The following is a 72,089-nucleotide window of genomic DNA, read 5'->3' on the forward strand; positions in this document are numbered from 1 at the left end:
TTCAGGTCATAATTTTAATTAATGGGAAGGATGTATCTGATGGAGTGTCAGCAAACGATCAATGTTTGGCTTTATTTTTTGTGAGCAATAACCGCAAATCCCCCCGCTCTGTGATGTTTAATTTGCTCTTTTTTTTGTTAAGAGGTTTGTAACGGCACTAAAACTCCTTTCGACAAGGTATGACGAGGGAAAAGCTATTAAAAATTTCCTTGCGATTTCCCACAGTCCAGGATATTTTTCGGGTATTTCTGCTTGCAGCCAAAATGTTGGGTAGCCTTTTCTAAATTTCACCTTCAGCTCCTCATTAGTGCTTAGCTCGAGCAGCTCCTCTTGTAATACAACATTGGCCACTTCCGTTTCATCAAATGGATTTATGATCCATGGTGGTATATCCATCGTCAGTATATCTTCAAACCTGGTTTTGAAGTCATCATGCAGAGCACTTAAATGTTGACTGTAGGTATGGATATCCTCATCAATACATTCTACCTGCGACAAGTTTGGAAATTGAGAGAATTCGCGCCGACTAATGTTTTGCTTCATAAATTTCAATTTCCCAAGAAAAGCCGAAATTATCCCCTTTGTTTTTATTAAATTCAGGCTGTCCCCTTGTAACTGCAAGTTAATATCATTAAATTTTTTAAACAAATCTGTCAAATACGCAATGTCTGCTTTGAATTTGATCAAGTTTTCTTTTAAATCTGGATCTCTACTTTCTAAGAACTCTAATATGGAATCGAAAACAGAGTAAAATCTCGTTAAGCATGCACCTTTCGACAACCAGCGTACTTCAGTATGTAAGAGCAGTCGTTGGAAGTCTTCATCATTTTCGTCGCACAATTGAGCAAATAAACGCGTATTCAATGCATTGCTTCTGATTTTGTTGACAGCTTTTATTACAAAATGAAGAGATTGGTTCAACCTGTCACTTAAATGTTTTGCCACAAGATGTTGTCGGTGGATTACGCAATGAATAGCTGTAAGTCCTGGTATAATTCTTTTGAGATGACTTATAAACCCACGATATCGCCCGACCATTGCAGGAGCTCCGTCTGTTGCCACTGAAATAATGTTTGTAAATGGGATCGATTTTTCCGTAAAAAAATTACTCAGGACATTAAATATTGATTCGCCTTTAGTGTCAGTCTCCAAAGTTCTGGCAAATAGCAATTCTTCGTGAATTTCTTCCTCAACAATAAATCGGACATATGCCAATAGTAATGCTTCATTACTGGGTAACGTTGACTCGTCCAGTTGTATAGAAAAATGAGTTTTTTGCAGATGATTGCACAAAAAGCTTTCGATATCAGAGCTCATTTCATCAATGCGTCTTTGTACAGTATTGTTACTTAATGGAATTCTTTTTAGTACGTCAAATGGAGATTTGTGCAAAACAGTTTTTAAAACCTCTTCAACAGCGGGTAAAATTAATTGTTCTCCGATAGTGTGCGGTTTTCCAGATTTTGCTATAAGTAATGAGATATTGTAAGATGCCCGCAAGCCATCATCGTTACTTTGAGATGTTGAAGCGAACATACTGTGCATGGTGGGTCTCTTTCCATATTTTTCTTTCAATGTTTGAAAATATTTTAAATCTTTACCTATTTTATCAGTATGACACCTTTTTAGATGATCTTCGAGCTTTGATGGTTTCATAGAGTCATTGCTCAAAACTTTGTTGCATAATAGGCACATGGGCAATTGTTTGTCTGCCTCTGATGGAACAAAACCATATTTCAAATAATCGATACTATATTGTCGACATTTTTTCTTTGCTGTAGCCATGTTTCGTGTCAGTTACCTTACCTGTAAAAAAAAAATGTTTTAGTAACCAAGTTTTTTTGAATATAGGTATCACACCGCAGCCTTTGTCAGCACGCGGAAATAGAATTACGGCTTGTAAAGGGACCAACTAATAAACCGCTGAGACAAATACAGACGTTTTCACAAAACGGTATCAATTTTAAAGTACATAATTTACCACTAATTTTTTAATAGTATAAATAAAAATTGGTGTACTCAGTATCGAATACTGATCATATTTGTGTAGGAAAAAATAAAAGTCGAAATCCCAAAATTGTCCATAAAAACGATAACTAACATTTTATTAAATCAATGAGTTCACGCGCTCCGTGTATTTGCGTATTTTTTGTCTGCGGCTTCATTGTTAAAACGTGACAAACTGGCATCGAAGTCCAAGCCCCGCCCTTTTCCCGTCGCCCGCGCACCGCTCGCTCTTTCCCAAAAGGAATAGTTTTGATAAAATAGTTACTTCAAAACCAATTTAAAATGATTATGAAATTACTGTTTTATAAAATTAGTAGTTATTTGCAAGAAAAATTACAAAATTAATTGCTCTGCAATATTGCTTATTCGGCCTTTTTAGAGAGGCAGTGTTTCTCTCGTGAAAAACATTTGAATAAAACGTGCTGTGTTTGTCTTCAAATCGAAAGAGGACAATTAAAATATCTGTAAGTTACTAAGTTACCTATCTATACAGGCCGTTGTGATCAACCGACTAGTACACGTAAACAAAATACTTAAGTACTATAACAAAAAAGGTAGGTTACTTACTTTTCTCCGGCACTAGCAAACACAGATATAAATTTTCTCACAACTTTTTTTCCAAATTCCGCCTTTTTTTTCGAAATTCCGGAAACAAATGAATGCGTTTGCCTTTGGCATCAAGTATTTATAGTGGTGATCAAGTTCATATCTGAACAAGCATTAAGCATTGTCGGGCGGATAGCGCTTTGCAAGTCTGTACACGAAATTGTACGTAATATCGAATACGCAAGTTTGGACAAGTAACAGTCGCTTGCCTTATTAAAATATTATCTGCTTAGATAGGTACTTAAAACAATGTAGGTAGGCCCTTATAAAAACTATGCTTACATTTTTGCTCTTTACTATCAAAAGCAGATAAATTTTCGTGGACCCCCATTAACATCTTATGGACCCCCATTTTTTGTTCACGCCTACGTAGACCCCCAGCAAGTCTCCCGTGGACCCCTGGGGGTCCACCTGGACCACTTTGGGAATCACTGCTATAGACCCATCAAATTATTACTAGTCAATTAATCTAATTTTAGAATAGAAAATTACACAAAAAATAATGTAATAAATTAAATGATGAAGAATAATTTTAATAGCCTTAATAGTATGTTTAACTTGATATTTATGCAATTTAATATGCTTTTTCCTAAATGCTATATCCTAAGTTAAAATTACAAATGAAATGCTAATTAGTAGGTACCGTATGATCGAAAAAAAAACGGCGTCCAATTGGCTGGGAAATGACGATCGATGACATTTTCCATATAAATTTAAATATAAGATGACAGCGATCTTCATTTCGTAGCCATCGCTGACGCCGTTTTTTTTTATCATACAATATTAGTTTAATATATTATTTAATTGAAATATTCTTGATTTCAGAAATGTTGGCATAATATTATTGAAAAGAGCTGTAAATATCAAAGAATATAATATTGTCAGTAAATTGTTTTTATTCACAAAGTTCAGTAATACACACACAACGTGTAGATAAATAAAACTTAAAATAAAATTTTTCACTTATAACAACTTAAAAAACTGTTTATAAAATATTTGACTTTAACTAATTTAATATTAAAGCTTAAAATGTGTCCTATAATCTCGACCACTTGGTATACTGTCTGTTTTTCTCATTCTTCTTACTGCCTCTCTTAAATGTTTTGGCTGCAAAGGACCAGTATCTCCCAACTCTTCCATTACATCAAGACCTGAAATTAATGCACGGAATAATGAATAAGTCAATAAAAATATGAATTATTTCAAGTAACTGTTGAAAATATATAAGGGTTAATTTTTTTTTTATATTTTAAGCATATTCTTATATATTTTTAACTTTAATCTATACCTTCTTCAACAACTTCTCCGACAAACACTTTTGCAATACCAGCCATAGCAATGACGACATTTTGAGAGATAGAACAGCCTGTTATGGTTTGCATTAGTCTCTTAATGGCTGCTTTTGGAAAGGCTGACCTTCGATACATTTCATAACGATCCAATTGATCTTCTGTGAAATTTGACACTAAAACTCTAACAAACACGAAATTGTGTCTAAACTGGATATAAGTGGTAAATAATTAAAACTCACTGCATCTTTTCGCGTTCCTCTTCTTCCAGTTCCCTTTTACTTTTTACATCTTTTTTAGGTTTTGTAATTAGATTAAATGAATTGCTTAAGCTAGAATTTGATGCCTCTGGCATAATTATATCTGTACTTAAGTCTAAGCTTTTTTCCTTCATTTCTGATTTTATTATTACATCTGAACCATTCATATCGACATCATTTTCGGATTTGATTGAGATTTCTTCAGTGACGATGTCGAAATCTTCTTCGTCTTCTGAGTGGGTACTGGAATAGTCGTATTTTAAATTGTCCAGTGCCCTAATATTATTGTGGTCAATTTCTTTGTCAAGAATATCATCCATGATAAATAATAATTATTATAATTAATTTAAAGACGATTAAAATAAAAATTAAAATAAACACACAAAAAATATTGGTTAACTCAGAAAATTCTTCGTTTTTATTGTTTTTAGCCTTAAATCATATTAACGAATTTTTCTTGATAAATTTTATATATGACTCAATATGCGTTTTTTAGTAACAAAATATTTAATAGAAAACCTATTATAAAAATATTATATAATATATATATTTATGTTAGCGAATGACACAATAATTATTTAATTATCTTTTAAAAAATATTAAATAAATAAAATTTCAAGAGTTTTTATTTTTTGACTTTTATTACGCGGTTGAATTGCAACAGCCAATCTTATACAAAAGAAGAATATCTATAGTGACATCTATCGATGAAAAAATACATCTTTAGTTCAAACATCTGTCGATAGAGGCGCAAAAGTCAAAAATTCAGTCAATATTTGATACTTTTTGACAATAACAAATTTTTTGTTTACTGTGAGAAAACTGAATTAAAATTTCCGGATATTATGATGAAATTAATTTATATTGTGATGGACTTATGAAAATTTACGGTTAATATCAGCGGGAAAGTGTAAGTTCGGTCAGAATATCACAACCAGTGTTTTTTGCCCCATGCCAAAGTTCCGTTAATTTATAATTGAAACCTTTGTTTATACCGATATAAAATCGCGAAATATTCGTCGTTTGAAATGTGTTTAGGCCAGAGAAGAATTTAAAAGGGTTCGTCCAACGTGGTGAGTAGAACAGAATCTAAATTGAGTAAAAAATGCCAGAACAACCACACAGGTTGTAGTGTGGTCTTTTTGACGTTTGGCAAATGGCCATAAGATTATTTTGGTATTAAGGTAATTAATAGGTCTCAGAAATATGTACACTGCGTGATTTATCAAAAGAACAATTCCCTTGATTTCAGATCCTGCAAAGGGATTCTCTCTAGAAGAAAATTATTGGATGGGGCTTGCTTTGCCCCCAGTTTCTTGCACTGGCTCCCACTTCAACCACCACCATTACCCCGTTAAACTCAGAAGGTAAGTTTTAGCAAATTTATTAATCTGTCTTCAAGTACCTACTTGGGCTTACGAAGCTCACGTCCTGCCTCAAAAATCTCTCTTTTCAAAAATAAATCATATTGTGTTAATATCAACATATTCTTAAGTTCTTCAAGTATTTTCGCTTTTTAAGGACCCTATGATCGAAAGAAATAAAGTCCCTGAGTTTGCTTTGAAATGGCGATTGATGACGTTCCCCATATAGGGTGAATAAGTATACTAGTGGTCGGACAGTTTAGAAAAAGCTGAGTTTAAATTGTTGATTAAATTTTGGCATGGAAATGAAATTTTATGAAATAGATAGTATTGGGCGTCATGTTAAATATTACAGTTTTTTATTATGATTTTAATTATTTTTTAAGTGATAAAAGTGCTGTTTTGTCAGTAGTCAGACAGTGCTTGCCAGTATCCGGCCTGGTAGTTACCATATAGGAAGAAATCGTCTTTAAGCGATACCAACGCGGTTCATATACTGATGCTTCCATTAGTAAATAGCGTTTTCAATTTTTCTTCTTTTAGATACAATTTTTTCAACTGTATTAAATCACACTTGTTTTTTTTATTGGAAATCCGCAAACGGCTAAGTTTTCAATCCAGGTAACAATTTTTTTTTTAATTTCTCTGGTAAAACAAGTTCTCGTTCCATTCGTTTGCAAACGTCGCTTATTTGTCTTTAATATGGTTCTGTACTGTTGACTTGGAATCCTGTATACTGTTTGGACTGTTTTTTCTAATGCAAATGCTGTTGCTGTTGCTACTTCATGCTTGAAAATAACCAAAATGTCATAAAAAATCAGTCTGAACTCTGCAATATGACGTCGAAAAGGGGCTACTGTCTGACCTCTCAAATATATTACATTTAGCGTTGACCAGTGGTCGGACGACTTTTATTTCCTTTGATCTGCGTTTGTGTTTTGTGTTGAGTTTTTGCTGTCCGACCACTAAACATTACCAGAAACTCATGTTTTATTATATTTCAAACGAAAAAGACAGTAGATATCGTCAGTGAAACGTGATAACCTGCTAACTCCATTTTTTACGTTAATAAGTTTTTTTATACCATTAGAAAGGGAAAAAAATACTCTATAAATAGGGAAAGCAAATACATTTTTCCCATTAAAGAAAATTTGCAATTTTAACTCAATAATATCTGCTAACTCCCAGTGATCTGAAATAGCCACCGAAATGCTGCTAAGTCCATAATTTCCGTTACGATCACGCTAAAGCAAATACACGGATTCTTACTCGTATGTTTCTTTAGGACAGTACTTCGATCCAGGATCGCACTAGGCCAAAGGGGCCCGGGTGGCAATGTAAGAAGGGGCCCGTGTGGATTTTTTTTGCCTTTTTTTTCGCTTTACGTTTTGGTCAATTTTTCCCTATTAAGTATATACAGGGTGAGTCTTAAATAAATGCAAATATTTTTAGAGGTAGAAAGAAAGAAATATTTCGCCCAAGAAACACGATTATGAGGTTTTTTAGGCGAAATTTTTTTTCTTGAAATTTGAATTTTTTTTAATTTTTAGTTTAAAAACATACTTTGTAATATGGCAACATAGGTAGTAGATCAAATTTACAAGAAAGGAAATCCAATGATTCTCAAGATTGTAGCAAAAAATTTTAAATTTTAAAAGTGAAATAACTCAGTTGTTTTGGATTTATTTGAAAAAACGGTAAAGAGGAAATATTATGTGTCTTTTATCGAGATTTACCAGCCCTGAAAATATTTGCACTTATTTAAGACTCACCCTGTATAGAAATCAGGGAACTACCCTACTGCAAGGTAAACCAATGCAATGCAAATGCAAATGCCATATGCAATGCAAAAGCAAATATTGTTAAGAATAATAAAGAACTATAAAGGGAGCCCGCAAAGGCTTGGGTCCCCTAATAGTTATATATACATATATAATATGGCCAGTTCGACCCTGCGTCGATCCGTTCTGTAAATACGGGGTATCCGTAAAGGGTAAGGGGAAAAACGAAATTCTCTATATACGAGCAATTCATCGGCGTGCTATAAATAGTTTAAATAACCATTACTTACTTGTACAAGAATTTCCATAATACCTAATCAGTTTTATTTTTTTCAACGTTTTTCCACGTAAATGATACATAATTTTTATAAAAATTAAAAAAATAAGGAGAAAAGTAATAGAAATTTAATAAAATCACGCACTGTTTTCCAAGCTCGGTCTACTACCGTTGTATAAAAATTAGGATAAGCATGGATTTTCATATTCATTAAGTCCAAAATGCTGCTACTTCAGATCTTTAAATATGCATTAAAAATTTATTCGTTTTTGGACGAGTACTGTATGTTTCGCTTCTAGACCGACGATATTCTAAATACATATATGGTTATGAATATCATATTTTTTAAATTTAATTCATTATTTCTAAATCTGTTTGGGTAATATTCAATTCCATTTTCAAAATTTCAAGCAATAAAGGTTGCTATCTCCAGAAGTATATTTGTATTTCTTATTTCTGCAAGACGAATATCTGCTATCTCCCTATTGTGTCTGAAAAAAATGAGGTGACACGAAATATTGAGTTATATTGTTTCCCAGCAAATAAAATTCTTATCTCTTTATCATATTAACGCATGAAAATACTTCCTACTAGGGAATGCAATCCCGCACCAAAATCTCAATCCCGCAGACCCGCGGGATTAAAGCAATCAATCCCGCGGGATCCGCAAAATTGCGGGATTGTAAACAATAAATGCTCCTCTTTGTACTTAACCTATTAAACTTGCTAATATAATGGTTTTATGCAATTAATCGAAATTTTAACTATGTACGACTAATTTGTATTGAAATTGAAAAAAAAACAATTTGGTGGGTTTTTTAAAATTTTTTGTTTTAAGGAAAATAGGAGGTTTAAATGGTACAAAAGGCATTGAACATTTTGCATAGGGCCACAATATATTGATATAGCGTGTATCTTAAACTAGCTGTACAGAAATTTGGACTGATACAAGGTGTTCAAATAATATATTTAATATTAAATAAACTTATTTATTATAATTTATCTACTTATTTCATAAATAAAAATATTATTCTGACGTTGAAGTTTTTTTTAACTTGTGTTAGTTATCTGCTTTTAGATACACTCTATATCAATAATTTTTTGGCATATGCAGAATGTACAAAGCTTTTTGTACCATTTAGGACCATACGTATGACTAAAAATGCATATTTTTCGAAAAAACGTCGTATTTTCCTTAAAACAAAAAAAAATTAAAAAACCGATCAAATTGTTTTTTCTAATTTCAATACAGATTAGTCGTACTGTCGTACTTGGTAAAAATTTCGATTTTTTAAGAATTGTAAATTTGCGGTAAAAAAGATTCTTGACCAAATTTTCACACTCTTGTAAAACACCCTGTATACGATAATTCGCTAAATATATTTTCGAAAACCACATATAGCATCTTAGTCACAATAGATGCATTTAAAACCTGGTCCCAACCAAAGACGTCCCAACCACATCCCAAAATCTTTTTAGTTCAAGAGAAATTCAACTTTACATTTACTTTAAAATTTTGCTTGTCCCGATAATTATGTCCGGCAGTTTATTTGACGAAATTGTCCACAAGTACTAGTTAAACACTTTTCTTCACTTACGCTGCTTACGCACATACGCCAGAAAGAAATCTAACAACTAACGTGTTTGTTTTACTTATTTTTAATGACCAAGGCGTAAGGGGATTGAAGTATTCGCTTACCCAGTAGCACAGAATATCTAGCTACGCAACAGAAAAATACTCGAAATGAAAGAGCTAAAATTGCACAAATAAAATACTAGATGGCGCGACAATATCATAATCAGAATATAATTGGAAATTTTCAACTTTCAGTTTTGGATCGACGTAGATCGACGGCACGTCGACGGCCTTGAAGCTCGGCTAAAAATGCACAGTTGCCAGATTCAAACAGACTTTAACTGGCATCCCATTCTTTTTCTGGTGTATAATAATTCCTTTCTATTCTTCGTTTCTTGTCAGATACACTTATATTAATTATTCGTTTGGCTTTTAAAATAGTTTTAATTTTAAGTATATTATTAGAAAACATATGCTCTCAAAATACATTTTTAATATATCTACACTACTTTATTATGTTAACTAAGAAAATAACTTTAACTACCTTTAAAATTAATAATATACAGGGCGATTGATAGTGATATTTATTAATGCTGAAACGTTAGTAATGAAATATACGTTTAATAATAATGGAAACGATTTATTAAAATGCAGTACAAAAAATGTTAATTGACTAAAAAATACTATAATAACAATTTTTTTCTGTTTGCCACGTTATTTATATAGACCTAGGTAGATTTTAAAAAGTGACACAGGTACAATTAATAATATATTACTTAAGCATAAAAGTTGCTGTCACCGACATCGTACAATAAATTAAAATTCATAAAATAAATTAAAATTATTAATTAAACAAATCTTTATAAAGAAACGCAAGTATATCAAATTTGGGCCCAATCGAACGCCAGGAAATGGTATCGTAATATGGTACTACATTATGGTACCCCTTGATATGCTTCATGCTTCCATAATATTGCAATGTCATCAAAAATACGCAAGTATAATCAAATATGAGCCAAATCGAACGTCACGAAGTGATATCGTAGTGGAACGTCAGGAAGTGGTATCGTAGTATATTAAGGTACCACTTTATATATGCATCATAGTAGATGCATCATAGTACCATTATATTACAATGTCACCGAAGATACTTACTATACCAAGTTAAGCCCAATCGAACGCCAGGAAATGGTATCGTATATGGTACTATTATGGTACCTCTTGATATGCTTCATGGTACCATAATATTGCAATGTCATCAAAAATATGTAAGTATATATCAAATATGAGCCCAAATGAACGTCAGGAAGTGGTATCATAATATGGTACTAGAGAAGGTACCAATTTATATGCTCCATGGTGCCATCATATTACGATGTTACCGAAAATACGTAGTATACAAAGTTTAAGCTCAATCGAACGTCAGGAAATGGTATCGTAATATGGTACTACATTATGGTACCCCTTGATATGCTTCATGGTACCATAATATTGTAATGTCATCAAAAAATACGCAAGTATAATCAAATATGAGCCCAATCGAACGTCAGGAAGTGGTATCGTAATATGGTACTATATTAAGGTACCACTTTATATGCATCATACTACCATCATATTACAATGTCACCGAAGATACTTACTATACCAAGTATAAGTCGAATCGCACGCCAGGAAATGGTATCGTATATGGTACCTCTATCGTATATGGTACCTCTATCGTATATGGTACTTCTATGTACGATTATGGTACCTCTTGATATGCTTCATGGTACCATAATATTACAATGTCACTGAAGATACGTAATATACCAAGTTTAAGCCCAATCGAACGCCATGTATCGTAATATGGTACTATATTACGGTATCACTTGATATGCTTCATGGTAGCATAATATGCAATGTCTTGAAAAAATACGCAAGTATATATCAAATACCGTATGATACCGAAAAAAACGGCGTCCAGTTGGCTGGGAAAAGACGATCGATGACATTTCCCATATAAATTTACACATAAAATGACAGCGATTTTCATTTCATAGCCATCGCTAACGCCGTTTTTTCCCGATCATACGGTATGAACACAATCGAACGTCAGGAAGTGGTGTCATAATAAAAGAACAATACTTATTATATTGTCGCCGAATTACAATCAAAATTCACGATTCAGTTAGAATCAAACGTCAGGAAGTGATTTTAATTCAGCTCGTAAGATTTAACTCCAACTAACATGGCAAGTTAAATACTTAAACGTTTGAAAAAAGAGCTCTTAATATGTTTAAATGATGTAGCAAATTTGAAGCTAGGCTTTATCAGGAAATATTACAATATAAATTACACAATGGCAACACTGCATAAAATTCTTTTAAATTTCGTTTGTAGAAAACTGTTTTCTTTTAAATTTATCGCCCTCTGTTATGTAGTAGTGAAACTACCACATCAAAATATCTGATTTGGAGACAGGCTTTTAAAGCCTGTCTCCTTTTGCTACCTACGATTTTATACATGTAACGAGGCTTCTGTTGCGTAGCTAGATATTCTGTGCCAGTAGTAATGTGTCGATCCCGCACTGTAAATCCCGCAACTTTGATCCCGCGGAATCTCAGCGGGATCCCGCGTTTGCGGAATCCAGCATTTGCGGGATTGCATTCCCTACTTCCGACATGTGTACATACTTTTTTGTACCGTTTTTTTGCTCTCCTGTAAAATTAGGAATAATGGAGTTAGCAGTTTATCACATTTCACCGACGATATTACATATCAATTATCAAGAAAAAGATTAAAACAAAAGTTTTTTTTCAGTAGTCGGACGAGTCTTAAAGCAAAATTATATACGAGTTTATCGGTAACATTAAAATATTAAAAAGTACTCTTTTTTGTTATTTGAAATAAAAGTTTAGACTATTCTACATACACGTAAAGTTATAAGTACTTCATAAATTAGATACTGAATATCCAGTAATAAATGCAATTTTTGTCCATACATGCCCTATTTCTCACAAATATCCATTGATTGGTTACGAATACTGCTTGTATGTAGTCTGTAGACGGTATTTTTGTGATCTTCAAATGGGGCAGCACTATTGAATCTAACTTAGAATGGAAAGAAACCATTAAAGAATAATAAACAACAAAATTGGTTAGTTAACAGCTAAAAAAACGTCTCCTATCTATTAGTTTGTTTTCTTTAAACAGAATAAAAATAATAGAATTCGTTAACTGCCACTAATTAACGACCGAACATTCGAACGAGATGTTTTTTTGTCCGTTGCAGCCGTCCATATAGGATAAATTTAATCAAACCTTACCGGACAGCTTAACGCCGTTCAACGTCTATTTATCGCTTGGCAAAAAAGATAACGAGCGTCGATTAACGAGAACGTCTCTAGAGCGGATGACATAAGGGGCACGTCGCGATTCCGTTAGTGACTATAGTTTCCTGGAAAAACTGCACACAAAGAATCTCGAACTGAAGACGCACATCTTTATCTCTTAAGTTTAAGTGGCTTGTACATATATCAAACAAACAGTAGCTCAAATAAAATATACCGTATACCTACATAATATTATCATTATTTACATTCGTTCACATGAATTATCCAACTGTCGTAAAGTTTAAGAGCTGTAATGAGATGGTTAAATAACGTTGAAACCCTTATTTAAACAATTGTGTATATTTATTTGTTCCAAAATTACATTCTTTTGTGTTATTTTTCTTCTGTATAACATTTTAAGATAGTTGCAAGGCTAGTTGTTTAATCTCATTAAGCACTTCTACTCTGGGTGCCAGTCCTCCAAGGGGTGGAAGGTTGTAGCATTTTCATTTTCCAAATGCTACTTTGTTTTATTATAGACGGCATTTTATGATTGTATCGATATTCTTTTTACATTCCTACAACACTTAAATTTCGGAACGCTCTCTATGGAAAATATTGGATCGTACCCTGGTGTATCGACAAGACGGGAAACGTCAAAATCGTCACCTCGGATTTGGCCGTTGCCGAGGTCACCGTGCCATTTTGAGAATAAATTTATTTGGCTGGTATTTTTCACAATATGGGATTTTTTCACAATATTGTGATTTTGTTGTCTCATAGATGGATGGAGATCCCATATAGTTTTTGATTGTTGAGATATTAATGGAGGCTCTGGTGCACAATAGGTCCCCATGCATTTAACACTTTTTTAGAATTTTTTTGCAAGATTATCTTAAATTGAACATTTTTAAGCAAAAAAAATGTTGGATGAATGTGTTTTACCTTTAAAAAGCGGCAAAAAAACGTATTTTAAGTACAGGCGACGGACAGAAAATATGTAAAATCTTCTACACGGATTCAGTAAAAACATCACATATTAGCACTTTATTACCTTATATAGACGTGGAATGACCTAATTTAAGCACAAAAATGTAACAAATCTTCTTTGTAAGTATAAAAATTAAGAAAATATGTTTATTTACAACATCCCAAACCAGCAATTTTATGACTTTTTCGATTGACAGTTAATCGATCGACGGTATGTCATCTACGGCCTTCGCATAGAATTTGCGACGTTGTCAATAAAATTAATTTATAGGATTTTCTTCTGAAATAAAGTTGACGTGGAGGGGCTCAAAACAGTAGTGATTTGGCTGTCCGTAGACGTTAAGGTAGCTTCGTTAATGACTCGATAAGCGGGTTTTGATTACATTGGTTTTGGGTTGGTCTAGTCACATATTAAAGTTGCCTTAACAGGCAATCAATGTTTTGATTGCTTTTAACGCACAAACAAAGTGAAACAAGAGCAATCAAAACACGCGTAAGCGTGTTTTTATTACTATTTTTTCACCTTTTGCTTGGTTTTCGGTTGGTAAGATTGGTTTGGTTTGGTTGGTTGGTTGGTTGGTTTTGGATTGGATATAAGCGCGCTAAACCTAGGATTTACCAAAAGCATTAACTAATTAGGTCAGCTTGGTTATTTGGAGGGTGTTAATACATTGGATAGCCTGGTTATTTGGAGGGTGTTAATGTATTGGTTAGCCTGGTTATTTGGAGGGTGTTAATGCATTGGTTAGCCTGGTTATTTGGAGGGTGTTAATGCATTGGTTAGCCTGGTTATTTGGAGGGTGTTAATGCATTGGTTAGCCGGGTTATTTGGGGGGGTGTTAATGCATTGGTTAGGTGGTTATTTGGTGGGGTTGGTTGGTTTTTACTAATTTTTATTTGTTTTTTTTGATATTTTAAATCGTCAAAATCCGCATTTTTTCTCATTTTTACTAGTTTTTGTTTTTTTGATATTTTAAATCGTCAAAATCCGCATTTTTTCTGAAAGAATACTGCTCTAAAACACCCCTGCTGAAGTCCTTATTTTTCAAAAATATGCTTAATATTTGTTGCACTAAAGTATTACGGACCCAAAGTTGCTTCTAGTCGCACATTAAAGTTGCCATAATACAGCTGAAGAACAGGAAACAAATTAATTAATATTATTAAATTATGTAATGATTTTAATGTCAATTTATTTTTATAGTGTTTTTTTGTTTTGCCTCGTTCATTATATTTTTAATTTTTCGTGTGCTTAAAGTACGTACTAACTGTAAAAAAAACGAATATAAAGTCGAACGTTTTCGTCGATTTTACACAGAGTGAGTCTGGCAACACTGTGCATAACCTTGTATTTTACTCGCTTTACGAAGGTTATAATAGGGAGTTTTCGCATTGAAATGTAGTGAAAATTTTGAATTTTTAATTATTTTTTTTCCTAGAATAAGTGGTTCATCCAACAATTTTTTTCTTTTAAACTATTCCATTAACTATGGGATCCACATTAAAAATTAAAAAAACCTCGAATTCGTGGGGACCTGTTCTGCACAAGACCCATTAATGGATCTATAGTTTTGGTAAGATTTTCTTTGACATTCCATTCGGTAGAAAAAACCTTCACATGCCTTTCTTTTAGATTCCAGTTTTTTGATGAGAAGTGTCGAGCCCTTATTTGAGAAGAAATGTTAAATAATTATTGATTGTGTGCCTTCACAATGAGGTAAATTAATACCTTCGTAAATTTTAATGTAAGGTTAACTTATACAGTGCATTTCTTTTTAGGTTTTTCTCAGCATTTTTCCACGTATTTTTCTTCAAGTATTTCTAGACATTCTTCTGCAAGTTGTTCTGCATATTTTTCTAGAAGTTTGTGCCAAGTTTTTCTACCAGTTTTTCTTCGAGTTTTTCAATCACGGAGTTAATCAGTAGCAGCCTGTTCGGTTAGATTTCAGCCCTGCACTCCTCTGAGAAGAAGTTGTATGCTGTGATGTTTTTTATCATTAAGATGATCCTTTTTTTGGTATAATTTGGTATACAATGCCAGTATATATTTTATAGTAAACTAAACTTTTATTAATTTGATTTTAAATAATCATTAATGTGTTAAGAAATTAACTATTCTTAACATTTTACATTTAACCGGTTAAGTACTTGCCTTCAGCATTACTTTAACCTTTAATTTATAAAATTTAACGTTCTGTGATATTTTATATTTTTTTTAACACTTTAAGTATTTGCCTTCAGCATTGCTTAAATTTTACTTGTATTTGATTATTAAAATGACCATGTTATATTGATTGATTATTCAGATTTAACATCTATTTATGTTAACCTTTTATATCATTACGATCTTTGACCTGTAAGGGCAATCTTGGATACAGCTTTTAAACTTTTTTTCTTAACTATATATAAACAAAAAGGCTCTTGAATCTTCGTAATAAGTCAATTGAAATTTAGATATTTAATATTCGAATATAACCAAGACCGTCTCTAAAAGTATTTCTTTTGTATTATAATTGTTTGAATAATATTGGAAAAGATATAATTTGATTTTAAACAAGTTTTAAGATAGAGTTTCTTAAACATATTTCTTGTATATTAATGTACATAACTGCTGTGCCGAATAGGTACCGAATATTTCTAACAAGTAATAAATCTTTTTTTTTTGGATATTTAAATTGTTTCATTGGTTGATCCAGTTTCTCAAAATATTTAATAGCTATACTAATTTTAGTTTTCATTCAATTAATACACTTGTACAAATTTTCTTATTTCAGTTTGTACTATCCTTTGTAAAGTATCAGCATCTTTTTGAAATAAGTGGCGCCCTTTGGTATGCAGTGTAAAGTATAGGTGGGTATCATTTTTTAGCCAAGTGCAGAAGCAAAAGCATGTTCCCACCGCCTCCGATATAAGAGTAACCGTTCGCAATATTTTGACTTAAATTTTCAATAAAAGGAAAGTAGTTTATTGTCACAAGGTAATGAAAAAGCGAAGGATCTAGCTAGAAAACGTGTAAACCCACTAACTGGACCAGAATCGTTCTGCTTCCCAAGTGGAAATCAATTTAAAGCGGGACTCTTAAGAACCTGGAAGATTCTATCTGTAACCTGGAAAGGGAATCATCCAACGGCCTAAGAAACTCGAAGAAATTTCTCAGGAAACCCCAAACCGAGAAAAATCGAAGATTTTTCTTGATTTAAGTAAGAACAATCTTCTTCTTTATGTGCCCTGTTCTCGAAAAACGTTGGCTACCATCAATGACACTTATTATTATGACGTATTTTGTTCACGGCTCTTCTAAACAGCGTGTTGGTATTTACTCCGTACCACTCCCGCAAGTTCTTGAGCCAGGACGTCCTGTTTCCAGCTGAACGTCTTCTGTTTTGCCTTGCATGATATTCTGCACAATAGCTGGTACCTACTTCTCCTGTCTCATAAGATGTCCAAAGTATTTCAATTTTCTGGTCTTTATGCTTTTTATAACCACGGTACTCGTATTAAGCATCTCCAGCACTTTGATATTAGTAATTTTGTCCACCCATGATATTCTTAAAATTCTCCTGTAACACCACATTTCGAAGGCTTCTCTCATTAACAATCTTCGGATTGTAAAAAAAAACAAAAAGAAAGAAGAAAATCAATTTAAAGTAACAAGCATGCCGAAAAGTGACTACCGAGAAAGGAAAGTGAGGTAGAGAGATAAAAAGAGTCTTTAAAAATCTAAACCTGCCCTATGGTACGGTTTTTTGGGCGAAAAGGTAGATGTAATGGCTAAACAAGCCTCATCAATGCTGTTCATAGGCTAAGAACTCTTCTTCGGTGCCGGCGTTGCAAAGATAGTCACGGGAATGGTCACAAAATGGTGGGTGCACAACAAATCTTTAGAATGGTGGAGAAATTCGACAGGGCAGAGAGGTGAAAAAGTTCATAGTTGAACATTCGCCAAATTTCACGGCAGACCTGGTAAAGCAAAGACAGAAAGACAGTCAAAGCTGTAGTTCACGGTCAGTAGCACATAAGCATAGTGCATAGTGCTAAAAACCAGAAGCCAGAAGCTAATCGAAGGACTAAAACAGACAGAGTATTGGGATTATCGCTTGTAGTATAGCTTTAATAACAAATTCAATATAACCATACCAGGAAGGGAAGACTGAAGAAAAGGTCCCATTCAAACCAAGCTGAGGCAACCTGGTATACAGACGGCTCAAGAACGCCGGAAGGCGTAGTAGGAATAAATAGTAGGCGTCGGAATAGTAGAGCCGAAACAAGAAATATCTTTCCATGTAAGCCTATCTAAGGATGTCATAATTTCCCAGGTAAAAATAACGGCAATCTACTATTGTGTAGAAGAGATAATAAGGCAGGAAAGAACACATCGTTCGGTGGCCATCTTCACAGAGAGTCAAGCAGCGCTAAAGGCACTCGGTTCTACCGAGGTAAATTCTAGACTAGTGTGGGATGGTGTACGTGCTCTAAATACTTTAGATGAGCATTGTTATACGTTAGCTTGGGTACCAGGGCACGAGGGTCACAAGGGTAACGAAAAGGCAGATGAAATGGACAAGCAAGGCTCATCGACCCCTTCCCGGCGTTGCAACAGCAGTCACGAGAATGGCCACTGAACGATGGGTGGCCAACAAATCTCTAGAATGGTGAAGAAACTCATCAGGGCAGAGACGGGTGAAAACGTTAATATTAGAACATTCGCCAATATTCACGGCAGACTTGATAAACAAAGACAGAAATACAGTCAAAGCTGTAGTGGGTCTACTAACAGGGCTTTGTAAGATGAACGGCCTGGTAAATGTGCGGTTCTCGGTAATAGGCAAGGCCATTGCCAGGGAGCTACATGGAGGGTTCAGTCTCCAAATTGCTAGACTTTGTGAAAAGGATGGGACTGGAGAATGTAACCAAGGATCAGAAGAGGATCACAATAGATCTGAGAAGGTCGCAATGGATCAGGCTGATAATCACATCTAGGAATCTAATCTGTAGTGGGTTTACTAACAGGGAATTGTAAGTCGAATAGGCATTTAAAGCTAACGGGATAGACGTACAAAGCCATATTGTAGGTTCTACTTATCTGAAGAAGAAACTACAGACCAGTGGCGGATGCAGAGGGGGGGCCCATGGGGCCCAGGCCTCCCTTAAATCTGTGAATTGGGTTAAATCTTAGGCTTTTGGATTAAAAATGGCGCCCTAAAAAGTATATTCTACATTACTTTTTATTTTGGGCCCGCCCTAAAATAAATTCCTGTATCCGCCCCTGCTACAGACCATATTTTATGTCGGTGCGATAGCCTGGGGCGCTATTCTGTACAATCGTCGGTATCGGCAAGTTACCGACAGCTATCGGTACGTACGGCCAATGAGCGTAGTGTTGATTGTTGTTGTCATAGTTACCGATCGGCCCTATGACAGATATCTCAAATTTGTACCGACGACTCTCGGTGTCTCTACCGTGAGGTTGACAAGGGCACGGTAGAGATACCGATTTTCGTCGGTTCAAATTTGCGATATCTGCCATAGGACCGATCGGTAACTATGGCAACAACAATTAACACATTTTTACTATATACAAATACATATCGAGAGCTGTCGTAACTTACCGATACCGACGATTTTACAGAATAGCGCCCCTGGCAAATATGCGGTTCTCGGTAATAGGCAATGATACACCATTGCCAGGGAGCTACATGGAAGGTTCAGTCTCCAAGTTTCTAGAGTTTTTGGAAATGACAGGACTGCAGATTGTATCTAAGGATTAGAACACACCACGGAAGAACTGAAAAGGACAGTGGATTAGGCCTATAAGCACTTTAAAAAATCTTATGGCACGATTTATGAGGATCGAAGACAATCGAACTTTCGAAGATACGCAGAAATGTCCAATGTGTTCGAATGTTCATAATGGGTACTGAATTTTTGATCGTATTGGAATTTTGGTGTAGTTAAACGAATAACTTTCTTGGTCGCGCAAAATATCGAATGGACTAATGCAGGACGTCTACATCTGGAGGACGTCATTTCTTGCTTCGAAAAAAAAGAAGACAACTAGCGTCGATTAAATAACGAGAACGCCTCTCGAAGAGTCGACGACACAAGGGGCCGGCGAGGCAGCAGTCGCCCCGTTTAGCGACTGGTTTTCCGGAAATCTAACAACAACCGACCGGCGGGCGCAGCAAGGGCGAGGAGGAGAGACAAAAGGAAGAAAAAAGAGGATATCGCGGCGGCACTAACAGTATTTAATCTCTTACACAGAAGCCGTAACGGGTTTTTGCCACCGGGAGCATAGATAGATAGGTATTTAAACTGCGGCCGATGATGGTGGAAACGAAGACAGACTGAGTCTGACGGTCGCCGGAATAATATGGTTGTGGTCGTGCGACTGACGACCGGTCGGTTTTTCGTTTCGGAATCGGAGAAATGAAGCGAGAATGGTCGATTGTGTAACCAACTTTTTCTCTTCTCAATATATTCGCTGAACTCTTATATAATATATTCGGAAAAGACATGCCGAACCAATATTTGAATCTGTTGGAGTGAAACAACTTTCTAATGGATTGTCTTAGGTTCGGAGCGCTTCAATCCATTAACCTCAACAAATATAGATGGATTTTTCTTTAATCGCAAAATCTCTAACGAGGGGTAGGGGACCCAAAACCTCATAATCTTTTCAAATTTTTATTTCAAAAATTAATTTTGTTTAAAAATGGGGCAACATGTTTCGGGAATCAGTTACTTCCCATCTTCAGACCCAAAAAGATATTTTCACGCCAAAATTTTTTTTTTAATAAACAACGCTTTATTGTACAAAAAGCCAAAATAGCTTCATCGACAACGCATTATTTACAAAACAAACAAAAGCACAAAAAAATATACTAATAATAAAAAATGTCATACAATACAAATCATACAATTCAAAAAAATTTGCGTCATTAAAATTAGTACATTTAATACATGGACATTGCAGAACACAAAAAAAGGCGTATCAATAAAATTTTACAATAGGAAAATTGCAAATGGATATAATCAATTAAGAGTCATAAAATATTAAATACTACACTTTTAACCAGTGTGTGAGTGATCAAGATTTTAAAATTCAAAATTGTTCATGATTAAACATCAACTAAAAAGTCGTTTACCGCATATAAGGCTCTCTCCAGGAAGTATGATTTCAGATCTTTGCGAAATGCGGGAAAGAACGAAACCGACTTGATATTATATATTCAAAGGCAGATGATTGCACATTTTTTGGCAGTGTACAGTATTGAGCCTTAACTATGTTCTGAGCTCGGGGATGGCAGATAAAGATCGTGCTCCACATTCCTAAGTGGATAGTTGTGAGATTGCCTTTCGGGAATAGCAGAGATGTGCTTGCGGATTAAGCAAACGGATTCAAAAACGGATAAAGCAGGAAGAGTCAGTATTTTGAAATTTTTAAAGAAATTCTGGCAGTGAGTTCTACTGTTCAATCCCAATAAATATCGAACTGCTCTCTTTTGAAGTTTGAAAATACGATCAAATTTTGTCGCGCAGCAAGTACCTCAGAATGGAAGGCCATAACGAAGATGCGACTCAAAAAGGGCATAATAGACTATCCCAGAGGTTGATAAGTTAAGTTCCTTAGAAACTGATCTTAGCGCAAAACAGGCAGCACCAGGGGCAGCGCTTAGTTTCTTTGATAAAGGTTCGATGTGCAAGTCCCATTTTAACGAGTTGTCCGCAACAAGTCCTAAGAATTTCACAGAGTCCACTACGTCAATAGTGGTGTTATTAAGTAGAAAAGGTTGTATAGTACTTTTATATGACAAAACTTTAGTTTTTGATAGGTTGAGGCATAGAATTCGGGCTCTGAGCCCTCTTTAATTTTTAAAAAATTGTGTGATTTCGATCGCAACTTTAATCACGAATTTAAATCAATTAATTTCAATCGTTTTAACTCTGATTCCAGTTTTATTTTTTCATTAATAACAATCAACACTATTCACTTATCAGTTCCCCAGCAATATTTACTTTATCGTGGCAGACAGGTCTAAAAATAAACGATGTTTCGATTTTAATTAGCCCATAATAGGCGCACGATGGCAGAAGTTCGTCCTTTGATATTTCCCGTTTAATTAGATGATTCAGATACGTGACGCCACTGCCCTGACAGTTAATAACGTCAAATTGGGACGGTGACTTCCGCGTCGGGCGCCTTTTTCAATCTTGCCCGTAATTGGTCTCCCGTTTCTCTTTAACTCGCCGTGTGTATCGGAAATTAGGTTGATGCAGTCTGTTGACGGAATCAATTGGGTCATGTTAGTTAAACGACCTGGTGATTTTGTTTTTATTAGGGTTTTACGACGTCGAGGGACATTATGCTTTTTTAAACAGGAAAATGTAGAGAATTAGTATAAGGCCTGTCCTACGTGTCAGGGAAGATTTCGACAAATGACGTGCAAAAAGTGACAGAAAATATAATTTACCTGCGAATTCAAATGATAGAATCAATTATTACTGTCATAGATTCTCTCGTTGGGGAGACTATAATTGTATTTGATGCATATAAAAAGCAACTTTTTTTATCAATTTTAATATAAGTTTTTTTATATCTACCTATCTCTCTATATCGGGTGCGTCTCAAAAGTGACTCACCGTTATAATTTTTTTATTTTTTTCGTTAAAATAACAAGATTTGGTATGTTAGTATATGACATAAATTAGGATTGATTGACCTATTCAATTATTTTCGGTCACTTCCTTTTTCACCGGAAATTACTACAACTTTTGATTTTTAAATGGCACTCTCAGTATTTTTTTTACTTTATTCGATAGAAAATAACACTCTAAATAGAATGACGTATTTTATGTCAACTTTTGACATTTTTGCATATGGTTTATTTGAAATTATAACTTGCGGTTCGTAACGAAAGTTTGACTCGAAATACCAAGTGTGTGGTATCAAATTCTTCGTAAAGAAATGCTTTTTCCAAATATCCTAATGAGCCACCTTCTTTCCCTTTGAAAAAATTGAGATATGATTAAAAAACGATTTGAGCATTTTCTGATTGGCCAGGACAAGACACTAAAAACATTAGACGATCTAATTTATTTTTCCAGCGCTCCTGGATTAAGAATGAGTGTTTTTAACATAGCCATGGCACTCTAGATTCAAATTTAAAATACAATTTTTTATTAAGCGAAACTGTCAAAAAATGACATATTATGTTGCCATTCTATTGAGAATGTCATTTTGTATCGAATAAAGTAAAATAATCCCTAGTATGCCATTTAAAAATCAAGAATTGTACTCACTTCCGGTGAAACAGGAAGTGAACAAAAACAATTGAATACGTCAATCAATACTAATGATGATTTATGTCATATACTAACGTACCAAGTCTCGTTATTTTATCTGAAAAAATAAAAAAGTTATAGGGGTGAGCCACTTTTGAGACGCACCCGGTATACAGGATGTCCCAATATTCCGTGGACATAGAATTACATAGATTTAATTGCTGTTGTTAAAGTATCACATTTTCCGATAACAACTATCATTCTTTTCATAGCACTGAACTAAATAAATTTTGTGTTTTAATTATCATAGAAACGCGTTTTCATTTTTAGGACTTCAACTATATTTTCATGTTTTTTTTTTAATTTTCTCTAATACGGTATGGAAATTTGGAAACGAATAAACGGGATTAAACATTTTAGAACAAGCAAAAAATTTGATGAAGAATATATTTTCCTCAAAAATCAATAATAAAAGAGTTTTCTTCTTATAAAGACAACCCGGGGACATACTGTATAGGTACTGTGTTCAATTTATTTTGATTCCAAAATTACGTGGTAGTCAAAGGTGGTAGTTCAGAATATTGGGACATCCTGTATAAGACAAAGTTCCTAACCAAATATTAATTTTTCAAAATATGAAATAAATGTAGAAAAAAATAATTGTTTCGTTGATGACGCAGGTCACAGTCGTCGCTGTTTTAAAAATCTTTTTAGGTGAATATACTAAAACGTAAGTATACTAAAACTATACCTTATCCGGTTTTTTTTATACAGGGTGAGTTTCCTACGATGTTCTCTATGGGTACCTATCTTGGAAACTACTAGAGATAAAGAGTCGGTTAAATGGGGAAAGAATTGCAGTTTTGTGGGGTGATAAATATGCGCCTTTCAGATTTATGAAAAAATTCATGGCTTACTAGATATTTTGAAAAAAACAAATTTCGGCTATTTTAAAAATTGTCCCTAATTCTATTATAAGCCATTTTAGACAAAAAGTTTTCAGATAAAAGTTGTAGATAATCACATCCTTAATGAGATCGTGTCCTCTGTTTTTTTCTAAAGCCTGTCATTTTTGACATATCACACAAACATATGTTTTTTTAAATGGAAACCATAGTTGGCCATGACTTCATAAAAAGCGGCATTTTTTAAGCTTTTTAGCGATATAAGTAAGCTATAATATGTTTTCTTCGAAAAATTACTGAGTTATAGCCAATTCTTATCATTTTTAAACAATTTCACTTAGTTAGCCATGGAAACAAGTTCAATCGCCGTTACTCTCAGAAATGTGAAGCTGTCACATTCAAACTTGTAAATTAAAATAAACAAAAATTGTAAATATGAATTTCTCAAATGAAGAAAAGCGTGTAGATACTCGCGCATCAATAGAATGTTTTCAAAATGAAAATGACTTTCATTATGCCCCCCGCATAATGAAAGAAATGTTAAAAATTATTGATATCATAATAATACAAACTCAGGGATAGGAAGAGGTGGACTAATTGCATGAGCCTCCTCGATCACCTGACCTATCCATTTTAGATTTTTTTATGCGGTATGGTTAAAAATAAGGTTTACAAAAGAATTTATGAATTAAGAGAGGCACTCGAAGTGGCGGTACGAGAGAAGTTTAATTAAATCAACCGGTCCTTTTGTGAGAATAGGTAATAATTCAGTTTTAAAAAGATGTAACTCAAAACAATGGCGGATTTTTTGAGCATTTTCTAAAATAACTTAAAGTGTTTGCAGTGACTGCAGCGTTATTTTTTATTAAGTTTTAGTATAATGTAAATTCTAAAGAACCGTTTAGTAATATATTCTGACTTTTTATAAGTTATAAATCACAAAAGAATAAGAATGCCATGCAATCTAAGTGAAATTTGTCAAGAAAGATAAGAATTGGCTATAACTAAATTTAACTTTTCTAACAAGTCTTGAAAATCGTTCTCTAAAAAACATAAAATTCACCGGTCAACGTATCCTCGAAAATGTATGATCAAGAAAAGTTGAACCAATAATCTTACACGCTTTTCTTCATTTGAAAAATTCATATTTACAATTTTTGTTTACTTTAATTTACAAAGTTTGGATGTGGCAGCTTCACATTTATAAGAGCAAAGACGATTGTTTCCATGGCTAACTAAGTGAAATTATTTAAAAATGATAATAATTGGCTATAACTCGATAATTTTTCGAAGAAAACATATTATAGCTTATATCGCTGAAAAGCTTAAAAAATGGCACTTTTTAAGTCATAACCAACTATGGTTTCCATTTAAAAAAACATATGTTTGTGTCAAATGTCAAAAATGACAGGCTTTAGAAAAAAACGGAGGACACCATCTCATTAAGGATGTGATTATCTACAACTTTCTATCTGAAAACTTTTTGTCTAAAATAGCTTATAATGGAATTAGGGACAATTTTTAAAATAGCCGAAATTTGTTTTTTTCTAAATATCTAGTAAGCCATGAACTTTTTCAAAAATCTGAAAGGCGCATATTTATGACCATACAAAACTGCAATTCTTTCCCCGTTTAACCGACTCTCTATCTCCAGTAGTTTCCGAGATACCCATAGAGAACATCGTAGGAAACTCACCCTGTATATGATCTTTTGCATCCGAGGTACAAACATTTGTATTCGCTATTTAGCACAAGACACCAAGTTTAACTATAACCATGTGGTACAAAAGGAATCGTTTTTGTTGTTATATTTCATTTAATAGTATTTGATGTAAAGGCATATTCACGCAATATGCGAAATTTAAATAAAATTATAACGCATTCTCCAAATCGCCTTAATTAATACTAATTAAACCAAGAACAGTTATTTAAGAAGAATAAATAATGACCACCAGTTGAAAAGCGAATTTTAACAAAAGTCTCACATCACCTTCGATAGCTCAGTTGGTAGAGCGGTGGACTGTAGTGGTAAACCAAAAGTAGACATCCATAGGTCGCTGGTTCAAATCCGGCTCGAAGGAATTTTTTTTATATTTTTTTTCACATATCGTTTCCATCCATTTATCTATTCTATGGTATTAAAAAATGTACCAATAGAAAAAAATACAGAAAAAATTAGTTAAACGAAAAAATAATCAAAATATTTTGAAAAAAAATGTTTTTGTACCAAACAGAGGAATTATTCTCTGTTTGGTTTGGTAAATTAAATTTGGTCTGTAAAATTATGAAAAAAAAACATTTTTTTTTCATAATTTTAATAATAATTTTTTAATACATAAAGTTAATATGATTAAAAACTCGTATAAATGACTGACTTTTCAATCAGTTTTATAGTTATTTATGTATCAATGGAATTATAAGGGTGGTAATTACCGAGGGTAAGGTTAGTTTGCCCTAGGTTATTAACACTTTATAATTCCTGTGGTCTTTGTACCGGGTGTCCCACTAAGAATAGCTCTCAGCTGTGTCTCGGAAAGTATTAGCAGTAGGGCTTACGGAAAAAAATATTTATAACTAAAGGGACTATGAGAAATTGCTGGAAATTATTTTCAAGTTTGTAAAACGGCCGCTAGGTGGCGCAACTGCAATGGAAAATAAGAAAATATATTTTTTACAGAATTTTGCCTAGATAATGGGTACTATAAATAATAGCTTCATAATCTTCAGTAAATTTTGGATTTTTTTTGTTAGAACCATTTTCCCCTATCTGCTAAAATAAAGTGGTGGGGGAAGGTTAGATCTATCTTTATTTAAATGTTAATAACTCCGGACTGGATGATCAGAATCCAACACACAAGGGCTCGTTTAAAAGAGCATTTCTTACTTTATATTATACCATAAAAATAATAATAATAAGGTTTAGAACGTAGACGCTAGGGGGCGCTTTCTTACAATTTAACAAACATAGCGCGTTCTTTTCAAAAAATTAAATACGATAGTATGTGTTATTTTAGCTGATAGTGAAGAGTAGTAAAAGCTTAAAAAGTCAGCGAAAACCGCATCTTGATATCTTCTTTCAAACCAAAGATATTAGCAAAATTATAATAGCCCTCTTGATTAGGCCCATTCTAACAAAAAAATAAGATAGAAACAGGTAGTTTATTTTAAAATAGACGAAATACCAGAATACCATAATACAAGATGTATTAATATCTAATAATTAAGATATTAATAATAGTGAACAAGAAACGATGATTCAGTGAAGTCATGGTAGGCTTTGGAAAAAAGTTGCTTCTCGCTTAATAGGATAAACGTCAAATTGTTATTAGATCAACATTTTGATAGTCTTAGCAGCGTTTTTTTATCTTTTAAATGCTTTTTCAAAATGTCTTTATTATTTGAAATAGTTGAAGTTATTGGTTTTGAAAAAGCAATCAAAAGATAAAAAACGCTGCTAAGACTATCAAAATGTTGATCTAATAACAATTTGACGTTTATACTATTACGTCAAAAGCAACTTTTTTCCAAAGCCTACTATGACTTCACTAAATCATCGTTTCTTGTTCATTATTATTAATATCTTAATTATTAGATACCTATTAATACATCTGATATTATGAGATTCTGGTATATCGTTGATTTTAAAATAAACTAACTGTTTCTGTCTTATTTTTAGGTTAGAATTGGCATAATCAAGAGGGCTACTGATACCGTGTTGTAAAAATAAGGTAATTAAGGGCTTATTTTTTGGTATTTATTATAATTTTGCTAATATCTTCGGTTTGAAAAAAGATATCAAGATGCGGTTTTCGCTGACTTTTTAAGCTTTTACTACTCTTTACTATCAGCTAAAATTACATATACTATTGTATTTAATTTTTTTGAAAAAAACGCGCAATGTTTGTTAAATTGTAAGACAACGCCCCCTAGCGTCTACGTTCAAAAGCTTATTATTATTGTTTATATGGTACAATATAGAGAAAGAAACGCTCTTTTAAACGAGCCCTCTCTTGTTGGATTCCGATCATCCAGTCCAGAGTTATTAATATTCGAATGAAAACAGATCTAACCTTCCCCCACCACTTTATTTTGCTAGATAGGAGAAAATGGCTCTAACAAAAAATATTCAAAATTTACTGAAGATTGAGAAGCTAGTAATTATAGTACACCTTATCTAGGCAAAATTGTGGAAGAACTCCATTCTCTTATTTTTTGTTGCAGTTGCGCCCCCTAGCGGTCTTTCTACAAACTTGAAAATAATTTCCAGCAATTTCCCATAGCCTTTTTAGTTATAAATATTTTTTTCCGCAGCCGCTACGGCTAATACTTTCCGAGGTACAGCCGAGAGCTATTCTTAGTGGGACACCCTGTACATTAACAATATATTGAAATGTATCATTTATAATAATTAATTATTTAAATAGTTTAGTTTCTATAAACATTAAAATTAACCGTAGGCCAATAAAAAAAACTGCACAATATCGTGACAACTAAAGCTTCATTCAGAACCTCGCAATTAGTGGACTAAATTAGTGGTTTCAATTACACTTTATACTTTTTAGTTATTCACAATGTTTAGAAACACAATTAAAATTAATAGAATATCCTAGCAACAGCTTACGTTAGTGAGTTGTATCCATAGAGAAAGCCTAATATTTAGCTTTTCAAACAATCAACTTTTGACTTCTAACCATAATTTCTCTTGGCGGATGATCAAAGGCCAAAATGACATTTCTCGCAAATTTTGAAGTATAATTAGTGGAAAAGTTAAGTTTGATAACTTTCTACTAATTGAAAATGTCTACCACTAATTTTGACGTTCTGAATGCTTACATTTAAACTAAGGGAACAAATTTCTACGCTAATTGAAACCACTAATTTATTCCACTAATTGCGAGGTTCTGAATGAAGAAATAACAATTTTAATATGACATTACATCGCTATGAGCTCTTACAACCGCAGCAATCCTGTCTGGTTGTGTATTTATTAATGATTGACATACGCACTGATAAAAAAGATAGACTTGAACTAAAGTCATCATCGTTCTTGAAAAAAAAATTAGTGGCAAGAGAATTTATTTTTGCGTAAAAGAAAATATTTTGCCTGAAGAAAAACTCTATTAACTCAAGAAAACTGGTTCTCTAGAAAAATTAGAAAATTTCTCTTGAATCTATTTTCATTCAACCAAGTGCAAGTTACTTTGTTTTAAGATAATAAGAAAAATAAGCTAGGAAGTACTATATTCAAGAAACATGGCCATTTTTCCAATAGCTAAATACTCTTTTGATGAAAAATAATAACGACACGCAAAGACGATGACGAAGGACGGTATAGATAATCAGTCGGCAGTCCAATCAGTCGTACGCATTTCATAGGTCGCACATCATAGTACGCACGGGTTTTGTTGCTTGGAATCACTTCACTTGGAATTTTGCATAATTTGCTTTTTAAAGGCCTTTCGTATAGCAAATTAGTGATCGTTATTAACATGCATTTGTCATTTTTTATGGAATTTTAGGATATATGGATTCTTTAAAGGAGTTTCTGAAAAAATGGAAATTAGAGCATTTATTTGCTATATTTGAAGGTAAGAGACATTTACCTAATGCACCTGTTTAGATAATGCATGCGTAACTATAGAATAAGAATATAGGTATCGATTTTTGTATGCAAATAATTTTTTTTTTTAAATTTGTAGAGTGATGAACCACCCTAAAAAATACCAAGTAGTGAAGAAGCAGAAATAACCTAAATTTATCAGAAAATAATATACCTCGTATCTAATATGCCTGTATATGATGTATAGACTTCTCTTATATCAAAATAAATTTTAGCTGAGTCAATAGTAAGTAAGTAAGAAATCAAGAAATGTCCCTTTTCAATCAAGAATTTTTGCATGAATCAAAGAGACTATTGTTCTTGTAGCAAGAACTTCTTTAAATAGAGAAAATACTTTGGACAGATAGATTCTTCTATTCTCTAAAGTAATTTTTTAAAGCTTATGAAAAGATAGTTAATGCTTTGGGCAAAGAAACGTCGTTCTTGGCCCTATTGAAAAGTGCCAATCTTTTGGGTCAAAGTCATATTCATTTCGACTGAGAGATCCTTTTTTTCAGCGCGCCAGGGCAAAATTTTTCGGCAATTGACATAAAATCATTGTCAAATGGACAGCGGTTCGTTGAGGATCGTCACGCAACTTTTGTTTCGTTTTATGCCACAATGTATGAATAACATTAAGGTCCGGACTGTTCCAAGGCCATGAGAAGAACTTTATGTTATTGTCCCTAAACCATTTTTTAGCATGTTTAGCCGTATGGCATGCACCGCCATCCTGTTAAAATATAAAATTCACCTCTTGGGACAGGTCCTTAGCACTTAGCACAAGATTATTTTTCAAAATTTCTTGATTTTTTGACGCATTTATTGTGCCTTCTATCACCTCATATCTTCCTGGACCTATTTTGGACATACATCCATAAATCAAAATGTCTTTAGGAAATTTCACTGTCCTTTTGAGGCAATCTTTATCAAATAGACACTCTAGCGGTGTTCGATTATATTTATTATATTGGTATTAAGCTGGCTCATATGCACATGTAATCCGTGCATTTGTAATTTGTGATTGGAATTATCAGCATCAGATTGGGAGATAATTAAACATTGCACCTTAATGTCACTTTTGTAGTTCGTAAAATCAGAAGTTTCAATCCGACGCTGATAATTACAATCGCAAACTGCAAGTGAAAGGATTACATGTGCACGCAGGTATGAGCCTCATAAAACCTCAAAAGGACAGTAGAATTTCCTAAAAGCTTATTTCCTAAAATTATGCTTTTAGGGTGTTCGTAGGTATGTCCACAGCGAGTCTAGGAAGGCATGAGGTGGTATAGAAAGCACAATTAAAGGCGGGCGGCCACTGCGAGCGAAACTAAACTAAGCCAAGCGAAGATAATATTTGTAAAAATCAGCTCCCATACTTTTAAATGCATTAGCGGCCACTTGAGCGAAACTAAACGAAAATATATGAACGAAGATTCAAATCGTAGTTTAGTTTCGCTCGTTTTAGTTCGTGAGAGGTTCCAGCGAATTTTTCGCACCGATTAGTTCTATGATAGCAGAGACACAATACGAAAACGCAGCTAATTACTCAGCGAAAATCGTTCCCAGTGGCCGATGAAACTTATTTTCGTTTAGTTACCTTTGTTTTTATATTCTTAGCTTAGTTTAGTTACGCTCGCACTGATAAAAAAGATAGACTTGAACTAAAGTCGTCATCGGTCTTGAAAAAAAAAATTTAGTGGCAAGAGAATTTATTTTAGCGTAAAAGAAAATATTTTGCCTGAAGAAAAACTCTCTTAACTCAAGAAAACTTGTTCTCTTGAAAAATTCGAAAATTTCTCTTGAATCTATTTTCATTCAACCAAGTGCAAGTTGCTTTGTTTTAAGATAATAACAAAAATACGCTAGGAAGTACTTCATTCAAGAAACATGGCCATTTTTCCAATAGCTAAATACTCTTTTGATGAAAAATAATAACGACACGGTGAACAAGACGATGACGAAGGACGGTACATACAATCAGTCGGCAGTCCGATCAGTCGCACGTCGCATTTCATAGATCGCACATCATAGTACACACTGATTTTGTTGCTTGGAATTTTGCATAATTTGCTTTTTAAACGCATATCGTGTAACAAATTAATGATTGTTATTAACATGCATTTGTCATTTTTTATGGACAAATTTTAGGATATAATATGAATTCTTTAAAGGAGTTTCTGAAAAAAATGGAAATTAGAGCTTTTTTTTTGCTATATTTGAAGGTAAGAGACATTTACCTAATGCCCTGTTTAGATAATGCATGCGTGACTATAGATAGAATAAGAACATAGGTATCGATTTTTTATGCAAATAATTACAACAATTTTAGAATTTCAAGTCGTCGTATTAAAAAATGCAAAATGTGACCAAAGCTTGTAATTTTAATAATTTGTTTGCTTTACTTTGATTAATCGTGATGTAACATTTTTTTGTCATTTGTAGAGTGATGAACCACCCCAAAAAATACCAAGTAGTGAAGAAGCACAAATAACTACTATCGAGGAAAATAATATCACTTTACTTACTACAGACGAGGAAAACCTAAATTTATCAGAAAATAATATACCTCCTAATATGCCTGTATATGTATGATGTATAGACTTCTCTTAGATCAAAATACATTTTAGTTGAGTCAATGGTATTCGCTGTTGGTTTAAGAAAAGTGTCTCTTTAATCAAGAAATATCCCTTTTCAATCAAGAATTTTTGCATGAATCAAAGAGACTATTGTTCTTGTATCAAGAACTTCTTTGCATATTAATTTTGGGTCAAGAGTGAAATATTTTGGACAGATAGATTCTTCTATTCTCTAAAGTAATTTTTTAAAGCTTATGGAAAGATAGTTAATGCTTTGGGCAAAGAAACGTCGTTCTTGGCCCTATTGAAAAGCGCCAATCTTTTGGGTCAAAGTCATATTCATTTCGACTGAGAGATCCTTTTTTTCAGTGCGCAGTGGCCGCCTGCCTTACTACGTCAAATATAAAGAAATCTTGAAAAACAGTCTTCTGTCAAGTGCAAGAGATCTTTACCAGGACATGAATTTTATATTTTAACAGGATGGCGGTGCATGCCATATGGTTAAAACTGCTAAAAAATTGTTTAGGGCAATAACATCAAGGTCCTCTCATGGCCTTCGCACAGTCCGGACCTTAATGTTATCGGGACATGGTGGCATAAAATGAAACAAAATTTGCGTGACGATCTCTAACGTACCGTTGCCCATTTGACGATGATATTAAGTGAATTATGTCAATTTGTTTTATTATTATTATTATTACCTTGGCGTATGTCAATCATTAATAAAAACAATGCCAGACAGGCTGGCAGTGGTTGTAAAAGCGCATGCCGATGTGACGCCATATTAAAATTAAAACAGTAATTTATTAAAGTGTCCGAACATTTTGTTGTCACTATATTATTCAATGTTTTTGTTGCTATATTCGCTTACAGTTTATTTTAATGTTTATAGGAACTAAACTATTTAAATACTCATTAGAAATGTTAAATTTTAATATAGTAGGTACTTTTAATGTAGTTCTTAAATATAATAATCCAGTTTATGAAAATAAGGGTTTTCAATAAATTTTTGTTTGTCCGATCATTTAGTTTTTAGGGCTTGTATTTATGGTTAGCGTTGGTATAACCAAAACGATATTAGCTTATATTAATTCATTTCTGTTTTTACCCAGACAGTATGAATGTCATATTTGATTTTTTACCAGACTATTTAACTTTTACCTTCAAGTAGGTATTTTATTAACATCACAAACTAAACCATTTACGCACTAGCGATTCTAGAACAGTTCTTTAGAAAATATCGTGTACGAGGTCGAGTTTTTTGTTTTCCTCGCTATTTCACAAATCGAATCGAACGTAAGAAATCATTGTTCCTTTTTTTCCTCGTTCTCTGTAGCATTAAAATACGTTTTTCCTAGTGCGAAACTAGGTCGAGCGAAAAGTGGATGTCGTGAGTCGCCGAAAACTTGGTAGGAATAATTTATGCTAAGGTAGAGCCTAAATTTCCCTTGCAAAGTTGTTACATGCATTATTATCCGACAAACGAATCTAAAACAGCAAGAGGAATTCGGGCAAAAAAAGTCGATGTTGTCTTCACACTGCACAGTGTTGTTTTGGAATCTTGGAGTCAATCATTCTCAGATTTGAGGTCTATATTATCGGTCTACAAGAAAAACTCACTCCAAGTCCTTACACAAGTCCAATTATTTCATTTTTAACGAGGTTTTATTTTTAACACCGCTGGTTTATGTTGGCATTATTTGGTATTACCTAGTGGTCTTATTCGTGGTATTAGTTGGCATTTTTGGCGTTATTCGTGGTATTAGTGTACAGAAATTTGTCAGCGGTTTACCCCTCGATTTTTGACTTATTTATCATTTGACTAGATTTCCAGATTATAGAGCTACGTTAGTAAATCTAATAATAATCTGTAAATCTAATTTCATTCTATTCAGAGTGTCATTTTCTATCCAGTAAAGTAAAAATACACCAAAGGTGCCATTTTGAAATTAAAAGTTGTAGTCGTTTCCGGTAAAATGGGAAGTGACCGAAAACAATAGAATACGTCAATAAATCCTAATTTATGTCGTATACTAACCTACCAAATCTCGTTTTTTTATCTGAAAAAATAAAAAAGTTATAGGGGGTGAGCCACTTTTGAGTCGCGCATTCGGTGTATGTAAGTTTTTTCAGAATAATAGCTCTATATTAGCCAATTACTTTCATTTTTAAATTATTTTCATAAGTCTATAGTAACGTTATATTTTTAGAGGAAAAATGCATTAAAAATATTTTTTTGGACTTAGTGTATTTTGTTTGTAGACCGACGATATTTTTGTGGACAGTTGAATATTGCCATTAAAGGAAACATTTTACATCCAAAGTAAGTATCTGTTTTTCTAAAAATCTGTTCTAAAAGTTTATCTATAAATATTTTTTTAGTTAGTCTAGTCTAACAATATATTTTTGACATTTTGACCGAACATCTACAAGCATAATGCTACATTACATAATTTTTTTTTCTAAATATGACTACGTCATTGGCGGTCGGTCTTGGTTTTCGGTCTCGGTCTTGCAATCGCTCATCACTAGTGGTTTGTCATTTTCCTCCTAGAAGTGGCTTGATACTCGCTCTATAGGGCAACGGCCCAGCTACGTCGAAACACCGGTTCCCATTAGAACACCGAAGTTAAGCGACGTAAGGCGATGCTAGTTGATGGACGGGTGACCGGTTCGAAACTTTGAATCGTGCTGTTGTCCAAGGGAAAAGTGTAAAATCTATTGATACACACTGCTCATTCACGCCGGTTCGAGGCCGGATGAGATCGGATATCTCGTGAGTAAGAGTTAATTTAGACACTTCCTAAGTCGGTAGGCCATTGACCATGATATGGCCGAGGACCGCGGTTCGGATTCCGCGTAAACAAAGTAGGTCCCGTCCAGTTTAGCCATTGCAGCAGAAAGGAGACGTTAACTTGAACCTCACACATACTCGCTCTATTTAGATGAATGAATGTTTTTATTTTAATAGATATAGTCCTGACCAAAGATGTTTAAACTCAAGAGATACAATTGTTTACGTTTTTCCATTATCAGACATTATTTTATCCTTATTTTCCCGTCTCTCTTACCCCAAAAACGTTTGCCACATTTACTTATATATACAATTAATATTCGACTAACACCACAATCAATTATGAAGAAATTTCGTTATATTTCTATATTTATATCAAGTACATTAATTTGCTAACGTCAACTTTTTTATTTAATACTTAATTACTTTATTATTTTTAATTTTTTAATGGAATAAAATATCAAAGTAGTCTTTCCTTAAAAAAAACAGCAGTTTGGCAACGTCACTCTTAGGAATTTACGACGTAGTAAAACGGAAATCGAGTCAGAATGAATATTCAAAATAGCTGCTAGTGCGATATTGCCATTCCGCCGGTAGGTGTTTTGTGTAGTTTTACTGTTTAATTGTGGTTTTAACATTTTTGTGATATGTTGTGAACTTGTGTAAACATTATTTGGAAAATATGGTACATTCGTGTGTTGTGTGTAAGAGAGTGGAATATTTAAATCCTCATTTAACTTTTCATCGGTAAGTAGGGTTAGGTATATTATTATATTCTTGTTTCTAAATATAGAGGTGGTACCTAAAATAATAAAGAGCATATTTCTAAATATTACCTTTATTTTTTGGTTTATAATACCAAATGGTTACCTATAAACTAAGAATAATTTAATTTAAGAATAAGTTCTATAAACCGTTAGGTAACCTAGTAATTTATAAAATTACGAACTTTTATTTTTGAACTTGATTTTTTTACTTTATATTGTTACGGATTCCGTGGGTCCACTAATTTAAACTCACGATAAAATACTTAACGAATTTATTTTCTCACTTTATACACAATTACTAACTTATAACACACAACAAACTAACTATTTATAAGATTCCTTCACCAAATTGTCCGATTTTCAATTTCCACGCGGTATATTCAAATTAAAAAACTTTAAACTTCCCCAACTGTCGTAAGCGCTCCTTTTATATAGCTGTGGTGAGTATTTCGCGAACAATCTAAAATTATCGGGACGGGTCCGCCATCTACTAGTACATTCTATTGTCTGCTTCGCTTACTTGTCGACTTGATTAAGAGATGGCGCTACAACAAAATATTGTCTTCAGGTTTCTGGACACGTTGCGGTTTTAGTTGCTCGCTTCTCCGACAGATGGCGCCACATACACCTTGACATTGCCCCCTTCTCAAATTTGATCGTCCCGATCAAGGTTTCCTGTCTGGTATCTCTTCAATCGATCCAGATGAACTACTTTCATCTTACTTCTAGGGCTGCGTTGAATCCGGTACACTACATCATTTATCCTCTTGATGACTGTATAAGGACCTTCCCATGCTGGAGTTAACTTTGGGGACCTTCCTTTCTTGCGCTGTGGATTATACAACCATACTCTATCGTCCTGTTGAAATCCCGTAGAATTAGCTCTGAGGTCGTAACGAGCTTTCATCCGGTCACTGGCTAGCGTAATCTTACTTCTCACGGCCTTATGAATTCCCAATAATCTTTCCTTCCTAACGACTCTTTCGAACGACCGTCCAACGTTATCTTGTTCCATTTTTCCTCCAGATCGAGTACTTGGTCCTTGTCTAGCTGCGCAAATCTTACAACGTTGACACCATTTCTTAACATCTTCACAATAATCCACCCAGTAAAAACGGTCTCTCAGCTTGCTCAGGGTCTTGTTTACCCCAAGATGGGCTCCAGTTTTACACCATGAATTTCTTCCAATACCTGGATAACTTTCTTCCTTGGTACCAGTAACTGAGTTGTTACTGTCCTGCCATCCGCACTTTCCCACGTGCGCTTTAACAATCCATTCTCAATCACCAGTGAATTCCACTGAGCCCAGAGAGCTTTGAAAACGAGCCCTCTGTCCGCAATATCCTGCCACGGTGGTCTCGCCGTTACCTTCCTTGAGCCGTAGTATTGCTCCGATGTCTGGATCTTCCATTTGATCTTTCCTCAATTGTATCTGTCGTCCATGGTTCGTCAGTTCTAAGCTTAAAATTCTTTATTCTGATAGTGCTTTCGCGATGTTTCATTTTCTTGTCCAAGGTAGCTCGTCGTCGATCTAGGTCGTTGTCGATAATTTGTACCCGTCCTACACGGCACCCAGCGGTTTTCTAGTTTCCCGAACACAGTCTTCTTGGTATCACCAGGTATCATCACAATTTTCGATGATCTTTCTTCCATATTTCCTGGTCTCTTCTCTTTAGATACAGAAAATTCCTCATTTCCGATTTTCAGGATGTTTTCTGGTGATCAAACGAAAAACCATGTTGACTGATCACATCCATACCCATGATAAAATCATCTTCAATGTCTGCCACTAAAACGCTATGCCGAAACTTCAAATTCCCTAACTCCAGTTCCATGAAAGCCTCTCCCCGTACAACGGCCATTTCCCCCGTAACTGTACGTAAATACACTCTTCTTCTAAGAGGCATCATCTTCAATCCTTGCACTGAGTTAGTCCGCACCAACGACACCATAGCGCCTGTGTCCACAGTCATTCGAATTCTTCTACCATTGACCTTCCCGTTGATCACCAAACTGTCAGCGGTTTTTCCTAGACTCCTAACGGAAAACATCATAGGGGCTCTGTTTTCTTCAGCCAATACTCGCTCATTAGTGTTGATTTCCTGGTGCCTATGTTCTCTCGATGGTAAACGGAATCGCATTTCGACGCGGCAATCCCGTTTGATGTGGCCATTCCTGCCACATCTATAGCAACTTATGTCCTGGGATCTTCCGATGTGCCGATGTTCTCTGGATAGTAAATGGAATCGCATTTGGATGCGACAATCCCGTTTGATGTGGCCATTCCTGCCACATCTATAGCACCTAATATCCTGGGATCTTCTCTGGTTCTCTGTCTGGGTGTTGTTGCTACTCTTGTTCACTAGTAACTCACATAGTTTACTAAACATCTCCTCCAAACTTCTGTGGGTACTCTCGGGCTGTTCCTCGACTGTTAGTGATCTTATTTTCGGTCTAGGGATGGCGCTAAAAGCAGCTTCTATTTCCAGCGCCCTGACCAGTGCTTCGCTGCTGGTAGAAAATCGTGATATTTGTAGCGCCCTCTGTAATTCGTTGTCCCTCAATCCGCTGATAAAACACTGGGCGGCGAGTTCCTCCCTAAACCCTTCCGGTGCTTCTGGATATGCCAGGTGTACCAGCCGACGTAAGTCTGCTTCAAATTCCTGCAGACTCTCTCCGGACCTCTGCAGGCGTGTCTTGATCTGGGCCTGGTAAAGTTGGCGTCGATGTTGGTCGCCATATCTTCTGTCCAGTGCAGCGACCAAAGTTTGGTATTCCTGCTGTTGGGCTGCAGGAATAGTTTGCAACAGTTCCAGGGCAGGGCCACGCAGCGCGATGACAAGTGCCGCTGCTTTCTCCTGGTCAGTCCATCCGTTGGCAGCGGCGGCTGCTTCAAACTGACGGTGGTACATTGTCCATGTCGTTTGTCCATCGTAGGTCGGGGCCTTAAGGTTCGCTGTTCCTTGAACGCCAGGTGTCTTTACTTGTACCTTGGTCTTCTGTAGGTCCATCTCCAATCTTTCTATCTTCTGCTGAAGGCGCTCCTCCAGATCTTCTACAGCTTCTTGGAAGTGGTTCTGTTGTTCCTGGCAACGTACTTCCAACATTGATTGTTGCTTTTTTTCCATTTTTTCGAAACTTTTCTTGATACGGTCCTGCTCTTCAAGTTTTTCTTCTTGTCGACGCACTTCAAAACCTTGTAAAATTTTCTCGATCCGGTCCTGTTCCTCTTGTCTTTCTTTTTGATGACGCGCCTCTAAGCCTTCCAGAATTTTCTCAAGCCGGTCCTGTTCTTCTTGTTTATCTTTCTGGCGACGCACTTCTAGATTTTCTACAATTTTCTCCAACCGTTCTTGTCTAATTTCTTGATTCTCCATAAGCATTTTCTGTAGTTGGTCTTGTTCTTCTTGACGTCGTAGTTTTTCCTCTTCTTTTTCTCTACGGAGTCTTTCTTGTTCTTCTGCCTTCTCTCTTCTCATATTCTCCATAAAATCGCCCAATAACTTGCTTACTTCCTCCATTTTCTTCGCTTGTTCTCTTGTACCAACCATAAAAATACTCTAATTGGGTCTAAAAATCTTCCAATCCACTTAATTTCTTCTTAAAATCCTCTTGAATCCCACTTCTGACACCAATTGTACGGATTCCGTGGGTCCACTAATTTAAACTCACGATAAAATACTTAACGAATTTATTTTCTCACTTTATACACAATTACTAACTTATAACACACAACAAACTAACTATTTATAAGATTCCTTCACCAAATTGTCCGATTTTCAATTTCCACGCGGTATATTCAAATTTCAAAAACTTTAAACTTCCCCAACTGTCGTAAGCGCTCCTTTTATATAGCTGTGGTGAGTATTTCGCGAACAATCTAAAATTATCGGGACGGGTCCGCCATCTACTAGTACATTCTATTGTCTGCTTCGCTTACTTGTCGACTTGATTAAGAGATGGCGCTACAACAAAATATTGTCTTCAGGTTTCTGGACACGTTGCGGTTTTAGTTGCTCGCTTCTCCGACAGATGGCGCCACATACACCTTGACAATATATTGAGCGTTCTTTTTTATCTTATAAGAATAAAATCTAATCTAGGTACCTACTTCGGTTCGCCCCTTTGTAGTTATTCTATCGACAACTGAGGTGTACCGAAAAATAGAATTTTTCTGACTTCAAGTTAATCAAGTTAGGATGCAAATACCGTATGATCGAAAAAAATTGGCTAGGAAATGATCGATGACATTTCCCAAAGCACAGCGTTCTTCATTTTATAGCCATCGCTGACGGCGTTTTTTCTTGATCATATTGTATCAACACCCGTAATATGCATCATACCATACTGCAACAAAATCCGCTTTATCCGAATTATTTTTGTTTTTTCTGTTGAAAAATTTAATATTCATTTTCATTTCTCGAAAAACGAGATACAAAACAATGATTCCCCTTTTTTTGCTTATTATTTCGAAACAACGTGTTTGGGGCGGGTTTTGCAACTTATCATATTAACACACTCAAATATTGATGTTTTATTTTTTTTTATTTTCTTAAAATACTGTCGGTCAATCTGCACGCCACTGGAAATTAACGACCTCAACCGTCTAATATCTGTAAACAACTACATTGTTGCCGTAGCGCCGATACCCTATTCCCTTCTTTGTCCATTTTCTTTCGCACTCGTTGATTTTCGCAAATCAATGTCGTATGAAGTTTTAGAGCGTTTTATAAATGAATGTTATATATCCCGAGTTTAAATATCTTTGGTCCTGACATATTATAGTACAGACATGAAGAACTACAAGGCCCAAATTAACGAGTTAAACACAGCCAGCAATAATATAAGTCTCAAAATGAATGAGCAAAAACTAAAGTAATAGTAAAAGGCAAATAATAAAAGGCAAATAGTAAAAAAATATATACCGGGTGCGTCTCAAAAGTGGCTCACCCCCTATAACTTTTTTATTTTTTCAGATAAAAAACCGAGATTTGGTACAGTTGTTTTTGGTCACTTCCTGTTTCACCGGAAATGACTACAACTTTTGATTTTTAAATGGCACCCTCGATATTTTTTTACTTTATTCGATAGAAAATGACATTCTGAATAGAATGATATATCATAAGTCAACTTTTGACATTCTCGCTTAATAAAAAATTGTTTTTTAAAATTCAATCTAGAGTGCCATGTGTATGTTAAAAACACTAATTCTTCTTCAAGGAGCCTAGGAAAAATAGATTTGATCGTCTAATGTTTTTAGTGTCTTGTCCTGGCCAGTTAGAAAATGCTCAAATCGTAATTTTAATCGTATCTCAATTTTTTGGAAATGGAACGAGGGTAGCTCATTATCATATTTGGAAAAATCATTTTTTTACGAATAATTTGATACCACACACTTGGTATTTCAAGTCAAATTTTCGTTACGAACAGCAAGTTATAATTTCAAATAAACCATATGCGAACATGTCAAACGTTGACATATGATATGTCATTCTATTCAGAGTGACATTTTCTATCGAATAAAGTAATAAAATACTGGGGGTGCCATTTAAAAATCAAAAGTTGTAGTAATTTCCGGTGAAACCGGAAGTGGCCGAAAACAATTGAATATGTCAATCAATCCTAATTTATGTCATATACTAACATAGCAAATCTCGTTTTTTAATTGAAAAAATAAAAAAAATTAGAGGGGTGAGCCACTTTTGAGACGCACCCGGTATATATTTGGGACAACTAATACACAGCTCAGGATCTTTACTACCAGAAATCAACAGAAGAATTAAGTTAGTATATGGGGTACATTTTTGTATGGAAGAAATTTAATCATATTCAAATGTAGAATGCCACTTTATCTAAAGACATTCGACCAATGTGTACTATCAGTCCTGACCTATGCATGCCGAAACATTTAAAATGGACATTATAAGGAAACTGCAGGTCGCACAAAGCTTGATGGAACGAAATATACTGGAAATAACCAAGAAAGACCCTAAAAAATAGAGGGGATACGACAAAAAACTTAGGTAATAGATGTTATCCACAGAAACGATTCCCTCAAGTGACAAAGGACAACACCTGTTAAGAAGGACGGACAACAGATGAACCACAAAAACTCAGGTAATAGATGTCATCTATTACCTATCCTGCTCTAATTTTTGTGGTTCATCATAGTATCCACGAGGAATTAAGAGACCTAGAAGACCAAGCCCCATCATGACCTTCGGAAGTTAGTAGACATAATTAGACATAACTTGGGCCCTCATGGCCAAAAATTGACAACCAGTTACTTAGTATGTGAAGAAGGCTACACCTACTGATGTTAATATTTCAGAAATTTTTGATTGTTGCAGGAAATTTCCGAAACTTTCGGAAATTTATGAAATTTTAGGAAATTTTACAATTTTACATATTTTTTTGTTGATACAATAAAGGAATAAATTAGATAGACATTTGATACCAACATGTAAGTGGGAAAAAAAACAATAAACATAATATTAGTTGTTATATTTTTAATAAACAATACATAACTCATAAAACTCATAAAAGTCATAAACATAACACATAACAAAAATAATTTGGTAACATTTGGACTTTGTACATAAACCATGAACTATGACTATGAACTTAAAAAAAAACAAAAAAGCACGAAATATAGATTTAAAAAACGTAAAACACAAATAACTGAATTATTCTATTCCGGAATACTTTCAGGCGCCGAGCTGGTCCCATCTTCATAGGGTATTATAGTAGTAGTAGTACTGTCTTCGTCAGTTTCTATTTCCAAATCAGATATATTTGATGTATCATCTGGTTCTGATTCTGAAGTCTGGTTCTGATTCCTCTACCTCTACGGGTTCTAGTGGTTCTGGAGGAGTTTCATGTTGTTGAATATCATACTCCATATCCACTTTTTATTTTTGTAGTAATAATTTATTGTTATGAGCTACGAACATTATTTTGCCGCGTCTTGTGCAGCTAAGCGATTCCTTTTTTTAGTAGATATGGATAAAACTCTAAGTACTGAAACTTCTCTCAGTGGCTGCAGATGACCTCTTGGTAAAGACAGCAGAGCAACAGCTAAATATTTCAACTGAGTATTTTTACACATTGCTTGCCACCAACTTAGACAGCACTGACACTTTAACTGACATCCAAACGTAGTCGAGAGCTCATAAACCCGATTTGGCGCAATAATTTGTTACATCTGTAAAAATGGCTTCTTTATTATTGACAAACTGAGGATGTTTGTTTTGGTTTGGTATGGTGATATTGTTGATATATTCCATAGCGACTATGTGTTCTTCATTGTTAAGGTGCTCTCCCACGAAACATTGGTCCAAGAGATTCGCGGCAAAATGCATTGGTTTAAGAGCCATACGTTTTCTATTTTGTAAGGCGGAGAAGCATTCTTTTTCTTCTCATTTAATAATAGGCATACTTGATACACTTTCGTTAAATTTTTGCTCAATGTCTCGAATTTTGAAAAGAATTTTTTTTTGCAAAATTCGGATTTTTGCGAATATTCCCGATTTTGGGACCGAATATTTCGGAAATTTCCTGCAAAGTTCCAATGGAAATATTCGCTACCAACATCACTAGCTACACCTACTAGTTCGTTTATAACTGCAAATTGTTGAATAAGCTGAGGATGATGATGATGATTTAAATAAACACAGTGGCCATACCGGCTAGGATTTAAAACTGGTATTCTCTGGTCGGTAGGCAGACAGTTGCCATAGTGAAGTAATACATAGAAATGGTAATAACTCGAACAAATGTATTATTTCACTGTTTACATTATCTAATATCACCTGTACTTTATCTTAAAATGTCGTAATCTCTGACAGGAAAAGATATTTGATTTCGCGATTGTCCAACAGCAGCGGCAGAAAACGCGCGCTAGCGTCTGAACGCGGCCTAGAAGCGCCTCGTAAAACTTAATGGCGGCCGGCTTCTGAAAACGGCATTGTTTCGATTTGCTTACATAATCGGAGATTACGTACATAGGTACGTATCGAACAGGTAAGATAATTAAGATATGAGCCAAGTTTAATAGCGAGAATAAATAACAAGTATTGTAATATATGGAATATTAGTTACAGGGCGTTATTGAAGTATACAAATGTTCTGACGCTTAATTAGCGCGCTTAACTAAATTCTAATACACTTTTCACCGTGTTTTACTTTGATTGATATTATGTATAAAAAATTACATTATATGTGTATTAAGTGGTACATACCGTGTGGTGCATCGGAACGCGGGACATAGGAAATCACATGTAAATTTTGAAAAGGTCAAATATTATCTTCCCAGATGATTTTATGCAAAAACTGTACTAGAGTTTTTGGAGAGGCGTTAAAATTGTACTGTCGTCTGGTACGTCTAGTCTAATTTCGTTTTATTTGAAATAGGCATCTAAAAGATATTTGCAAAAATCTACTTTCAAATTACTAAAAATTTAAAATACGGTCCAGAGTACCAGAGAAAGCGATAATTAAAATACCAGCAAAAGTATGATTTTGTCATTGTCAAATTCGATGTCACATTTTTTTTACAAGAGTTTGGAATTAGAGTAAGTATTACAAGAGTTTAGTATTAGTTGAGCTGAGAATAGTATTCGCGGTCTGGGACTTGTTTGCTGTTCGATAACCCTCGGGCCTCGCTCATACCATATACATCCACAATAATTCGTAGGATTTTTATCCGGAACTATTCGGAACACAAGGAACTTTATTAAATTATACTAATTAATAAAATGTTTACATAATTCCCCATTCACATCCAAACAATACACCAAATGATTGTGAAATTCATGCCTCACAATACAAAACTGTTAGGTCGAGAATCTTTAGCTTCCATAGAGATAGCGTTTTCAGTTCATCTAAATTTCTGTATTTAATATGCCCATAAAGACAGTTTTTGAGTGTTCTCCCCAGGAGGAACATGTGGTCTTTTCCTACCGTAACCCCAATAGACGGAAATCAATGTTTTTCTGTCTTCAATATGAAGAGTATTCAAGTTACTACTCATAACATACTTACTCACAATACAAAACTGTCAAGTGTTGAATCTTTAGCATTCCACAAAAGTGTCGTTTTTAGTCCATCTAAGTTTCTGTATTTAACATGCCCATAAAGACGGTTTTTGACTGTGCTCTACACGAAGAAGTCGTTCGGCGAAAGATCCTGTGGTCTTTTCCTATTGTATCCGCAATAAACGGGAGTAAATGTCTTTTATTCAACATGAAGAATATTCAAATCATTGATATTTTCTTCCTATTCAATTATTTTTGTCTTCACACTTCCATGTGCTTAATACCTTAGTGCTTTTAGTTTCAAACCTCCGGTTTATTCTTTAAACTCTTGACTTATTCGGTATCGGTTATCCGGAGACTGAGCTGCGAATATAATCTAACACAGCGGGAATACTATCTCCAGCAAAATGCTGTTTTTTAACCATCGTAACTTGTACAGAAGTTGCGAAATTCATAATTATAATAATAATAGCTCCCGTATATAGCGTTTAACGCCTGGGGAGTAGCAAGGTACAGCTTGCTATACTAGAGCCGTTCTGTATACAAGGAAGGTAATGTGGCTAGCACTGCGCTTCAACCGCCTATTATTACTTCAGGATTGTGAATCCCAAGTACTCATTTAAGGCTGAGTCGACCTAGGTACCCAAACTATTTTTATTTTAATAAAAATAGTCGGCTGATGAAATGCCGGGTGTGGGAATCGAACCCTCACCTTGAGATTGGTAGACGAGAGCCTGTACCTCTACGCCACCGGGCACCTTCATAATTCATAATTATTTTATACAAAATTACTCTGTTTGGTAGCTTCAAATTTTTGTAAACAAAATGTGACATCGAATTTGACAATGCCACAATTTGAAGCTTTCTCTGAGCCGTATTATAAATTTTACTAATTTAAAGGTAGATTTTTGCAAATAACTTTTAAATGACTATTTCCTTTTAATTTATTTCTTGGCGAAATTCTACACAAAAGTACAACTTTAATGCCTCTTCAAAATAGTTTAAGTTGGCCTATGTATCTCACATCAGATAATTTGAAAATCTAAAAATACTGTCAGATAGCCCTAATAAAGTGGCTATGAGAATGTTCAAGTTTTTTGATTTTCTAAATAGTAACGAGAAAAAAAAAATAAAATTGATTTTAAAAAAATTCGTTTTTCTCAAAAAACTCAGAAATCCTTGAAATTTTTGAAACTTTTTTGATAGCATGTTGGCGAACATCCCAAGGCGCAACTTTGCCCCAATTTAACCATCCTCGTATCTATTACGGTTTCCGAGATACCAATGCTCGTACCTCGAATTTGTAGCACCCTGTATATAGAAATTGCAACGTACTGTACCGGAAATCTGCAAATCTACGGATTAATCAGTAGTTCTGACTAGTAGTGGGAACTATCGAATGAATACTATCGAAACATTCGATAGTTGCAATTCATTCGAATAATTCGATAGTTAGTAAGAAAACATTCGTTGAAAACTATTCGAATAAAAATTATCGAATAGATCCGTCATCTGCCTTGAAATATTGTATTCTAGTAATTCGGCAGCAAAAACCATTCATTTATAAAATTCATTCATTTATGAAATGCATTTATTCGTCAGGATCGATTATAATAAAATATTAACTGAATTTTAGTTGTCGCCCGGCGACGTAGGTTTCTTTCGAGAAACCCGACAGCGGTCGGTGGCAATGCTATGAAAGAAGCCGGCATCTTTGATTTTTGCGGAGTCAGATTAGATAAGGACACATTATTTTTTTATTGAGGTGCTAGTATTTACACAGAAAATACATTATGAAGGGCGCTGTTGCCATATTTTGGTATTAGTTAATATTAGCAAAGAATATTATTGTTTGGCTTTAGTTAGTTAGGGATAGTATGTCTATATATTCTGCATTCTTTTTTATTAATATTCTGTTGTTACACTGCAATAATACTTGTTATTTTGGATGCAGGAAAATGATTTTTAATGTTTTTAAGCAAAGACTGGTTTAATAAATAATAATAAGAGTAATAATTTGTTATACCTATTAACAACAAAATTTAAAATCATTTAATATAAATATTTTTTTAAGTAGTAGCAAAATATAAACAACAAATTAGATGTCAAAATTATTTATATTAGATTCTATTTAAAAATAATATAGTCTCTAAATTTTTTGTGTGTGGCAACGTTGGTTTATTAAATAATAATAATTACAGAACTAATTTGTTATATTAACAACAAATTTTAAAATCATGAAATATAAACATTTATTAATTTTCTAAGCATGCAGTGTAATGGAAGGAAAATATAAATAAAACATTAGAAATCAAAATTATTTATATTAGGTGCTTTATATTACTATTTAAAAATTATATTTACTTTTACTGGCATTTACTTTAAAAAATAAATTAAATATTTCTTCGCAAAAAACTACATGTAAGAGAATTAGCATAAACAAAATACAAACATCGTTAACTTTTTTTTTAATTGGCACGTGTAAAACTTTCATTTTAATTTTTTCACCCCATAGTTTGAGTTCGATAACCATTTACTTAACCACATTACTTAAATATGATTATTAAGTTCAACTAATTCATATTATTAAAACATCTAAAATACAAATATGTATTTTTAAAATTAATTGTAAGTTCATCCCATCTCTCTTAAAAATGCTACTTCTCAAAATTTCCCATTAAAAATAGACCATATACCATATAAAATTAAATAATTGAAAGATCGGACTACGGAAAACCACACAAATTTTCGGAAAAATTTTGACCACCTGCACATGCACACAATCGTCAATAAATAAAATTAAAAAAAACTACTATTTTAGTATTTTAACTATTTTAATAAACGCAAAAATAGCATAGTATTTATACGGCGAAGTTATAAAAATTTGGAAGAAGTAATAATGCACTGACGCATACAAAAATCAAACGAATACTAAATTTCATTTATCAAAAGCATTCGATAGTCGTGGCTCAACGATAACCATTTTGTCGCACGGCGAGGTTGTCACATATGCTTTAGTATACAAATGAATGAATGATTTTATTCGAATAAAACCATTCGATCGTTGATATCATTCATTCATTAACCATTCGATAGTCTAATTCATTCGATAGTTCTCATCGCTAGTTCTGACAACACTGTCTCCGGCAACCACTCACTCTGTTGACCGAAAGCAGAACTACGGTATGCATTTAAGCAAAATGTACCATTATATGGTCCATTATACGATTATTCCTGCTCTGATTGGTTGAGACTAAACGCTGGTGCGTTTTGCCAAACGTGACTAAAACGTGGTACGTTCTGCCATAGACTGAATGTAGAAAAAAGTCTTTCATGCGCCCTGATGAAAATACTATACCCTGCAAATGTTTTAAGGATGTTCTTAAACATACAATATAGATTAGATTAAAATATTATAAATGTCATTATGCTATTACGAGTGTTATAAACTTAATATAAAAACATCACAATCATATTGTATTCCGAAATTTATGTATCTTGTAAACTAAGCGTTTGCGTAATCTTTGATTTTTAGGACTGCCCTCAGAATTATCCTATTTAATATTTGATCGTCTTTTTAAGATCATCGTAAAAAGTTAAGAAAACGCCTACTTTAAAAATATAGATATATTAAAATGCAAGTATGCGTGAGGTTGGAATACAAGCATCATTTAAACAACCCAGATAAACGTATCTATTAATCAGCAGCACCGTGCGATTTGGCATTAGGCACATTTTTCCTAACACTGGAAGCCAAATTTCGCTTTCTTTTTAAAGTGCTTCGCATCTCACAAGATGGAGGTCGGCCAGATGACAACCTTTTGCTCCCCTTGGCCACATCGGGTTTTCTTCTTGCTAACGCCGTTGGTTGAACGCGTATAGCTCCAGCTATGATTACTACTTTTCGAGATATAGCCGAGTGCCATCTGATCGCGCTGTATAAGCAGACAGGGGACTGTAGGGCTAGTATAAACTAAATATAAATAATTATACCTATATTATATCTACCAACCTGCATAAAATGCGAATGGATGCTGGTTTAGTTCGCCATACAATCCAGGCAGTTGAACTTAGTCGCGAAAATTCTGAAATCAATGCGTCGCAATCTTCTTCCCTTTTAGTTCAGCATAAATAATGCTTCCTTTATCCAAAACTTCTTTTACACTGTATCGAAATTGATCCGGTAAAATATACGTCAAACCTTCAGATGTCATGGTAGAATTCAATTAAAAATGCGACAGTTATTCAAACACACAAAAACAATGTAGTCTGTCTAATGAAAACTAAGTGAGAGAGGCGTATTATAATGGCGGAGTGTTTTTGACGAAGTTGTCATATCAATCCGCCAACTCCGATTTGCTTAGTATAATTTTGCCTTTAAATTATACTTATTCTTAAAAAAGCCAAAAGCAGCAAACTTTACAGCATAACAGCTATATTATTGTTTAACGATAATTAATTTCTAAACAATATTTTTATCACAGCGAGTGAAAAGGTTAATGCCGCTCGGCATCAGGCATAATGTACCACATTTTAGTAAAGTTTGGTAACATGTACCTGCGTTAGGAATGCGCCACCATGATTCACGCCAACCTGGCAAAATGTACCGCGTTTTAGTCACGTTTGGCAAAACGCACCAGCGTTTAGTCTCGACCAATGGAAACAAGGATAATCGCACAATGGACTATATAATGGTACATTTTGCTTAAATGCCTACGGTACAGTATTGTTGCGGGCCGGTGTGGACTCGACCTAACCTCACAATATGGCCCGCTCTCGGATGACCTTAACATCGCATAGACACCGCAATGATTCATTCGTTCGAGAAGAATCGAGTTCCACTGGAATGGACTAGTACATACGAGAACATTCGAAAACCTTCTCTACGCACCTAACGATCTATGGACTATTCTAGAGTTCTTTACCTGTCGGTATAAAAGCCGGCGGCGGTGGCCTACAGGGGGCAGTTATAAATATACCAGTGCAGTTGACGCGCGAAAATTCAAAATAAATTCTTAGTTATAAATCGTTTGTAAATAGTTCTATAAGTCTTTTATCGTTATTGTTTTTGTTAATTAGTGTTAAATAAATAGTGTTTAAATAAATTGTGACTTTCTATCCACACGGAACCGACGAAAATGTAACAATTGGTGTCAAGTGTGGCGTGTGTGTGACAGACTAGAAGAATAAAAAGACTGACCATGGCTCTGAAAAAATTGTTGAAAGACTTGAAAGTGTCCGAACTGAAATGCATATTGGAAGAGAGAGAGTGCGAGACAGATGGAAAGAAAAGCATTTTGCAAGCTAGACTGAGAGACGTTTTGGTGGAGGAAGGTGAGGATCCTGACACATTTTACTTCGAGCTGGAAGGTGACCTTGACTCGTCATTGAAAAATTTACAAGACAATTTAAACGACAATTTGAATAGTAAAATAATTGACTTGGAAGTTAATTTAGAAGAGAAAATCAGTGGTAAAATTAATATTTTAGAAGATAAGATCGCAGAAAATTCTAGAGACATACAGGCCAGCTTTAATAATAAAATAATTAATTTAGAAGAAAAGATAACAGAAATTATAGAGAATTCTACGGAACTACAAGACAAAATAACACAAATTGAGGACGATGTAAATAAAAAAATCGAAATTTTAAAACAAGAAATAGCAAAGGCAAATTCACCAAAATGTCAAGAAACATCGGAGGCACCAAAACTAGTCGAAAATAAGTATATCTCAAAGTCAGTTTGACGGAAAAACAGCTTGCGTAAATTATTTTTGCCAGTTTGAGGCCGCTGCGAGAGCGAACGGATGGACAATCGCTGAAAAGGCTACCGCTTTGACTGTCGCACTGCGAGGAGATGCGACTGATATCCTGCAGACATTGTCACCATCAGAACAGGGAGACTATCAGCAATTGGTACGACATTTAGAAATGAGGTACGGCCAAGCTCATTTGGAACATGTCTATCATTCCCAGCTAAAAAATCGCATTCAAAAAGTCAAATGAGTCTCTGCAGGAGTTTGAAGCCGACGTAGCCCGCCTCGTTCGCCTTGCGTACCCTGCTACACCAGAGAATGTTATGGAGCGGTTGACAGTACAGGCATTCTCCGACGGCTTACGTGACAACGAGACAAGACAAGCACTTCTCCTAGCCCATCCAACGCACTTGGTGGATGCTTTAGCACGTGCCCTAGAATTTGAGGCCGCGAAACAAAGTTCTCGGTCTTTAGGAAGAGTACGCGCCATCGACGAAGGTTCCGACGAATCCGTGGAAGGGATTGTTCGGAAGGTAATGGACCAGTACATGGGCAAGAAGGGACCGATTCGTTGCTGGGACTGCGGACAGGTGGGACACGTGCGAAGCCGTTGTAAGGAGAAGAACGAAGAACCGGCTTCGTCGAGGTCGGAAAACTACTAAGGGTCGAAATGAAGGGGCACACGTCGACCTGTACCCAACATGCCCCAACGAAAACTGCTCAAGTCGCCTCGCTACAACACAAATTCAACAGCATTTTTGTGGATGGTTTTGTTGATGGAGAGTTCCGGACCATGCTGTTGGATACAGGTGCGACGAAAACTATCATCAGACCGGACATTCTTAAAACATCGAAGAAGGTTAAAACAACACAATGGCGACTACGTACAGCTACAGGAAGCTCCGCTCTCATCCATGGAGAGGTAGATCTTAATTTTGTTATCGGAAGCACCTGTTTTAATCATCGAGTGTTAGTAGCAGACATCGAAGATGAACTTATTCTCGGAATGGACATCATGACCACTAGAGGTTTTGAGCTAAACCTCAAACAAGGAATTTTGAAAATAAATGAAGAAGAAGTGGTTCTGCATCGAAAATGTGAGGAGACGCTTCGCGTGGTGGTAGCAGAAGATGTTTCGATCCCTGAGCGCTGTGAGATATTTTTGGATGGTTGCCTAGAAGGTAAAATGAATAATGGGAGTATTATTCTGTTGGAGCCAAGGAACCATGACAGCGAAATAGGACGAGGGATCGCTGTTGGAAAAGCCCTGCTACGAGCGAAGAAAACTGTACCGGTGAGAGTAATGAACACGAATTATTATTCTGTATCCTTGAAGAAGGGAACCCTCTTAGGGTACTGTTGTTCGGTCTCCTCAGTCGTTCGAAGCGTGGAAGCCTCCAAAGTTTCGACTTCAAAAATTCCGGACAAAATGGTGAAGGAGTTAGTAAACGTTAAAGGATTATCTCCCGAAAATAGAAGAAAATTGAGAAACCTGATAATCAAGTATCAAGATGTGTTTGATAAAGGAGAAGCAGGACAGAGAGGTCGTACCAATTTAGTACAACACAAAATTGATACCGGAGATGCACGACCAATCAAACAAAATCCGAGAAGACTTCCGCTCGCCAAACGTGAAGAAGCTGATAAAATCCTTCGAGAAATGAAAGAAGAGGGTGTCATCGAACCATCTAACAGCCCGTGGACATCGCCGGTAGTACTAGTAAAGAAGAAAGACGGTACCACCAGGTTCTGTGTTGATTATCGGCAGCTCAATAATGTTACCAAGAAGGATAGTTATCCCCTGCCGAGGATAGACGATACTCTAGACACGCTGGCGGGGTCAACGATATTCTCTACGTTAGATCTGAAGAGTGGATATTGGCAAGTCGACATGGCGCCGAAAGACAGAGAGAAGACAGCGTTCTCGGTGGGCACCGGACTGTGGCAATTTACCGTCATGCCTTTTGGATTGTGCAACGCGCCAGCTACCTTTGAGAGACTAATGGAGTCTGTGTTAAAGGGTCTATCCTGGACTACCTGTTTAGTGTACCTGGATGACATCATAGTGGTTGGGAAATCCTTTGACGATCATCTGAAGAATTTGGAAGAAGTTTTCAAGCGACTAGGGAGCTCTGGTTTGAAACTTGGGACATGTAGTCTCCTCCCAAGGAGTTGCGGTAGATCTACAGAAGACCAAGACAGTGGAAGAGTGGCCAATACCTAAAGATAAACATGAACTACGAAGCTTTTTGGGACTATGCACATATTATCGCCGCTATGTACAGGGTTTCGCCACCATCGCAAAACCATTGACCAGACTTACCGAAGGCGAGAGGCGTTTCTCTTGGGACTCAGATTCTGACGAGGCATTCCGAAAATTGAAGAAGGACCTGACTAGTGCGCCCATACTTAGCTACCCTCTTGGCAACGGAAACTTTATATTGGATATCGACGCTAGCAATGTTGCGTTAGGCGCTATTCTGTCTCAGATCCAGGATGGTCAAGAAAAAGTCATTGGATATTTTAGTAAGACCTTGTCAAAACCGGAAAGGAACTACTGTGTAACCAGACGAGAATTACTAGCAGTAGTTAAAGCAGTGGAACACTTCTACAAGTATCTCTATGGAAGAAAGTTCTTGTTAAGAACAGACCATGCTGCTTTGAAATGGGTGTTGCAGTTTAAGAATCCTGAAGGGCAGGTAGCTAGATGGATTGAACAATTACAAGAATTTGACTTCGACACAGAACATCGAGCTGGGGCAATCCATTGGAATGCCGACGCACTTTCCAGAAGACCTTGCGCTAAGGACTGTAAGCATTGTTCCCGAGCAGAAGAGAAAGAAGTGAAACTCCTAAGAACAACTGTGGTTAATGATAGTTGGCACCCGAAGATCTTGCAAATGACCAAACCAGTGACCCAGAATTAGGTTTAGTAATTAACTGGAAAACACAGGCCAAAGACCAACGTGGGAAGAAGTTTGCAGATATTCGCCGAACGTAAAGTCGTACTGGGCCCAGTGGAATTCCTTGGTAATAGATAACGGACTACTTCGCCGTGTGATCGAGAGACCGGAGGGACAAGAAGAGAGAAGGCAGATCGTCATTCCAAAGAAGAGGGTCCCAGAAGTCTTGGAGGAAGTTCACAATGGTACCAGCGGAGGACATCTTGGTGTTACCAAGACACTTGGCAAGCTGCGTGAACGGTTCTACTGGGTGAACTGCAAAGAAGATGTGAGGGCCTGGTGTAAGAAATGTGACATTTGCGCAGCCATTAATGGGCCACAAAAGCGTGGTAAAGCCCCTATGCGCCAGTACAATGTTGGTAGTCCCTTCGAACGAATAGCGATCGACGTGGCTGGTCCTTTCCCGGAGACGAACGATGGCAACAAATACATTGTGGTAGTAATGGATTACTTCAGCAAATGGGTCGAGGCCTACGCGTTGCCAAATCAAGAAGCGTCCACGATTGCTGATGCCCTTGTTAAAGAATGGATCTGCAGGTTTGGTGTTCCCATGGAGCTTCATTCAGATCAGGGAAGAAACTTTGAGTCCAATCTGTTCCAAGGCGTCTGTGAAGTCCTGAACATCCGCAAGACCAGGACGACTGCTCTACATCCACAATCCGATGGGATGGTTGAACGCATGAACAGAACTATCAACCGTTATCTGGCCAAAGTAGTCTCTGACCACCAAAGAGACTGGGACAAATTTCTTCACCTGTTCCTGTTGGCCTACCGTTCATCCGTCCAAGAATCTACAGGGCAAACTCCAGCCAGCATCGTTATGGGACGGGAAGTGCGCCTACCCTGTGATCTGAAATTTGGTTGCCGACCGGGAGAAGAAGTCGCCGGAGAAGATTATGTCCACACACTACGTCAAAGGATGGACGACATTCATCAGAGAGTCCGCCTAAATATTCAAAGTGCTAGTGACCGAATGAAGGAACACTACGACATTCAAGCTGAGCATGGAGGATACCAACCAGGGAAGTTGGTGTGGCTATATAACCCGCAGAGACGTCGTGGGTTATCTCCGAAGCTACAATCCTCGTGGGAAGGGCCATACGAAGTCATGGATAGAATTAATGACGTCGTATACCGTATCAGAAAATTGCCAAAAGGAAAACCGAGGGTAGTCCATTTCAACCGTTTGAGCCCCTACCAAGGCGAAATAGAAGATCGTGCTGGGACCGTGAGAACCTGCAGCTTTGATCCCCCTGATTCGGAGATGTCCTTTGACGATTTCATGGCCCGATACAACAGCAGTGAGAAGGCTCGCTATGGTGTAACCAAAGAAGATCAACGAGACCTCTTTTCCGTGCCTCCTGATTATTCGCTCGCTCATTGTGTGGCTCGAGATTTGCGGATGTCCAGAGGAATCGCTGCGACGTTCAATGAGAAGTTTGGGCGTGTCGGAGAACTACGCCGACAGGATCCAGAGGTTGGAAGCGTCTTGAGGCTAACCGACAATGCACATGGTCAAGCAAGGCACATCTTCTACCTGGTCACCAAGGAATGGTCCCCGAGTAAGCCGACTTATCTCAATCTATGGAAGACCCTGATTGAACTGAGAGAAGCCCTGCTAAACAACAACATTGCACGATTAGCCATTCCGAAGCTGGCGTGTGGACTCGATGGTTTGAGTTGGCGTACAATCCGGAACATGATTGAAGTCTTGTTCAGATTTACGGGAATCGAAATCCTCGTTTGCTGCTACAACCCAAAGCTGAGATCGGGAGAGAAAACTGTAGACTGCTATTTCTACCATACTTCGCAATGTACCAGGGGCCAGCTTTGCAAATACCTTCATTCACCGTGTACATCTCGGGACGAGCATGTGCCTAAGAAGGGGGCGGTGTTGCGGGCCGGTGTGGACTCGACCTAACCTCACAATATGGCCCGCCCTCGGATGACCTTAACATCGCATAGACACCGCAATGATCCATTCGTTCGAGAAAAATCGAGTTCCACTGGAATGGACTAGTACATACGAGAACATTCGAAAACCTTCTCTACGCACCTGTCGGTATAAAAGCCGGCGGCGGTGGCCTACAGGGGGCAGTTATAAATATACCAGTGCAGTTGACGCGCGAAAATTCAAAATAAATTCTTAGTTATAAATCGTTTGTAAATAGTTCTATAAGTCTTTTATCGTTATTGTTTTTGTTAATTAGTGTTAAATAAATAGTGTTTAAATAAATTGTGACTTTCTATCCACACGGAACCGACGAAAAACGTAACAGTATTCTTTATCGCTGGGCTGTAAACGACTATCAGCGCCCAGCGGCGCAGGGCTAAACTAAATCTCGGAATTCTCGGACAGACTGACGCGACGGTAACGCCAGCTACATCTCGGATAGGTTTTGTACCACGAAATCGCCCATAATTTACACCCCACGGTTGCCCATCTTATTTGTTCAATCAACGGTATTACGTTACTTCAGCGATATCGACGTTTCGGTGTCGAGGTCGCGACACCCAATGTTAATTTTGGTTGTTGATGATGTGATCCCAGTGGCAGTAGTATTTTCAATACTAAAAATTCTTTACCCTGTATATTCGTATAGCTGTTTACATATCACGTAAATTTGCTTGGAAATTAATTGGAAATGGAATTTGGTAATAATTGTGGTTCGATTCGGTTTGGTTATTAGTACACAGGAAAATTAGAAATTAATTGAAGGAAATGGCGCAATTTGTGGAGATAGAATTTGCGGTTTGTCTGAAAACTCCAAAGTGCTTGAGAATATTATTTGAAACCTTGGTGTAGTTTTCGAAGTAAAATTATTGTTTTGAAAGCGAAGCATAATAATTCAACGTTTTAAACAATATAACAATATTTTCAGGAATAATAGTTTTCTTAATTGATCAGTTGCCAGGCGAATTTGAAGGATTTTATGTAACTAGGTCGCCTGTTCGAAATAATGTGTTTTTAATGGAAAAACTTGGAAAGACGGGTTGGTTGATAATGGATAATCGATCTTAGGAACGTTATAGGGTGTCCCGGAGAATAACTTCGATTGATAGAGCAAATAAGTATATAATAAACATTCGTAGGAACCTAAAAAGTTTAACCATCTTTCGATTATTCTTATTTTATGTCGAAGATGATATCGGGTAAAATATAATGGAAAATAATCATTTTTTAGTTTCATTGCATTCTAAGTATTTTACAAGTATTAAAATACATAAAAGTTTATTTTTGTAAAAAATACATTTATTTTTGTATCCTTTAGTTTATTTCTCTTAAATTTGAAACTGTTTGTTGTTTTCAAGTTAGATACTTCTTAACATTTTTCAATAATTCTAAAAATGATACTTCTTTAGGTATAAGAGCAATTAAGCAAATTTTATTGCTTAATTTTGTTAGGAACTATCTATAACTGAGTTTTCTTTATAAATGTATTTTTAACGTTGGTAACCTGAAAAAACTTTTGTAATACTACTACAGAGTACTTCAAGAAGTTGTTCACAGTTTCCTGTTTTAATTCTAAACCTTTTTTTTACATAAGGCTTAGAGCAGGTTCGATTTTTGAGGCGGCTATCGGCCTGTTTCACTGCGATTTTTTCTAATTATTGTGGTCCTCTTCTGATCTTTAGGTTACATTCTCGACCCTTAAGTTAGGTTAGGTTGCTGGGGTTTGGGATCATGCTTGATCCCTCACTCGGAGGCCTTGGGTCCATCGCGATACCCCTGTATTATTGTATCAAACCTTCCTCTCATACTTTCTTTGGGTTAAGGCACTTCCACCTCTTTGCAAAGTTCCTGATGTCGCTGATGTTGATTTCTGCTGCTTCCTCTAGTCCCTCTAGTCGGTATTCTAGTGCCGGCCGGTGGCACAGCAGGTGATCTATGGTTTCTTCTTCCTCTCCGCATTTTCTGCAGTAGTCGTCGTTGGAAATCTTCCATCTCACGAGGTTTTCCCCAGGGGCAGTTTCCAGTGGTGACACCTACAATTATGCATACTAGGCTCTTTTTGTGCTCTAGTAGTTGTTTTGTCTTTTTGCTATCTACCACTGACCACAGTCTTCGAGCTGGTGATGCTTCTTAAAGCACCCAAGCTGTCAGAGTATATCACGATATCTCCTATGGGTCTATCAGCGATTTTCTCTCGTATACATCGGGCCGCTTCCTTTAGGGCGTAAACTTCTACTTGTATAACATTACAGCCATTCCATAGCCTTAAAGATCGTCGGATGTCTAGTTCCTCTGAGAAGATATCTATCCCTGTGCCTCCTGAACTTCGGAAGCTGAACTCGGAAGCCGCTTCGGAACTCTGTGTAGATTGTTATCTCTTTGGTATTCATTACTCGGTTGCTCATCCCTCCTTCTCTTGCCGGGATGCGAATCCTTATCTTTTCTCCAAAATCATGTTTGGTCATATAGTCCGTTTTTTTGGTCTAGCAAATGTGGACTCGTATTCGCCATAATTTTCCCTATCACTGGCAATATCCTCGAGTGTAATTGGTCTGGTTCCACAGATTGGATTCCCTTAATCTTAGGCCACCCTTAGCGGCCAGATTCTTCACGAGCCAGTCAATTGATTGCAAGTTCAGAATTACTTCTAGTACAGCTTGCGCTGTGTTATTCGTTGCTTCAGTTGTACCTAAAGCTGTTAAACTCTGTGCTTTTGTGAGGTTTTTATCTCGACTCTTTAAAAAGTCTAACAACTTGGAGACTGAACCCTCCAAATAGCTTTTTGTCAAAGACCTATCATTGTCTAATATAAGGAACCACACATTTTCCAGGCTGTCGCACTGACATAAAATGTGTTCTGTTGTTTCTTCTTCAGATTGACAGAACTTGCACGCATAGCTTCGTAAGATGCCTATTAAGCTTACGCTTACAATGCCTTGCTGTTAGTAGACCTACTACAACTTTGACTACAGCTTGTGTTTCTGTCTTTGCTTATCAGGTCTATCCAGAGTTGCCAGATCTTTAAGATTTCCCGGAAAATCCCGGATCTAAGTTTAATTTAAATGAAGTATTTCTACTCAGTCCTATAATTTCAATTTCGAGCTTAAAAGTATATGGTGAATGTCATCGATGGTCATTTCCAAGCCATTTTTTTCGATAAAATGGTATGCCCTTTTTTCGATCATATATATAAAATACAAATAACGAACTCGGTCATACATATAATAATTCACATTACATTACACACCCCTGACCCATGGTCAAATCAGAGTCTATTTTCGTCTCATTGTAAACAACCCCAACGTAACGCCTTTCCAAGATCGATTCTCCATTACCTACCTCTTTCCATTACATGTTTTTCCATTAAAGGCACATTATTTTTAACGGTCGACCTAGTTTACATAGATCTTCAGCGCTGACTAGGCGAGCAATTAAAAACCTCTATTTTTGGTGTAAACGCCGTCAAATTACTGTTTTCGCATTATTACCTAAGATGTTTTTACCTATAAAAATGTGTTTAATGACTTATTTAGTTTACTAGGGTGACTTAGTTTATCGACAAAGTTCGGTATCAGGTTTTTTATTTCAAACTAGCGTGTACCCGCGACTTCGTTCGCGTCGAATTAATCATTTGTAATGGTGATGACAAAGCAAAGCAAGAATTTCCATTAACATACACATTGGATAAAATTTTCTCACATTTATGTCAACATGAGAAAAAACAATATGGCGATATTATTATATAACTTGGTAATATTTGAGGGTCATCTCGTTGGAGTCATTACATCAAGCAGTTTAAACAGAATCGTGGTTAATCAATTACCATAACTTTTTGGAACACCCTGTATGATTTTTTAAAAAATTTTGTAATGTAAAAAAACAAAATACATTATGCGTGTCCAAGCGTTTTCCCGAAAGACTAACCGTTTTTTAAATAACAAATATTGTAATATTATTTGAGGGGCGTTTTCACCCCCTTGAGATTCGAGAAACCTCTCCTTATCGAACCTCTACACCCCAGAGGCAATCCGTTTGCCAAAAATCAGTTTTAAACGTCAAGCAGTTTAAGCAGAATCGTGATTACTCAATGGTCATATTTTATGAAACACCCTGTATAAATTTTTAAAAAATCTTAAAATATGTAAAACAATAAATTAAAATATACGTGTTTAAGAGTTTTTCCGAAAAACTCACCGGTTTTTAAATAAAAAATATTCTAATATTTGAGGGGTGGTTTCACCAGGGGTTTCACCCTCTTAGAATTCGAGTTTCGAAAAATCCCTTCTTATTGAACCTCTACACCCTAAAGTCAATCCGTTTTCCAAAAATCAGCTTTTTACGTCAAGCGCTTTAAGCAGGATCGTGATCAATGACCAGATTTTTCGAAACACCCTGTATACATTTTTAAAAAATCTTAAAATATGTAAAAAACAAAATAAAATATACGTGTTTAAGCGTTTTTTCGGAAACTTGGCCGTTTCTTAAATAAAAAATATTGTAATATTTGAGTGGTGGTTTCACCCCCTTGGAACTGGAATTTCTAAAAATCCCTTCTTATCGAACCTCTACACCCTAAAGTCAACCTGTATGCCAAAATTGAGTTTCTTACGTTGAGTGGTTTGAGCAGGATCGTGATTAATCAGTGAGTCAGTCACTTAAGGATTTTATGTATTAGTATAGATTTCATTTTCATTCTTTTTTACAAAATATACATACCTACAATAATATCGCAACAAATATTTTAGCATTTTAAAAAGAAAATCTAATAAAGAAATTTTAATGGAAATCTGCGGATAAAAGAAAATGGATAACTAAAAGAGAATCGATTTAAAGAGCTTTATTAAGATTAGGAGTTTGATAATGATGATTAATTTTGAGATTAGCTTTTTAAAAATGGACGATTATTTGAGAATATACTTCAGTAAATTTCATTCATGAGTTTTTGAACGTATTTTAAGTTAACTTCTTCTTTTTTTGCTTTGGCTAATTTAAAAGGGACCTTCTTTATACACATCCCAAACTGCGGTCCGCAGTCACATAAAGGTGCGTATTCACTATCCGAACGAACGAATGAACATTCGTTGGTTTGTTCGGTAGTCGTATGGACGGGACCGAATTTTAGAACCGAACGAACATCTATTCATTCGTTTTTGATTACTATTGCTGAGTTTTGAACTTTTTTGATGTACCTTTTTTTTTTTTGAACTCCTTTGATGACTCGAAACGGATGGTCGAGCAAACGAATGAACGAACGGCCGCATGCGTTCGGTTCCCCGTCCAAATATACCGAATTTCATTCGTTCGCTCGTTCGTTCGTTCGTTTGTCCGGATAGTGAATACGTACCTTAAGACTCTTGTCGACTTAACGACTAAAGTGAGTGTCTAAATTAACTCACATACACTATCTCATAAACCGGTATGGTTGAGTATTGTGCTTCAATAGAATATACAGGGTGCTACAAATTCGAGGTACGAGCATTGGTATCTCGGAAACCGTAATAGATACGAAGATGATTAAATTAGGGCAAAGTTGCGCCTTGGGATGTTCACCCAGATGCCATCAAAAAAGTTCTAAAAATTTCAAGGATTGCTGAGTTTTTTCGAAAAAAAAAACGAATTTTTTTGAAAATCAATTTTGTTTTTTTCTGTCGTTACTTTTTAGAAAATCAATAAACTACTTCCATATTCTCATAGGCACTTTATTAGGGCTATCTGATAGTATTTTTAGATTTTCAAATTAGTTGATAATTTGTGAGATACAGAGGCCAACTTATATTTTTTAAATACGGACCTGCATTTTTTATATCAAGTTTTAAAAGAACTCGGACTCCTGAGTACTATGATATGCCACACTTATACTTTTTTTTTGTTTTGGGTACCTTAACAACAATAAAATTATTTAATTATTATTTAAAATAATTTAAAGTCCGACTCTGGTTTTTTAAATTATTTAACCTGCTTATATTCATCGCGACAATATTGATCAACGCTAATTAACTTTGAATAATAAAATCAAGCCAAGATTCAAATAAATAATATCCAGGTCAGTAATTTAAAGATATTATTTTTAACTTTTTTATTGTGAATTTGCTTAATATTAATCATCGTTATTATAAATAAATTATCTTCTACTAACTAGTTTCTACTGTTTCTAGTGCTCTACGTGTTCGAAAAGGTTAAAACCTTCCCTATTGCACAAATTTATTTTTCGTTCAATTTTATTTATAGCTCTTGGAACAGATCTTCTTATACTGCCGAATGCATTTTGTACTCCTTATTGTAAATGCTGAGATGTATTGATTTCACACACACACACATTATTTATTTTATATTATTTTATCGCATTTGATTTTCAGTATTGAATGTTTTACCCCACGTCATTATTAAGTTTGAAAGCTTATCTCTCAATATTGTAACGACGAATAGATTAAATATTAAAAAAAAAACAGAGCCGGACTTGAAATTAGTTTAAATAAATGGTGCTCAAATTTCCGAAACAAAAAAAAATTAAGTGTGGCATATCATTGTACTCAGGAGACCGAGTTCTTTCATAACCTGTTATAAAATATGCAGGTCCGTATTTAAAAAAATTAAGTTGACCTCTGTATCTCACAAATTATCAGCTAATTTGAAAATCTAAAAATATTATTAGATAGACCTAATAGTGGCTATGAGAATGTACAAATAGTTTTTTGATTTTCTAAAAAGCAACGACAGAAAAAATAAAATTGATTATCAAAAAAATCGTTTTTTCCAAAAAACTCAGCAATCCTTGAAATTTTTAAAGCTTTTTTGATGGCATCTTGGTGAACATCCCAAAGTGGCAACTTTGCCCCAATTTAACCATGTTCGTATCTATTACGGTTACTGAGATACCAATGCTCGTACCTCGAATTTGTAGCACCCTGTATAGGTATTTTTGATTTTTAACCGAGGTTTTAAAGCACTCCTAACTAAAATAACTGACTTGGTCTTACGTGAGATCTCTCAACATAGTTCTTCCACTTAAAAATAGCAATTTTTACATTTGATGGCATATTTTTTACACTTATATTTTATGTACCTAATGATATTTATTTGTTTCTGTTAAAGAAATGTTTTTAATGTTTAGACTAGCTCGCGTTGAAAACCTGTATTAATTAGGTCATCGCGTTAAAAATAATGTATATGAAAAAAAATGAAAAGACAGAAGGTGGAATGGATAATCGATCTGTTTGTTTATAGCAGGACGAAAATAGATTTACTTTTGAATGAAATTGAGTTTGATAACTGTGAATGATTTCATTATTCAACCATTGAGATGGAACATAATGTAGGTTAGAACTTAGATAGATATACATAGTTTAGTTATTAGTATATTTACTTATCTACTTAAATAGTCAACTAAATTAACATTGGTGGTAGACTATATCATATACACAAGTTTCGTATTACGGTAGATCTTAACTCGAGTAGTTCATCATCTCTTATCAACCGGACAATTTTGATATTTGAGGGGTTCAGAAGCGAACTGGATCAAGTCCTAGAAGATAATTATGGAGAAAATGAGACTTAAAGTTTTTTAATGTTACTTAATTAAAGTTAAATTAATTTCTGATTCACTTGGTGCAAATGGTTCAGACATTGTTTCATTGTCATCCATAACTTGACACAATGCTTTATTATATTTTAAATTGTATAATTGCAAACTAAAGTAACTCAAAATTCAACTGGTATTCAATTTTTAAGAGTGCTTGTTTATATTTTTTTGGACTTGAACCATTTTATCTCTGAAAATATTTAAAATTTTAGATATAAATTGGTTCATCGGTACATTTTTCTTCGCTATTAAGGGATTTGTTGACTTCACATTGATTATTAATAGTGTTTTCTTCGATTTTTATAAAAAATATGGTACATAGGCGGGGTAAAGGGAAGAAGATCTTTCATATGTTACCTTTTAGAGTGTCTTATCTTACGTTACGTCTATATGAAATGATAAGATTTTTCTTCCTTGCCAGCAAACTTATTGATGTAGTAATAGTGACAATAATGATAAATCAAACTATCTTTCAGAATCGATAGAATCAGACCTTTCAGATGATAATATGATTCACTTGGTGCAAATGGTTCAGACATTCTTTCATTGTCATCCATTTTATTAAAAAAAATTAGCTCTAAACTTTAGCACATGTGTTAAAATCGCGCACAGCATTAAATTTTATGGACTCTGCCGGAAAAAACAATATTTTATAAACGTATAAAGACGATGATCTTAAATAAGTAGGAAATTGGACTTGATCCATTTTAATTCTGACCACTCCATTTGTACCTCTTTATTATGAAGCTAATGTTTTTCTAATTAACGATTTCCAAAACAAATGACATCCAGTCGCTATTGGACGGTGGACACTTAAATGCAGTAGTATTTTCCTTGTAGTAACAGGAGTAAAATAAAACACTAAATCACCACAATACACCAAAACACTTTCATTGTTGCATTGGACGCGCGTTTCGCTAACTATATTAACATCATCAGCAGATGATTAAAACTAAACTGTTATTAAAACTAGACTGTTCAGTTTTAATGCTGATGATGCTAACATAGTTAGCGAAACGCGTGTCCAGTGCAATAATAAACGTGTTGTGGTGTATGTGTATTGTGGTGATTTAGCGTTTTATTTTGCTGTTGTAAGACCAAAGGTTCCAACCCCACTGTAAGTAGAAGGACTGTCATATATTACCAAAAAAAGGATCAACTAAACGATTTTTGCTGAAGCACATATTAGATTGAATTGACAAGGAAAGAAGGATACGTATCATTTCTGATCCAGTTAATGTTCCGAAATTCAATACTTCAGATATAAAATTAGCAGTTTTGTGGTGCAATCATAACCGAATACAAATAAAAAAAGTAATTAAATGAAGTAAGTAAGTAATTAAATTAAAAGAAATCTATGTTTCTACGCAAGATATTTTGCTTTTGAAAGGAATAAAAGAGAAGGTTGTTGAGGCAATCGATTATTTTTTTTTAAACCTCCAAATTAAATATTAAATGATATGGCGTTCGCAGGTTTAGGTTGCAGACGGCATTATGGACAACACTTGTCCATATAGACAGACTATTATGTGTAGTGTTGATTATACCCATACTATCGGGATAAGTTACTTGATTACTTCTGACAAAAGAACCTTTTAGCTGAAAATAGCCTTGATAAAGATGAAAATACAAGCCGAAATGTCGGCAATTTTTTAAATAAAAAGTTGTTTAATTCCTAGCCCTAAACCTACGAACGCCATTTCATCTATAACATAAGGACGGAAATATCATCATCATCATCATTTAGCTTATTTCGTCCACTGCTGAACAGAAGCCTCCCTTAACTCTAGCCATTTCTTTCTATTTTGTGCCACTTGAATCGAGTTTCCAGCCACTCTCTTAATATCATCTGTCCATCGACTAGGATGTCGTCCTCTGCTTCTATAGGTCTAGGTGTCTTGGTCTCCATTCCACAAGTCTATTTGTCCACCTTCCATCTGTTATCCTAGCCACATGTCCTGCCCAATTCCATTTTAGATGTAAGACAGATCACCGCATCTCTTACTCCTGTTCGATTTCGTATGGTATGATTGGGTATTTTATCTCTAAGGGTAACTCCCAACATGGACCTTTCCATTTTCCTTTGCATGACCTGTATTCTATGTATGTTCTTTTTGGCCAAAGTAAGTGTTTCAGCTCCATACGTGAGGACAGGCAAGATACACTGGTTAAAGACCTTTCTTTTTAAATGTATTGGAAGCTCAGATCTCAGTATATGATTTATTTTACCGAATGCCGCCCAGGATAAACCTATTCTTCGTAGAAGTTCGTGTGTCCGGAAATATACCACATTATTAGCCGACCATACCAACAGGTGTTAATTAAAAAAAGTTTTTTTAATTTCACTCAAAATGAGTTATTTGGGTCATAAATGACCTAAATACAAAATATTTTCATGTCTGTCTATCTATCTGTAACACGATAACTCAAAAACCGTTAAACCGATTTTCACCAAATTTGGCCCCAAAATACTGTGGCACCCGAGTATCTGGCTATTAGTTTTTGGGGTTGGGGGGTTGGTAAGGGGGTATGGGAGGGGGTTAAAAATTTAAAAAAATCTCCAAAATTACAGTAGCTAGCGAAACGCGGTTTTCAATTTAAGATTAGGAATAATATTTGCAACAAAATTTGTAATAACATCAAAATCAGTCAAAGTCGCAGTTTTGAGATAATTGAAACTAAAAGAACTGCCTACCAACTTTTTATTAACATATTTTACGAGCCCTAACAACTATATGTTGGGACAAGGTCATATTTTGGAATTATTGCCCTGGTTTTTCAAAATGACTGAAAAATATATGTTTAATTTTTTAAATATAAACATAGCCATATATCCTAAACAACTTGACAATATTTTTATGAATTTGTAAATCAATCCATATTTACAGTAGCGGATTTTGTCCTTTTATGAACAAAATCCGCTACTGTAAATATGGATTGATTTACAAATTCATAAAAATATTGTCAAGTTGTTTAGGATCAACATTTGTTGGGACAAGTATTTTTAAATAAGTAATATCATCATAGGCGGCTTTGCTATAACCGTCATAAATGTCGCAAAGTGTTAGTGAGTTTTACTGTAAGTTATTTGAATTTTTTTAATTTTCAATTTTGTTAATTATTTAATTCAGAGTAATGATCCGTGGAAAAGCTACAAATGAAAAACTACGCGAAATTATCATTCGTCAATACAATACGGGAAAAACAATACGAAAAATTTCTGATGATTTAAGTATTCCAAAAACCACGGTCTTTAATATTGTTACGGATTCCGTGGGTCCACTATTTAAACTCACGATAAAATACTTAACGAATTTATTTGTTTCACTCTGTACACAACTTATACTATTTACAACACAACTTATGCAACTACTATTACTCTAACGGTATTTCGCGGTATTTTCAAACTTCAGACTTAGACTTCAAACTTCAAAACTTTAAAACTTGTCCAACTGTCAAAGCGCGGGCCTTATATACTTCTGGCGGTTGTTTCTAGATTTTCTAAAGAATTCTATAATTTTCTTACTTTCTGGCGAATGCGCCAGGTTCCTCAATGCACATTGCGATTTTTTAGCAGTATGCAGTTATGCAACCAGTAATACACCTTGACATTGCCCCCTTCTCAAATTTGATCGTCCCGATCAAGGTTTCCTGTCTGGTATCTCTTCAATCGATCCAGATGAACTACTTTCATCTTACTTCTAGGGCTGCGATGAATCCGGTACACAACATCATTTATCCTCTTGATGACTGTATAAGGACCTTCCCATGCTGGAGTTAACTTTGGGGACCTTCCTTTCTTGCGCTGTGGGTTATACAACCATACCCTATCGTCCTGTTGAAATCCCGTAGAATTAGCTCTGAGGTCGTAATGAGCTTTCATCCGGTCACTGGCTAGCGCAATCTTACTTCTAACGGCCTTATGAATGTCCAATAATCTTTCCTTCCTAGCGATTCTTTCGAACGACAGTCCAACGCTATCCTGTTCCATTTCTTCCCCAGATCGAGTACTTGGTCTTTGTCTAGCTGCGCAAATCTTACAACGTTGACACCATTTCTTAACATCTTCGCAATAATCCACCCAGTAAAAACGGTCTCTCAGCTTACTCAAGGTCTTGTTTACTCCAAGATGGGCTCCAGTTTTACCACCGTGAATTTCTTCCAATACCTGGGTGACTTTCTTCCTTGGTACCAGTAACTGAGTTGTTACTGTCCTGCCATCCGCACTTTCCCACGTGCGCTTTATCAATCCATTCTCAATCACCAGTGAATTCCACTGAGCCCAGAGAGCTTTGAAAACGAGCCCTCTGTCCGCAATATCCTGCCACGGTGGTCTCTCGCCGTTACCTTCCTTGAGCCGTAGTATTGCTCCGATGTCTGGATCTTCCATTTGATCTTTCCTCAACTGTATCGTCGTCCATTGTTCGTCAGTTCTCAGTTTAAAATTCCTTACTCTGATAGTGCTTTCGCGATGTTTCATTTTCTTGCCCAAAGTAGCTCGTCGTCGATCTGGCTCGTTGTCGATAATTTGTACCCGTCCTACACGGCACCCAACGGTTTTCTCTAGTTTCCCGAACACAGTCTTCTTTGGTATCATCAGGTATCATCACAATTTTCGATGATCTTTCTTCCATATTTCCTGGTCTCTTCTCTTAGATACAGAAAATTCCTCATTTCCGATTTTCAGGATGTTTCTATGGTGATCAAACGAAAACCATGTTGACTGATCACATCCATACCCATGATAAAATCATCTTCAATGTCTGCCACTAAAACGCTATGCCGAAACTTCAAATTCCCTTAACTCCAATTCCATGAAAGCCTCTCCTCGTACAACGGCCATTTCCCCGTAACTGTACGTAAATACACTCTTCTTCTAAGAGGCATCATCTTCAATCCTTGCACTGAGTTAGTCCGCACCAACGATACCATAGCGCCTGTGTCCACAGTCATTCGAATTCTTCTACCATTGACCTTCCTGTTGATCACCAAACTGTCAGCGGTTTTTCTAGACTCCTAACGGAAAACATCCTAGGGGCTCTGTTTCTTCAGCCAATACTCGCTCATTAGTGTTGATTTCCTGGTGCCTATGTTCTTCGATGGTAAACGGAATCGCATTTGGACGCGGCAATCCTGTTTGATGTGGCCATTCCTGCCACATCTATAGCAACTTATGTCCTGGGATCTTCCGATGTGCCGATGTTCTCTTAATGATGAACGGAATGGCATTTGGATGCGACAATCTCGTTGGATATGGCCATTCCTGCCACATCTATAGCACCTAATATTCTGGGATCTTCTCTGGTTCTCTGTCTGGGTGTTGTTGACTCTCTTGTTCACTAGTAATTCACATAGTTTATTAAACATCTCCTCCAAACGTATGTGAGAACTCTTTGGCTGTTCCTCAACCGATACCGAGCCTATCTTCGGTTTAGGAATGGCGCTAAAAGCAGCTTCAATTTCTAGCGCCCTGACCAGTGCTTCGCTGCTGGTAGAAAATCGGGATATTTGCAGCGCCCTCTGTAATTCGTTTCTCAGTCCGCTGATAAAGCACTGAGCAGCGAGTTCCTCCCTAAACCCTTCCGGTGCTTCTGGATATGCCAGGTGTACCAGCCGACGTAAGTCTGCTTCGAATTCCTGCAGACTCTCTCCGGACCTCTGCAGGCGTGTCTTGATTTGGGCCTGGTAAAGTTGACGTCGATGTTGGTCGCCATATCTTCTGTCCAGTGCAGCAACCAATGTTTCGTATTCCTGCTGTTGGGCTGCAGGAATAGTTTGCAGCAGTTCCAAGGCAGGGCCACGCAGCGCGATAACAAGTGCCGCTGCTTTGTCCTGGTCGGACCATCCGTTGGCAGCGGCGGCTGCTTCAAACTGGCGGTGGTACATCGTCCAGGTGGTTTGTCCATCGTAGGTCGGGGCCTTGAGGTTTGCAGTTCCAGGAACGCCAGGTGTCCTTGCTTGTGTGGTATTCTGTAGGTCCTTCTCTAATTTTTCCATTTTCTGTTGAAGGCGCTCCTCCAGATCTTCTACGGCTTCTTGAAGGTGTATTTCTTGTCTTTTTCCAGATCTTCGAAGTTCTTTTTAAGACAATTTTGATCTTCTTGTCTTTCTCTCTATGACGTCGCTCCTCCAAACGAATTTCTAAATTACCTAATATTTTCTCAAGTCGGTCCTGTTCTTCTTGTTTATCTTGTTGTCGTTGAATTTTAAATCTTCAAAAATCTCTCTAAAGCCGGTCCTGTTCTTCTTGTTTGTCTTGTTGTCGTTGAATTTTCAAATCTTCGAAAATGTTCTCAAGCCGGTCCTGTTTAATTTCTTGATTTTCTAGAATTTTCAGTAAGCGGTCTTGTTCTTCTGCTTTCTTTTCTAGTCGGGTTCGCTCTTCTTCTCGTTCTTTACGGAGTCTTTCTTGATCTTCTGCTTTTTCTTTTTCGCAGCCTCTCTTGTTCTTCTGCCTTTTCTCTTCTCATATTCTCCATAAAATCGCCCAATAATTTGCTTACTTCCTCCATTTTCTTCGTTTGCTCTCTTTGTACCAACCATAAAAATACTCTAATTCGGTCTAAAAAATCTTCCAATCCACTTAATTTCTTCTTAAAATCCTCTTTGAATCGCACTTCCGACACCAATTGTTACGGATTCCGTGGGTCCACTATTTAAACTGACGATAAAATACTTAACGAATTTATTTGTTTCACTCTGTACACAACTTATACTATTTACAACACAACTTATGCAACTACTATTACTCTAACGGTATTTCGCGGTATTTTCAAACTTCAGACTTAGACTTCAAACTTCAAACTTCAAAACTTTAAAACTTGTCCAACTGTCAAAGCGCGGGCCTTATATACCCCCTGGCGGTTGTTTCTAGATTTTTCTAAAGAATTCTATAATTTTCTTTACTTTCTGGCGAATGCGCCAGGTTCCTCAAGGCACATTGCGATTTTTTTAGCTGTATGCAGTTATGCAACCAGTAATACACCTTGACAATATAATAAAAAAATACGGCGAATCTGCCCATGTAGACGTTAGAGGTAAAAGTTCGGGAAAGCCAAAAGTTGTATCTCAGAGAGATTTACGAAATAAAGTAAAAATTTGCAAGTCTGCGAGAAGTACTCTTCGCGAAGTAACAGTTAAATGGAATACTGTAACTGGTTTAAATATATCAAGAGAATGTTGCCGAAAATATATCCACAAATGCGGTCTAAGGTTTTACAAGGTAAACTTTATTTTGTGTGGATAATCAATTACCTGAAGATTATTGATACAAATTCTTATTTAGGCCAAAGAAAAACCGCTACTGACAGAAATTCAAAAGAAAAATCGCTACAATTGGGCAAAATCTAAATTATCGTGGACACAAAATGATTGGAATAAGGTCATATTTAGCGATGAGTCTAAATTTGATGTTTGCGTTGGAGATCATCGAAAACGAATAATACGAAATAAAGTAGAAGCCTTTCATAAAGATTGCTTAAAGAGGGTTGTTAAATTTCCTAAGGGGATTGTGATTTAGGGTTGCATGTCAGCAAGAGGTTTGGGCAAATTAAATTTTATAGATGGCACTGTTAACGCCCAAAAATATCAACATATACTTGAGATCTCACTTTTGCCTAGTGCTCAAGAATTGTTTCCAAACGAAGACTATATTTTCCAACAAGATGGAGCATCGTGCCATTCAGCAAAATCAACTAAAAATTGGTTCGGTAATAATAATCTAAAAGTTCTATCCCATCCTGCAAATAGTCCGGACCTCAATGTTATAGAAACTGTGTGGCATAAAATGAAGCAATATTTAAGAAACCACCCTGTACGAACAATTTTTGACTTGCGGACAAAACTACAGGAAATTTGCGATAATTTTTCTCCTCAAATGTGTCAGTCTTTGGTAAATACAATGCCATTAAGAGTTCAGGCAGTTGTTAAGGCGAAAGGTGATGTAACTCCGTATTAAACAAATTTCTTGTTGTGTTGTCCATGTGTTGTCCCAATATATAGTTGTCAGCAAATTTGGTTTGATTTTGGCAAAATAAGCTATTATCAAAAGTGATTTGTTTGCAAAGTTATAAAAATATAGTAAAATTGTCTAGATCATATTCTAATATAGGTACATTTAGGTACCTACAATAAGTGCAATAAAGTTTTAATGTTTTTTATAAAGTGTTTGACGTTTTGGTTTATATAAAAATGTGTTTAACATTTGAGTTTGGGTTTTTCTGTTTTAATAAAGCGTTTTCTTAGCATATCATTTAAGAATTATTTGTACCAATCATCCAAAATATTTAAGATTATTTTCTATTTTAATATTTTTTATTTTTTTTTCTAGGTAAGTACCACAAAAATTAGAAATCAGTAAATCCTCATCCATGAGACATTGGGTAAGTCAAATATTGCAATAATAGTGCAGCTTGGTTTCTATTTATCATAGGTATATATAAACAGCTTTTCGATGTTTGTACATATTTGAATATTTGTTTGAATAAAGCCTTGCTTAAATATGCCTAATGCCTAATCCCCGAGAAGCATTATCATAACATCTATTGAATGTTACTAAAAAAAATAATAATAAGCTCGAGCCTACGGCTTCACGGTAAGCGGAATACAAACAGAATTAAATTGAACTTTCAGAGAAATAACTAGAGCTAGAGAAGACGTAATGTACCTATCTATCGATACACAGTAGGTATCAGTCGAATACGTAGATGTTAATAATGAATGCTCTACTGATATGAATAAATTTCTGGCTGATTGCAATAATACCAAAACTTACATCTCAGTACTTAGAGAGAAATATTCATAATATTTCTCCAAAAAATCCAATATGGGTATTTCGCCACTGCAAGAAAATCTACAAAATAAAATAGTTATTTTTTGTAAACACTGCTGGCGTTAATCCAAACGGAAACTACTTGTCAGCACTGTCAGCAGTTAGGTTTACAGATATACAAACTTGCCTAACGAACAAAAAAATGCTTAACGTTTCGGAAAGTTTATCTCTTTCCGCCGTCGGAAGCAAAAAAATACAAAGAATAAAGAAAAAAAAAATTTAAATTCAACTATTCGACAACACTTTAGATTTTTAAAACAGATACGTCTACAAAAACCGTTGACGTTCTGTTAAAATTACATTATATCAAGTTAAACTTCAAAATTAACAATTACTACCTGCTAGCAATGAGGAAAATGCATGTTTTTAAATAATGCTTTTAAAAAATAGTTCATATAATTACAAATTGAACAAAAAAAATCGTTGATATCGGTTAAGAAATGCCTCTAATATAAAATAATTAAATATTGTTAATTTAAATGGCCGGGCAAACGCTCTCTACCGCGTCTTGCCGCTGTGACGTCACCCGCCGTTCTTCTGGTTGAGTGGAGCCAGACGCGTGTTTATTTTACACAGTTTGCTTTT

General features: G+C 35.4%; 1 protein-coding gene, 1 long non-coding RNA gene and 1 other non-coding gene across 3 annotated transcripts; 2 read left to right on the forward strand and 1 right to left on the reverse strand.

The window, feature by feature from the left end:
• Nucleotides 1-3,470: 3,470 nt before the first annotated feature.
• LOC115889722 (transcription initiation factor TFIID subunit 11) lies at nucleotides 3,471-4,567 on the reverse strand. The gene is made up of 3 exons (XM_030909789.1): nucleotides 4,145-4,567; nucleotides 3,902-4,086; nucleotides 3,471-3,764 (listed from the first exon to the last, which is right to left on the reverse strand). The coding sequence occupies exons 1-3, from the start codon at nucleotides 4,480-4,482 to the stop codon at nucleotides 3,631-3,633; spliced, it is 657 nt and encodes a 218-aa protein (XP_030765649.1). The 5' UTR covers nucleotides 4,483-4,567; the 3' UTR covers nucleotides 3,471-3,630.
• A 339-nt stretch (nucleotides 4,568-4,906) lies between these two features.
• On the forward strand, nucleotides 4,907-34,108 carry LOC115889728. Its single transcript, XR_004051494.1, has 3 exons — nucleotides 4,907-5,235; nucleotides 5,415-5,529; nucleotides 34,089-34,108. It is a non-coding gene; the product is annotated as an uncharacterized LOC115889728 (long non-coding RNA).
• On the forward strand, nucleotides 25,638-25,729 carry Trnay-gua. Its single transcript is given in 2 exon segments — nucleotides 25,638-25,674; nucleotides 25,694-25,729. It is a non-coding gene; the product is annotated as a tRNA-Tyr (tRNA).
• Nucleotides 34,109-72,089: the final 37,981 nt, after the last annotated feature.

Source organism: Sitophilus oryzae, unplaced genomic scaffold (assembly GCF_002938485.1).
Source record: "Sitophilus oryzae breed Bouriz unplaced genomic scaffold, Soryzae_2.0 scaffold_845_pilon_pilon, whole genome shotgun sequence".
Lineage (NCBI taxonomy): Eukaryota > Metazoa > Arthropoda > Insecta > Coleoptera > Curculionidae > Sitophilus > Sitophilus oryzae.

Bases quoted from the DNA above. Each gene is read 5' to 3' on its own strand.
- LOC115889722 (XM_030909789.1), bottom strand. From the start codon at position 4,482: ATGGATGATATTCTTGACAAAGAAATTGACCACAATAATATTAGGGCA. The intron at 4,087-4,144 runs GTGAGTTTTAAT...CGTGTTTGTTAG, and splicing joins GAGGAACGCGAAAAGATGCA to AGTTTTAGTGTCAAATTTCA. The intron at 3,765-3,901 runs GTATAGATTAAA...CATTAATTTCAG, and splicing joins CGGAGAAGTTGTTGAAGAAG to GTCTTGATGTAATGGAAGAG.